This window comes from Protopterus annectens, chromosome 1.part1, assembly GCF_019279795.1.
Source record: "Protopterus annectens isolate FY-2018-M chromosome 1.part1, PAN1.0, whole genome shotgun sequence".
NCBI classification, from domain to species: Eukaryota; Metazoa; Chordata; order Ceratodontiformes; family Protopteridae; genus Protopterus; species Protopterus annectens.
In genome coordinates, this window is record NC_056726.1 from 1,486,052,979 (window position 1) to 1,486,125,067 (window position 72,089).

Below are 72,089 nucleotides of genomic sequence, written 5' to 3' on the forward strand. Positions count from 1 at the left end.
GAATTGTAAGGGAATTAGAGAAGTTTTGGTTTGCTCATCTTCTGTATTTACACAAGATTAACAGCTACCTTTTCATTATCTGACTTTCTGCAGTCATCATCATAGCAAAAATACTCTTCCTCACATGACAGCCTGATGAAACAACCCAGCGCAGTGGGAGAATGTCATGCAACAGAGTCATGGTGTCACTGACGTTTGCTTGTGCACATTAAGCGGGGCACAAAGAAGCTACATCTACACTGCATGAATGGCATCGTGCCAGCGACTGTGCCATGAAGACTTCTTTTCAAGGGTGACCTGGGAGCGCTCTGTCGTTAAGCAACTTGCTTGAATTCACACACTAGGCAAATGAAGACTGAGGTACTCAAACCCAGTACCCAAAAGAAGTACATGCTGTGTAGTTTACAGACACTCACACTACATGATTATCATACTAGTGGCAACAGTAACCGAAAGAGGAGAAGGCACATCTCATACCTCTCAACTGTACAGATTTTTCCCAGAATGTCCAGATTTTTGCCTCATATTTTTGGTCTGTTTTCCATAAAATTGTGGTTGTCTGGAAACTCATGGCAAATCATTAAAGACTGAAGTTAGAAAATAATGACAGACATTTGAGTTTCAGACTTCATACCTTTCAGAAAATCCATGCTAATACAAAACCTGTCATTCTATCAACTTTCTAAGTTTGTAAGTGCAATATTTAAAAATTAGCCCTATTTTTGGGCCATTGTCCCACTTTTATTTATGGCTTTGTCTGGATTTCTTGCTGTAAGAGGTTGAGAGGTATCTCTCATTTATTTGAAGCAAAAATAAATTACTTTGGTAACATTTTACAATACAGTTCATTAAAGTCTACAGATTTTACAGTGTCTCTTTGATAACATGCTTATATTTTTCCACCATTTTTGTTACTCTCTGTTTTTTAAATGTGTTTCTGAGTTGTACTTCCCATTCTTACTGGAAATGGGAGAGGTTATGTGGTATTTCTTATTCAGATTTGTTCTTGTTTTCACTGTCTGCAGGTTGATAGGTATGGCTTGCACAACAACAGCGTAAAACATCCAGAGATTAATCCATGATATGTTTCACAAATGGAAACTACTTCACTGCAGCTGACACCTAGTCAAAATGTGTTAGCTTGGAGTCCTGAATAGCACCAAGGTTACGGTTTAGTAAAAACTTCGTCTGTTTCCACAGTACATGAGAAACTGAGAAAAGGAGGAACAGAGACATTTCCTAAGGTTGAATGAACCATCAGAGCATCTGTTTTGATGGTACTTGGACAGCCATGAATGTATGGCTTTTAGAGACTCTATCAGGAAGTAAATAATTACCATGTTATCTTGGGAAAAGGTGAAATAGATCTGTATGTCATCACAACATAGCTGTGGTATATTAATGGGGGTCATGGTATAATAAACTCCATTACCTTAAAAGACCTCTTATGGGAGCTATAAACTCCATGAATTATTAAGGGCCCCAGATAGAGCTAAGTGGTGCTTCACATGCAATGTGGGGGGATGCAAAGAATATGAATTAAGCTTTGAGCAGTCCTTGTGTGTACAGCTAGAGATGTAAGAAGTGAGACATTATAGGACCATTGTGGAAATGCCACAGTAGGTTTATAAACATATTATCAAAATGCCATGGTGCAGTGTAGCAAATGCTACAGAGACATCCAAGGGGACCAACAGTGTCTAAGGCCACTGGTCTCTTGCCAATAGAAGATCATTAACAACTCTTATGAGCGCAGTCTATGTACTATGGCAAGTGCAAAAGCCTCATTTAAAAGGCCTATCAGTCCGCTAACTGAACAATTGGGTCAAGTTGTTTGAAGATAACCTTCTCAATGACTTTACTCAATAAGTGGAAGCTAGAGATTGGGCTGTAGTTATCAAAGTTGCTTGCCTCCAAAGATGCTACATCAAATATCCATCTACCAAATCAAGCAAAGTTGGCATAATGGTTAATATCTGTGCCTCCCATGCACAAGGTATAAGGTTTGATCCTGACCTTCAGCTAATTCTTGTATAGAGTTTGCATGTTCTCCTAGTGTCTGTATGTGGTAAATTTGTAGTAAATTCCACCTTCAAAAAAAAAAAAAAAAACATGCTGAGTATTACCATCTCAAGCTCATCCAAGACTGGAGTTGTGGATAACAGCACAAACACTAGATGGTGCCTATTGGGGGAAAAATTGTATAGACCAGCTGCTATGGCCATCGGCTATGGTGCACAGCATCTCCTAGGTAGGAGAGCATGGTTCACAGACTGCATGCTGTGTCAGGGTTAGTCCATTCAACAATGTATAAACTGGCTCTAGGTGATTCGGTCATATTGACTGTTGCCACAAATGGGCATGGGTAGTTACTGGTGAGAAGTGGCGGTTAAGGATGGGTAGTTACTGGTGAGAAGTAGGCTGAGGATCCAACCTACACCATGGACCTTTGCTAAAGGAGAGAAGAGTCTATGAGTCCCTGTTGGTCAGTGAGTGCCTGCATAAAGACCAGCAGACCTGGGTCAATAAGCTACTGGCTGCCTGTTGTCCAGTAGCCCAGCTTGGGTTACCTGGGATAACTCTGTTGAGTGAAATCTGGGCATAAAAAATAATCAGCTTTCCAAACATGAACTAAGAATCGCAACACTCAGTATAGTTCACTGACATTACAGAGCTTGATGGTAAGAAGGTGGCTTGACAAGATAAAGAGACAGTGCAGCAAAGCCATTTGGCTTAGGATCCAGAGTCTACTTCTCAGGAGGAGGACAGACTACAAATGGTGTGGAACTTGTAGTAAGGAGGAGGCTTCAGAAGACAGTAAGGGATATCATCAGAAATAATAAAGATTTGCATCAGTCAGATTCCAGTGTCATGGTAGGGCAGTATTCCTAATCTCAGCCTACGCCTCACAGCTGGGCAGTGAAAGTGAAAAAAAAGAGTGAATTTGGACAACAGTTGCAGGACCTACTAGATAAAGCAAGACAACATGAGTTGGTGTTGATAATGGGGGACCTGAATTAATTCACATATCAGGACAGACAGAACAGGATATGAGGCCTGCTTGGGTCCATATGGGTGGGGCAACAGAAATAAAGAAGGAGAACCCTTTCTAGACTTCTGTCTGACCAAATGGCTTGATGGTGGCAAAGACATGGTTCAGCAAGAGAGACGGTCACAAGTGACTAATATGCAGCTCAGGTAGACTTCCTCATACTAAGAAAAGGGCACTGGGGTAGAATCAGTGATTGCAAAGTCATCCCCAGTGAAACAGCTGGCCTACAGCATAAACCACTGGTTGCCACAATCAGCTGCAAGCAGTAGTCAGAGACGGCTCTAAGGTCAACAAAGATTATGCTGAAGACCTGGATGTTGACTGAGACAAAGCACAAGATTTCAAGGCAATACTTAGGGCTCTAGCACCTCAGGAGGATGAGGAAATAGGTGGAGATGAAGAAGAATGGCAGTGCCTCAAAACAGCATGTGTAAGGACTACAGAACAAATATGTAGTTGAGTCAGGTATGGAAATAAGGTACATAAGAAAAGCTGGGGAAGTTCAGAAAGTCATCAAAAGAAAGGAGTGCAGGAAAAAAGTCTGATGTTGTCACATCCATTAGGAAGTTCGAGTCTAGTACCTTCTTCTGGCTTTTCCCAGTTAGGGGTCACCACAGTGGATCACCTGTCCACTCCTGATTGGCAGTGGACTTTTATGGTGTTGAGTTGCCAGCCTGGCACCCAACCCTCCATGGAAGGCACACACACAAATTCATGCCAATTCAGAGTGTCCAGTTCACCTACAGCATGTCTTTGGGAAGAAACCAGAGCACCCAGAGGAAACCCACATGACCACAAGGAGGATATGCAGATTCCACACAGAAGGCATCCCAGCCAAGGATCAAACCAGAGAACCTCTTGCTGTGAGGTGACACCACTAACCACTGCACCACCATGGTCACCCTAAGTTCAAGTCTAATATATGTCATAATTATGTGTTGCAGGGGTAATGACCCGTGAAAACCAAAGCCTTTCATAATACAGCTAAACTCATTGGCAAAAGTCACTGACTCATCAGTGACCCAGATATTAAAGTCCTTACATGACCTGGCGTATGAAGGACTAGAAGAAACCTGCAGTTTGTTCCTGAATTAGGACGTGTTCAAAGGAGTTTGTGTTTTCAGATAACAATGTTACCATATAGTGTCTTCCAAACATTAATATCAAATTTTTAAGTGTCAAAAAAGTTGTTTTTTTCATTCATGGTTGCTAATTATTTTTAGGGAGCATAACATAGGATAAGTGCAATTGTTTTTACAGGGCCCCTCTTGCAAAGTAATGTAATCTCTTGTAAATCTGAGTGACAGTTGGGATTTCTTGTCTTCATAAAATAGTTTTGTAAAACAAAATAATAACTCTTTATCTCTCACTTTTGTTCAGTTACTGAATGGACTTCAAAACATCTTCTGGTACTACCAGCCAGGTGCCTCTACAACGTACATGCTTATGACTGATTTTATGCTTTATTTAGCATAAACTAATTCAGCCTATGTCACCATACTAGGCATGTAAAGTTGGAAATGATATAGCTTAAATTTTTGAACTTGAACCTTAAAAAGTATGAAAAGGTATACATTTTATTTTACTTACACAGACAATTCACTTAACACAAATATAAAAATACCAGTCATTAGTAATAGTGAGAATATGAACTGTGCTTCAATGCTTTTTAATACTGCTACTTCCTGGTTTCTCTGATGTCACCCTGTATAGCAATCTGTCTGCTTCAGCAATTTTCACATTCAAAATAATTACATAACTGTTCCTTTTAATGTGGTTTAGACCACATTTTTCACTAGAACTTGAAACTTTTTTGTACCACCAGGTTCACAGCTGTTTCAGCATTACTTCAGTTGTGACTAAAATTATATATCATATAGCAGGCAATGTTTCAGAAACCACAGGTGCTCAAAACAGCTTTAACTATTAATGAAAACCTGGCCTGACTTTTGACAAAAGAAACACTTCCGTTAGTAATCCAAATGAGACAAAAAGCCACAATATGAGATCTAAACAGCAGAAATGAGCTGCCCAGAGCAAGGAGGAAAAGGCTTTATAAAACAGAATAAAGAGCAAATGTTGATACCTGTTTTTAATTCTTTATTAACTGAAGTCACTGTTATGCTAGACACTCAATTGTTGTGTGAATCAAACCTTGATCAGCAACATGCAGTAAGATGTTTATAACATGCTTTAAACTTTTGCACTGCACAACAAAACATAAGTTTAAACCTTGCTGCATCTGAAGATATAATAAAGTATGTGGTTTAGAATCCCTTTCCTGTATGAGAAACCCAATTAACGCCTCCTAAGGCATATGTTCTGATTATTACAGACAGTTATTAGGTACATGTTGCATTCAAACAGAGTGAATTAAAATAGAATCATTAATATGGCTACCTAAGGTAAACTGTCTGGCAAACAAGCAATGTAACTTTAAATAAAATTATATTTAACAGGCCTGCACTCATCTGAACCCCCTGCTAGACCTAGTATAATCTGTTTTGTTAATGAATCAAGTGGGAAGTTAAAATCCCAGCAGAATGGATTAAAGAAAGTATTTGTTAAATGCTGTGACATGCAATTTTAAGAAATAACTTTCAGAGACTCACTGTATGTGAAACAATGCCCACATTCAGCATCTGATTAAATAACAAGTCTTAATTACTAACCGAAACTGCTGTGATTATAGAGCAAGTCATTAAATCTTATCCTTTTATACATGAGAAAATATCTTTCAGGAAATGGTCCAAAGTTACACTGAATGTTTTATAAAAACTGCTTATGGACACAGTTGATGATGAATACACTGTCATTTAAACAGTGATATTCTGAACAGAATTGTCTCACTAAGGTAATAATTGTAGAAACAAAATGATGACAGATTCCGAGACTCTGCTTTTTACTCCTGCCCCTTGAATGTGCCATTATATCTAGCTTTTTTATCATACTCCAGGGTACATTGTCAGTGACCTGAGGTGGGTAAAATGTTCTTGTATAAATGCTTTGTATATGTGTGTTTGTATGTGGATTTCTGTGGCTTTGATTATGATGCAGGTCTAAGCAGTTACTGTTCAGACTAGCTTAGAACATACAGATATAAGAAAAAGCTACTTCACCCCTTTATCTATGCTTTCTCCCTGACATACAAACCAAATGGCAGCATTTGCTTGCAAAAAATTCCCTGCCATCTAAAAGGGGTATCTAAAAATGTCATGTGTTCTGTGTATGATGGACTCACAACATCATACATAAAAATTGCTCTCAGCAACTCTGTACAACCATGTCAAGGGCTGCATAGAAGCTGCTGTACCCACCAGAAGTAAGCCCACAACTAGCCTCAGAAACAAACCACCCTGGTGGCATCCAAAGTTAAACAGGATATACAACAAAAGGGAAACGAATTATGGCAAAAATCAGGAAGAGTAACACCCATAAATATAAAAGCCATTTTGTCAAAATAAATAGGTAACTAAGAGGTCAATTAGGTCAAACAAAGCCAATTGTGAGATAAAGATAGCCCCTCCAGGTGATAGATAACAATAAGGCCTTTTTCATCGCTATCAAAAAATCTCATGGTCAGCACACAGCAATGTGCTAAACTGGTGGTTAATAGTGCCGCATTCACCGAGCCTGGCAATATAACAAATCTCTTAGCAGATAAATTCACTTCAAACTTTACCCCCTCTCACCTTCAACCATCACCCAAAAAATACCCACACAAGTAAATATTGTGGGAAGAAATATCCAGGGAATTGTTACGGCTAGGCTTGTATAGACCCTAGGGCCGATAGCCTAGTACCAACCTATAAACCTATAAAACCCCTCCAACTGTAACTAGAGCTTTGTTCAATAAAGCCAAGAACACAGCCTCAGTAGGCCCTAATAGCATCCCTGGATGCCTCCTGAGCAGTCTAAAATATGACTTATCAAGACCTCTGGAGTCACTAGTTAAGTATAGTCTTAAAACAGGCTTTGTGCCATGTGAATAGAGAACTACAATGGTCAACCCCTCTCAAAAGGGAGGACCTTCAAAAGATCCTGAAAACTACAAACCCATTACTCTGACTCATACTTCTCAACCTGGAAACATCAAAAATCTAGACAAAGGCCCATGAAAACTAGGTACAAATCTGGGTGCTGATTAACCTAAAATTTGTATGCATAATTATGTAACCCCATCTACTCCAATGGAATTGTGGGATATCAACTTTCAAATGCAAACTGAAGAGCAGACAATTAAAATATGGCCCCAGACCCAGACCCTGTAGTAAATGGTAACCATTTTTTTAAATATGTAGCAATGATGTTCACTGAGAAGGGAGAAGATGATGAACCTTAGGATTTTGTTTTTGGTGACTTGCAGTATGTGGGTTTTATGGTAAAACTAGGGCATTTAATGGTAGGCAATATTCTAATCTTAGCAAAAGAATATTATAGTTTGCTAGGACCTCCAAAAGACATTCTTCATGACCTACTGATCAGTGGCATAGCCCTTTGAATTTGCTGCCCTTCCTCCCTCACAAAATCATGGTCAAATAGGCCCTCCCCATACACAATCCTCCCCCCTGCAGCCATTCCAATGTCCCATTAACTTGGCTATTGCCCCATTTACCATAAACACTGTAATGTGCATACTGCTTTACTTTTACAATGATTTGGATTTCATTTAAAAGTTTTATTTTACATTTTATAGCACAAACACTAATAGACACCTGCTAAACAAAGCAATGTACTCTCGCTCACAATGAAAATAAACTTAGCATTAAAACTTCTCTGCCCTTGTAACTCACATTCATTGAAACAGAACTGAAACCCACACTCAAAGAAAATGCATCTGGCCAGTGTCAGATAAAGATTACCTTTGGGCTGTTTTCAAATCATAGTTCTCCTTGCACATGAAACATACATGTGTTCTTTGATACACCTTCCTGATTGTATTAAATTATATTCCTTGTATAATACAGTACAGTTGTTAGAGGGCATTTTAAATTTATTGATTTGAATATTTTTCCAGTAAACAATGAAACAAAATGCATGAACCAATAATGACAAAACTGCCCACTTCAGAACATTTCTGTCATAAAAGTCTACTCAAACTTCTGCACTCCACCAGTATCAGTAAATATGCATAATCTCTGCAGAAGTAAAAGTCATCTAAATAATTCCACGTTAAAGAGATCTGTAACTAATGAAGAGGTTGCTGCTAGCAAACAACTTTATATTTCATTGTTTCATCTACAAATAAAGTGCCTGTTGCCCTTAAGGAATAAATTGCTTATGTTATATTAAAAAATGATAAGCTAGTAATATTGCAATAGGGATGGACAACAGGTTCATAGTTACTAGGTATCTACGCCAAAAAGGACATTCTCAGGACTGCAGCATCCATCCCCTTTAAAAGTACAACACAGTAAAGTATCAGCAATGCATCTACATACTGTGGGAGGCATCAAAAGCAAGCATTCTACCTGTTATGCTACTAATAATGCACACAGACTTTCCATAAGCAGCACTAAACCTCTCTTCCCCTGAAGCCCTCAGCTCCTTCTAAAACCCACTCGACATTCAACTGTATCTTTCAGCTTTGCAGCACAAGAAATCTGGAAAAAGAAAAAATTTATTAGGGGAGACAAAAGCCCAAAAACCAGGGGCACATTTTCAACATTGCTTGTATAATCTTGGAAAGTTGCTAGAATAAAACGTTGTGGACCACCATGCGTTTCCTGAAAGATAGAAAGACTGAAACTTAAATGGCTATCATTTAGTGAATTCAGTTCTCACCATAGCTCTCAACATCTTAGCACAAAAAGCCTTGACAAAGCCAATAATGGGGGAACACAGCCTTAAAATAGAGACAAATTTCAAATATTGATCTTATATACTTAGAAAATTGCTAGAATAACATGTTTTGTGTTGTGTATTTTTCTGAAGACTGAATTCTGAAATTCAAATGCCTGTCATTATTTAGTGAATAAGCTTTTATGAGGAACAGAACAAAAATATGAGGCAACAATATGGACAGTTTTCACAAGTGGTGATGGGTAGGGAATTCAGGCCCTTGCTACTAGTACCCAAGGTACAGGGTTTGAGCCTGTGTAACACACACACACACACACACACACACACACACACACACACACACACACACACACACACACACACACACACACACACTCCTTACCTGGCTTGGATTCCTACTTGAAAATGGGGAACAGAAGAAGTGCTTGAAAACAAATGCTCTCGGCTCAAGTAAAGTGCACCCATGCTTACAACAGTGAAAAGAACTGCTAATTCTTGTATTTGAGATTGCACACACGCTATGTATAGTATAGCCCTCAGCCAGTTCCGACAGGCTGTTCATGGAACTGATGTTATTGTGCATGCCTCTACACATGATGATGTCAGCTGGAAGAAACTAAAAAAAACAAGCTGAGAAATTTAGAAATTAAGGGGTGCTACTCAGGAATCGTGACACCCCATTTTTTGAACTTCAAAACTGGTAAAAAGATTTTCAGTACAATAAAATTATCAACAAAGACATAGGGGCCTACAGACACTGCAGTTTGGCTTTGTCAGTTTCTTTGAAAAGGTCACTAGGTCAATAGATAAGGGGAAAGCAATGCATAGTGCCCACCTAGGTCTGGCTAAGGCATTTGATACAATACCCCAGTCGAGCATTTTCAACAAACTTATAGAAGGAGGTATAAACCCCTTTATAACACACTGGATAGCTTGCTGGTTCACAGATATGACCTAAGAGGTTAGGAGGATTGGTGAGACAACCTCCACAAATAGGCCAATTATCAGTGGTGTCCCTCAGGGATCTGAGCTGGACCCACTTCTCCAATGCATCTAATTCTTGGAGTCAAAGCCAATGTCAAAGGCCTCTGGCTGACCAGATCAGAGATGATTGCAAACTGGGTGCAGTCATTGAATCCCCACAAGACAAGAACACTTTCCAGGAAGGACTAACACAAATAAATGCTTGATGTCAAAGCTATGGCTTAAAACTGAATGCCAAGAAATGCATTATAGTACCTTTAGGGAAGTCGGCCACCCTCGGTAACTATGTCTTCAATAAAACACCCCTATAAGTTGATCCACTAGTCAGGGCTCTGGGAACTTATGTAAATAGTAACCTAGCCTTATACAAACATGTGTCCAAGGTAGTAAGAAAATCCTTGTATGTTGCTCAATTTATAAGTAAGGGTATGCCGTCTAAGTCCAGAGAGGTTATTGTTCCACTGTACTTGGCCCTTAAAAGGCCCATCGTAGAGTATAATGTCCCCTTCAGTATGGGCCTGACCAGACACATGAAGCAACTGGAATGTCCACAAAGGTTCCTTACAAAAAGAATACAGGATGTGAACACAGTGTCCTATTTTGATTGCCTCAAAGCCCTGTCTCTTTATTCGGTATCATGCAGACTCCTGAAAGATGATCTTTGCCTGGTGTACAAGGCACCCTGGACCCTGTTTTGACAAACCTTCTGCAAATCTACAAAACAAACAACATCAGGACTTCTAGAACAAAAGAACTAAATTTTGCTTCCAACACAGAGTTCCTCCCTAATGCTATTTAAGTGCAAATTGGACCAATGGATGAGTAATTGGAAATGCACTTTGGTCTGGCATCTCTATCTTTGATGCACAGAGGTAGTCAGTGAATCACCCCTATATAAATCAAATCTGTGGGTCACATTTGGATTGCATGTCTAGGCTTATAAGGGCCCTAGTGGTCAATAGCTTAGTATACACCTATCAATCTATGAACCCATGAATGACCTCCACCACAATTGTGGTGGGATAAAATTGTGCTCCCCCTGTATATAGTCAGTCTGACTAACTGTTACAGTGCTGCAATACCTAACAATGTACCCGAATGCCATTTTATATCACCCACAATGCCCATGATATACACTGTTAATGAAAACACAGGTATGTATGCCTTGTGGCCTTAACTCATGGAGTAAACCCCCCAGACTTTGTATTCTGCACAACAACAGTAAGCTGCAGTCTAGTGCAGGTTATCTGTTAGTATGTTACATATTGCCTCCTACAGTGTCCCACATATTGATAGTTACATGACCTCTAACCCCAGCACACAGCAACATGTTGCAGATGCTTTAAACTTTCCATATAAGCACCCCTAGGTTTACTGAGCTGGCCCCCAAAAAACAATTCTATAAATACAGAAGGAAAATATGATAACCAACCAACTCACTCTGAATTGTATAAAAATTACACACCACCTAACATAATGACTTACTTCCTTTACTTCCTGAGAAATTCTCCTAAAGTATTGTCTATACTCTGTTTAGTATTGTTAGATAGCCTATCCTACTGAAACTAAAATAATTAACTTCCTATGTGTTACACTTTTTATCTTTTTTGATTTGTGTTGTTTAATCTTGTCAACTACTTTACCAGAATGGTAATCTTTTTGCATATTGCTATGAGTGTAATAACTGTTAATAATTGCTTGCTTTTCTCCCCGCACTTCTGCTGAAAAACGGCTTTAGCTCAGTTGGACAATCCCGGTCAACAAATGTAAAATAAATAAAAATGAATAAATAAATAGGTTCATAGGTTAGTACTAGGCTAACTGCCCTTGCGAGCCATTTCAAGCCTAGCCAATTATCCCCTGTGAGATTCAAACCCTGTACCCAGTGTTTGTAAGGCAAACACCTTAAACATTAGGCCACCCTCCCCATAAATACCACATACCTCACCGAGGGTTGAAAAGGTATCCAGAGCATTTTGCCCCCCCCCCCCAACACACACACACATCAATAAGAAGCATAGGTGATCTTTGGAAGAGTAAAGTCCACCTACAAATGAAGGCCATCACATCATTAAAAAAAAGAAAAATATTGTGCTGCCTCAGCATCTGTCCTGTTAGGAACGTCTGAAATCTCTGTCACTTTATTCTGTTTCATACAGACTACTCAGAGGCAATCTCTGCCTTGCATATAAAGCAGTTTTTGACTCTGCTTTATTGGAAATACTGCATATCCTTAAGTCAAATTGTACATGGGTTACTTGCTCTAATGGCCTTAACCTGGTATGTGACATTAATAGAACCTGCTGAAGGGACAGATTTGTCTCCGAGAGGTTACCACACCTTTGGAACAGACTCCCGCTTCATATCAAGCAAAGCATCTCATTGGCCTTCTTCAAATGCAATCTGGACAATTGGATGGGTAACTGTAAATTCACCCCAGGGGTTCCACCTATGTCCCTCTTAGACAGGGGTGATAGGTGCTGATCATAGAAATAAGGGTAAAACTTGGCTAGGCTTGTAAGGGCCCTAGGGTCATTAGCCTAGTAACTTCTTATGATCCTATGCACAGTTATGTCCAGTTATACTCCTTAATGACAAGGGCTAAAATGGGTCTTCCAAGCCATCAACAATAACCCAGGAAGCTGCTTCAAAAATTCATACTACAAACATCTACCAAGGTAGAGTGACACATCAACTGTCCTCTTCAGAACTCTGTCCCACCTTTCCTTACTACAGATAACACACAGGATTATGTTTACAGTCTAATGCACCAATTTGTTATATAGAATAACAAAGAGAAATCAACATTGTGGCAGTCTCTAGGCTAAAGACAGACCTTATGCGACTTACCTCCTGCAAAACATGCATGATGTTGAGATACTTCGAGTACATCAGCAGCTGTATCTCACTTCATAGCTTGTTAACACCCCCTGCCTGGGTACATCTCCTAAATTAATGAGTCAGTTGTTCTCAATCCAACCTCCAACACCTAAGAAACTCCATGTAGCTCCACAAACAACCAGAGATCAGCAGATCATGTACAAAACCAGTTCCCTATTATGTGCAGGCAACACCCCATATTCACTTACCTCAGCTGTAATGTTTTTGAAAGTGAAAAAAGAAATACCAAGTAGAAAAGTTTATTCTACTCCATAGCAAGCTACAGAAAGTCCCATAGTATGGTAAAACCAATTATGGATACAGATGCATTTATTGCACAGTTTTGAGGCTCATAGCATGGCAATTATGCTAATGAGCCAGTTTCACATGAATGTCTCTGAAGCTCACTTTTCACATAGTGTGTGCACCTACCCAAAGCTGTACTGCACTGCTTGTCTTAGATCATGCAGTTGCATGGGGTAGTTGAGAAGTGCATTGCTCATGCATGGGTTACTGACCTAGTGGGCATATGAATATATGTATAAGATGCTAAACAGCAACAATAGAAGTACATGTAGGTTTGCTAGTCGTATTCATGTTCCCATATCTGCAGCAGTGGTGCATTATTATAACCAAGGGCAATCCCATTTGTACAAGCAGATTACTTAATTTGGTTATCATTACGCTAATCGCCCACTAATAAACTGAGATTTAGCTTCAAGCTGCATCACACTACTTGGCTTGATCTTGTGAGCTTCTACATGGGCACATAAGGCATTTTTCTGAATCTAAGGGATAGTCTACAAAAAGGATGAGAATAACTCACATTTTGATCATTTGAAAGTATAGGTAGGTTTACAGGTTGTGAAGAAATTAGATTAAGTATGAGAAGAAAACTTTTATTTTAACCATCTACAAGATAATTTGTTCTTCCCAAGGAAAATGTGTCAGTATGAAAATGTATTACTATAGTATAAGAGAAACATCTCTATATTTGAGTATTATGGTTAATGATAATTTCTGATGAGTTTGTTAATCTGTTTATGAAAGAGCTAGTCTAGACTCAAGACAGTAAGGGAATATATCGTATTTAAATTCTCCAGTCAAGTCAGGTTTTGAGCTTAAATTATTAAATACAGATTAGAGGGAGGTTGGCTTACAGACACAAGGTGCCTGGTTTGATTCTCACATGGGTAAAGTGGCAGGGCTTAAAGTGACCCACAATGGCAGTTAGCCTAGTACTAATCTATGAACCTATAGTATTTTAGCTGTTTTGCTCAACTATTGTACTGTACTTACTTATTTTATCTCTTTGAAAATTCTCAGTCTCTTTTGCCTAATGATTCCATTGTACATCTTTTAAGTCTTCTAGTTTGCATGAATATATCCTTATCTTTGGAAGACTAAGTTATACCAGTTCCCAAAAAGGACAGAACTGAGACTATTAAAGATTTTTATCCAATGTCATTACTTCTTATACTTTCTAAAATATTTGAAGGATGAGTCTGTTTTAGGTTAATAATTATTTGGATTGTCTACTTGTACGGGTGCCACTCAAGTCATGGCAAAACATATTACCTTGACAGAATTTGTTCTGTTTACATATGTGGTACTACGTAATAATATAGTTTTGGCCTTAGCTGTTTACATGCCCAAGGCCTTCAATTTAGTTGACTATGGTTAGGCACAGGTAAAATACTGGTAGTTAGATTTTCATCCAGACTAGTCAAATTGTTCAGAAGTTATCTGAATAGAATGGCATGACTTGATTTTAACAAGCTATAGGTCCACGGCATATACAAACTATCTTCCCGATTTCTGCAGACTCACTTCAGCAGCTTCTTATTCTTACTTTTTTCATGTGCTGCTTATCAAATATCTTTCACCATTTTTTGTGTTTACTCTGTGCAGACAAGGTATTACTATTTATCACTAGTCTCAGCAACAAACCTGTGCAATTTAAGTTATAGTATGACTTTGACTGAGATCAGAACCAGCTGCTTTTACATGCCATGATTTTTCATTCTCCAAATGTATCGCTACTTGATTTTAGTTCTCCTGTAACATATCCATATACAGCAAGACAGGTGTTTAAACTGGGGAGCCGATAATAACGTGATTGCTCTGATTTTTCAACTGAACTTCAAATCACATGTATCTAATGTTTTTAGACTAATGTATGCTCAACTCTGTACACATGCATTAGTTAGTCAGGTTAGAATATTGTCATGTCAGTCCTTCCAGTTATCTAATTTTTTCTTAAATGTCTTTTTATTGAAACTTTTATAAGTAGGAAACAGCATATACACAAATAAAGATGAAATTGAGAAGATGAGATTGTACAACCATATGAAATGCATATCTAAACTAAATACAATATTTATGAAGTGATAAAATTAAGAATTACAGAAAATATAGGAAATGTTAAAGTTTTACTATAATATTTAAAACAGACCAAACTATACCATTTGCAGTGTAGTGAAATTAAATTTAATATGATTTCTTTTCATGATGTTTAACAGAGCTAAACTTTATTTATTGGAACCTTAAAAGAGGGAATAGATGTAAATAATACATTTATCTAAGAAGTTATACATTTAAATGAGTCTCCATATGTTATATCAGTTAATAAGCTGTCTCTTAAATTTTGGTAACAATTTGCAGGGTTATAGATATTCTAAGATGATTTTACAAAAAAAAAAGTTGAATCTTAAATTGTTTAATGAAAGACATTGAGTACAAACATTATACTGGATCTGAACAAGGAAAAATGAAATTTAACATCTTTCAGATGTATTTCTCTATAAAAACATTGCTATGGTCAAAAATGTAAATTGCCATGGCATGTTATTTTATACTAAATTAAACTATCTGAACTGGACATTTAAGTCTATAATCATATGTTATGTACATATGAGCAAAAATAAAATACATGCCAAATATCCACAATACGTACTTTACAATAAATGCTAAAAAGTGACGGTGTTAAATAGACATTATCAACAATTATATTTTGTGGATACTATATTTTTCAGGAAGTATAATTTATAAATGCCAAATGCCATCTCTTTCAAATATATTACTGTACTTAATCAATGAAGATGAATGCAGAATTTGAGAGCTTGATTTTAAATTAACAACCAGAGTATAAGCGTTAGGGAGTGATTTGGAATATGGCTAAGCATATAAAACAGTTAGAGATGTATACTGATACCTATAATTTAATCAGGAATACAGAACTAGCTATTATTTACTATGGAAGTATAGCCACAAGGGACCAAAGTATTTAGACAAAACAATAAATAAAATAAAATAAAATAAAATAAAGACTAACCACTTCTGTTCAAGCTTATAATGTTACCACTAAGGAGCAAATTAAGATTGTCAGCAATAGGCTGAAACAAGGATAAAACTTGACCTAAGTTTAGTAAGTAGAACAATTTATGGAAAAAAATAAGCTTAATAACCATGTTATGACTATAAAGGTTAGTTAACATCTTAGTATCCAGGAAATGTAAAATAAGCAGGCTGAGACTGCCTGAATTAAAAGTTTAGACTACAATTTGAAGGAAAAAGGTGGCTCAGGTTTCATTATTTTGTAGCATATCAATTGTTTTCCATAACAGGATGGCTCTAGATACAAGATAGCAATACTGTAGACCCAATCATTTAAAACTTACAAGCTTTTCAGACACACACATATTATTATAAGAAAGTCTAATGAATTTAGATAACTATCTAAATCTGATTAGTTCAATATGTATCATTTCAAAGGTTTTAGTTGAAGTAAATTTACCGGAAGCCATAATGTAAATCAAGAGCATGAAATAATGTTCATTTTAATTATATATATTTTTAGAAATCTAGATCTTCATGGAAGAGCATCTATAGCATTGATGAAAATGCCTTAGCATTTCAGTAAATTATCAGAACATTATTTTAGGAATAAAAAATATCAAAATAATTTCAATTTAAATGTTATAATTATATCTTGAAATGCTAGTAGGTCCAAAGTAAGAAAGATATCAAATAATATGAATGTGACATATTTTTAATAATGTCTAGCTTATATTTGGAAACACTGGAAAATAAATGTATTGCATGTGACATTAGGGGAGCGTATGAGATAGGATGTTGAAAATACATATTCAGACCATGTACAAATGCAGTAAGGGCAATGGTAATACCCATAATTTTAGTAAAACAAATATAAGATGTGGAAGTTAACTAAATAAAGAAAGGTTCAATTCAGATATTAAACATTGAGAAAGAGGTCACTCTTAGTGTGCATGCCTTTCAATTGTCCAGATTTTCACAGAATGTCCAAATTTTTCCCTCATATTTTTGGGCTGTTCTTTAAAAAAAGTGTGGCTTTCTGGTAAGTCACTGAAGACTGAAGTCACTAAATAATGGCATAGATAATTACATACATTTAAGTTTCAGTCTTCATATCCTTGAGAAAATGCATGCTTACAGAAACCTGCCTTTCTACAAACTTTTTAAGTTTGTAAGATCAATATTTAAAATCTGTCCCTATTTTTGGGCCTTTGTCCCCCTATTATTTTAGGGTTTGTGCATATTTCTTGTGCTAAGAGGTTGAAAGATACATGTATTATTTATATAGTTAGGTTTAGCTAGATAGTCATTGATGGAAATTTGAGTAAAAGGATTTGTGTATAGCATCTTTACAGAATTAATAACAATTATAGAAACTCATAGCGTACATTGTACTGAACAGGAAAGTATAATCAATAACCACAACCACAAAAAAAATAAATAAAATAAAACAAAAGGCTACTGGCTCATAATAATTTATTAATCCCCCCCCCTCTCTCTCTCAAATGCCTTACTTTATCCGCCTTCAAGGAGTAAACTATAATCAAATACTTTAGAAGTATCAATAGTTAGTCAAGAAATGTATGATTGAATTTGTTTTACATAAAAGAGGCAGATGAAGAACAACAGAATTGCCAGATTGACAGAATTTTGTAAATCCTGATTGGGAAGGTGATAGTATACATGATGAACTATTTTATGTTGTTAGTTAAAACAGCAAGACACAGCTTGATATCATTGTTAATATTAGGTCTGCAGTTTAGGGATTCAAATAGTCAGTACTGGGAATTAAATATTGCTCTGGACCAATTTAGATGTAAACTGGAACTCTTTTTAGGTTTGATAAAACTAAAAACATACAACAGAAGCTTACCCACTTTTCCTAAAAATGTCTTATAAATGCATTAATAAAGCCATAAGGCTGTGGAGATTTATTATCTTTTAGGGATTTAATTGCCATTTAAGTCTAACAAGAACACTGGAAATGTGTTGAGGAATTTATGGAAAGGTAAGAAAATTAGAACACCTTCAGTACCATGTGACTGAATGCAAAAAGCACAGTTCCATAAATGCATTCTGTGTACTACATTTGATACGTCGGCTATCAGTGCTGTCATTCAGAGACAATGACAATGATACTGACAGGTGGTATACAATGGGACACCTTTTTATTAATGCTGCACATGTGCACAGTGGTGTGGCATGCATTGTGGTGGTAACAACGATCACTATTGTTATGGTGCACTGAAGTGTTTTGCACTGAAGTACAATAGTGAACAGTTATATGGTAAGGTGTACTATAGCTGATATACAAGGCATCCTGAATAGCTATTCCCTGCTGCTGTGTGCTCTACCACCATGCTTAAACGTCATTCATCATGAGTATGGTAAGGTGTACTATAGCTGATATACAAGCCATGCTAAATAGCTATTCCCTGCTGCTGTGTGCTCTACCACCATGCTTAAATGTCATTCATCATGAGTTATCATTCACTGAGGTTGACATTTGAACTATGGTCATAACTATATTATGGTAATTAAAGGATGTGCTGCTTGTAGGAGGTCTCAATGGTGAGAACTCAACAGCACCACTGTATGGGATTAGGGAAAGCTGTGTTCACCTGATCCACCTGGATATCCATTGCTGCTTTCATACCATACAGAGTTTTGAAACATGAGGAGAATAAATCTAAGATGACTTCTCTGCTTAATCCAGCAGAAGCATATCGGCATCAAGCAGGAATGGAAATCAAACCAGAAGTAGATAAAAATCAGGCAGTAACTGAACGTGCCAAAAAACAAAAGAAAGAATATAAGGTGAAGGACCAGATGAGAAGGCAAGAAATGTTGAAAATGCATAAATATAGTTACAAGTATAGAAAACATCTGGAAGAACCTGAAGTTGATGAGGATGGAATGCAGGAATGGTTAATGAGAGGCAAATTCAAACCAAGAGATGAAAGGTTAATATTGGCAGCCAAAGACAGTGGGCTACATACACATTGGTTTACAAAGTCCATTGAACATGTGGGAGAAACAGACAAATGTAGATTTTGTAAAACTGAACTGGAAACAGTCACACACCTCGTTGCTGGTTGTGACACACTAATGGCAGAAGGACTGTATATCAAAAGGCATAAAAATGTGGCAAGATTGTTACACTGGGGACTGTGCAAACATTATGGCATTGAAGTGGCTGAAAAACACTGGAAACACGAGCCACAAAGCATCATAGAAAATGATGAAGTCTACATCAAATGGGATCATCCATTACCAACAGTTCAAAAGATAGATGCTAGAAAACTGGATATTGTGGTCCAAAAAAAGAAGACAAAAATACAGGTCTTATAAACAAGAGTCTACAATCATATTTAGATGTGTTACCAATACATGTAACTCCGTACAAACTGCAAGAATCATTGCTGGGCACATTGCAGGTGCTGGAAAGAGCACTACTGGCTATCAAAGAGTGAAGCAATATTAATTTCATGAACTTTAATCATACTCTAGCTTAGGAATGGGGTCCAGTCCGATCTGACCATAAGCTAATCACCCTTGATATCCACCTCCCGCCCCCACCCCCCATTAAGGAAACCACAGTAAACAATTTCTCCAAAGCCAACTTCATGCTTCTTAAGACAGAAATGGTGAACTTCATGACACCCATGCAGATGGACAATAACAGTTACAACTGCTGAATCCTACACAAATGCACTCTATAAGCACTTACACAAGTGCATGGATCGTGCTATCCCAAATAGAACCAAGATGCTATCCTCCAAAAAAAGGAAGCCAATCTGGTAGTCCCCTGCCATAAACAAACTGTACAACAGAAGGAAGAAACTGTTGCAAAAGAGAGTAAAATCCTATGAGTGGAGGAACTCCCTGGTCAGCCTCAGTAAGAAGCTGAGATCCCTTATAAGATCCTCCAAAGCTAGCTACGAAAACAAAATCACCACTAATTCCAAGGACAACCACAAAGCATTCTATAGCTATGTCAAGAATCTCGATGGCAACACCCAGATCTGCTCTGAGTTACAGCACAAAGGCACGAAAATTACAGAACCAACTGATATTGCCAACATCCTGGCAGATAGGTTCAGTGCTAACTTTACCCCCCTCTCACCCCCTAAAGGACTCATATCTATACAGGAAGAATGCAGTGTCCCTGTAATCACAACTACGCAGGTAAAAGCTGCACTCTCTAAAGCCAAAAACACAGCATCCATGGGACCGGACAACATACTAGGCTGCATTTTACACAAACTTTAGAATGAACTGGCTCCCCATTTAAGCACCATGTTCAATAATAGCCTCACATCAGGCTTTGTGCCCACTGAATGGTGCACAGCAACAGTTATCCCACTCCACAAAGTGGGAGCCACCACTGATCCCGGGAACTATTGACCTACTAGCCTCATGAGCCTGGTCTGCAAGGCCATGGAATGTATCATCATGGAACTCATAAACAAAGACATTGGTAACTTCCAAACTCTGGATCCCACCCAGTTCGGGTTTGTGAAAGGCAGATCATGCCTGCTGAACCTGATCGACTTCTTTCAGGCAGTCACCAAAGCCGCAGATGAGGGTAAGGTGGTTCACACAGCTTATCTTGACCTCGCCAAGGCTTTCGACACCATCCCCCATTCTGGAATTATAGCTAAACTCACTAAACTAGGTATAAATCCCTACGTCACAAGATGGGTTGCCAACTGGCTCACTGACAGAACCCACACTGTAAAAGTTGCAGATTCCAAATCTGACCTCAAAGCAGTGACAAGTGGAGTACCACAAGGTTCCATCCTGGGACCTCTCCTGTTTGGCATCTACTTCTCTGAAGTACAGGCTAACACAGAAGGCCTCTGGCTAATGAAGTTTGCAGATGACTGCAAACTAGGAGCCATAGTCAAGTCCCCAAATGATGTGGACATCCTACAGAAGGGCCTCGCTAAGGCAGATGCCTGGTGTCAGAGCCATGGCCTCAAGCTCAATGCCAAAAAGTGCAGTATCATTCCCTTTGGTAAAAACTCTGTACCCAAGAACTACCACATAGGCAGCAATCTACTTAACACCGAATGCGTGATAAGAGACCTTGGGACACAGGAGGACAGTAGTCTCTCCTTTGATAGTCACATCACCACAGTAGTCAGGAAGTCCTTCTATGTGGCACACCTCATCATAAAAGGGTTCTCATGCAGGAAAAAAGAGGTCATTGTTCCCCTCTACTCGACACTCATTAGACCCATTCTAGAGTACAACGCCCCTTTTGGAATGTACCTCACAAGACATCTGCAGCTGCTGGAAAGGCCACAGAAGTACCTCACAAAGAGTATTACTGGCCTCAAACAAATGCCCTACACTGACCACCTCAAACAACTCCAGCTTTACTCCGTAGCATATCACCTACTCTGAGGGGATCTGCCAAACATATAAAGCTATGTCAAACCCAGAGCTGTTGGACATGCTACACCTAAAGAAATCCCAATCCCTCAGAGCTACACACTGTAGGGACCTAAACCTTGTCACCACAATAAACAGGACATGCTGGAGGGATAGATTCCTGTCCCAGAGACTTCCCATACTCTGGAACAGGCTACCCATCTATGTCATGCAAAGTTCTTCATTAGCACTCTTCAAGAAAAATTTTGATGAGTGGATGGGAAATAGGAAATAGATGCCGGGGATCACTTCTGTGTCTCTGCTTGACAGTGGCACAGGAAAATAACTTTCGTGGGTGGTGTAAGCCAGGGAACCTTGTTGGCTAGACTTATGTAGGTCCTTGGGCTGATAGCCTAGTACCTACCTATGGACCTAGGAACCTATTCCAATCATGGTATTAGAAATCCAAAAGACTTGGAGAAATTAAAAAAATGCAGAGGAGCTTTTTAATTCTGTGCTGATGAGCTGCTCAGCTTTTGTCGCCAAGCAGCACATCAGTAGGAGAGGGGATATGTGCAGTCACAAGCATTGCACCATTCATTTAGGGATCTGTGCAGTCACAAGTATTACACCATTCATTCAGGGATCTGTGCAGTCACAAGCATTACACCATTCATTTAGGGATCTGTGCAGTCACAAGCATTACACCATTCATTTAGGGATCTGTGCAGTCACAAGCATTACACCATTCATTCAGGGATCTGTGAAGTCACAAGCATTACACCATTCATGTAGGGATCTGTGCAGTCACAAGCATTACACCATTCATGTAGGGATCTGTGCAGTCACAAGCATTACACCATTCATGTAGGGATCTGTGCAGTCACAAGTATTACACCATTCATTCAGGGATCTGTGCAGTCACAAGCATTACACCATTCATGTAGGGATCTGTGCAGTCACAAGCATTACACCATTCATTCAGGGATCTGTGCAGTCACAAGCATTACACCATTCATGTAGGGATCTGTGCAGTCACAAGTATTACACCATTCATTTAGGGATCTGTGCAGTCACAAGCATTACACCATTCATTCAGGGATCTGTGCAGTCACAAGCATTACACCATTCATGTAGGGATCTGTGCAGTCACAAGTATTACACCATTCATTTAGGGATCTGTGCAGTCACAAGCATTACACCATTCATTAAGTGATCTGTGCAGTCACAAGCATTACACCATTCATTTAGGGATCTGTGCAGTCACAAGTATTACACCATTCATTTAGGGATCTGTGCAGTCATAAGCATTACACCATTCATTTAGGGATCTGTGCAGTCACAAGCATTACACCATTTATTTAGGGATCTGTGCAGTCACAAGTATTACACCATTTATTTAGGAATCTGTGCAGTCACAAACATTACACCATTTATTTAGGAATCTGTGCAGTCACATGCATTACACCATTTATTTATCAATCTGTGCAGTCACAAGCATTGCACCATTCATTTAGGGATATGTGCAGTTACAAACATTACACCATTCATTTAAGGATCTGTGCAGTCACAAGCATTACGCCATTCATTTAGGAATCTGTGCAGTCACAAGCATTACACCATTCGTTTAGGGATCTGTGCAGTCACAAGTATTACACCATTCATTTAAGGATCTTTGCAGTCACAAGCATTACGCCATTCATTTAGGGATCTGTGCAGTTACAAGCATTGCACCATTCATTTAGGGATATGTGCAGTCACAACCATTATGCCATTTATTTAGGGATCTGTGCAGTCACAATCATTACGCCATTCATTTAGGCACGTGTGCAGTCACAAGCATTACACCACCCATTTATGGCTCTATGCAGTCACAAACATTACACCATTCATTTAGGGATCTGTGCCATCACAAACATTACCCCATTCATTTAAGGATCTGTGCAGTCACAAGCATTACGCCACCCATTTATGGCTCTATGCAGTCACAAACAAATTCTGTGCTGATGAGCTGCTCAGCTTTTGTAGCCAAGCAGCACATCAGTAGGAGAGGGGATGTGTGCAGTCACAATCATTGCACCATTCATTTAGGGATCTGTGCAGTCACAAGCATTACACCATTCATTCAGGGATCTGTGCAGTCACAAGCATTGCACCATTCATTCAGGGATCTGTGCAGTCACAAACATTACACCATTCATTTTGGGATCTGTGCAGTCACAATCATTGCACCATTCATTTAGGGATCTGTGCAGTCACAAGCATTACACCATTCATTCAGGGATCTGTGCAGTCACAAGCATTACACCATTCATGTAGGGATCTGTGCAGTCACAAGTATTACACCATTCATTTAGGGATCTGTGCAGTCACAAGCATTACACCATTCATTTAGGGATCTGTGCAGTCACAAGCATTGCACCATTCATTTAGGGATCTGTGCAGTCACAAGCATTACACCATTCATTAAGGGATCTGTGCAGTCACAAGCATTGCACCATTCATTTAGGGATCTGTGCAGTCACAAGCAATACAGCATTCATTTCGGGATCTGTGCAGTCACAAGCATTACACCATTCATTTAGGGATCTGTGCAGTCACAAGCATTACACCATTCATTTAGGGATCTGTGCAGTCATAAGCATTACACCATTCATTTAGGGATCTGTGCAGTCACAAGCATTACACCATTTATTTAGGGATCTGTGCAGTCACAAGCATTACACCATTTATTTAGGAATCTGTGCAATCACAAACATTACACCATTTATTTATCAATCTGTGCAGTCACAAGCATTACACCATTCATTTAGGGATATGTGCAGTTACAAACATTACACCATTCATTTAAGGATCTGTGCAGTCACAAGCATTACGCCATTCATTTAGGAATCTGTGCAGTCACAAGCATTACACCATTCATTTAGGGGTCTGTGCAGTCACAGGTATTACACCATTCATTTAAGGATCTGTGCAGTCACAAGCATTACACCATTCATTTAGGGATCTGTGCAGTAACAAGCATTGCACCATTCATTTAGGGATATGTGCAGTCACAACCATTATGCCATTCATTTAGGGATCTGTGCAGTCACAGTCATTACACTGTTCATTTAGGCACGTGTGCAGTCACAAGCATTACACCACCCATTTATGGCTCTATGCAGTCACAAACATTACACCATTCATTTAGGGATCTGTGCCATCACAAACATTACCCCATTCATTTAAGGATCTGTGCAGTCACAAGCATTACACCATTCATTTATGGATCTGTGCAGTCACAAGCATTATGCCATTCATTTAAGTATCTGTGCAGTCACAACCATTACACCATTCATTTAGGGACCTGTGCAGTCACAAACATTACGCCATTCATTTAGGGATCTGTACAGTCACAAACATTACACTATTCATTTAAGGATCTGTGCAGTCACAAACATTACACCATTCATTTAGGGATCTGTGCAGTCACAAACATTTGCCATTCATTTAGGGAGCTGTGCAGTCACAAACATTACGCCATTCATTTAGGGAGCTGTGCAGTCACAAACATTACACCATTCATTTAAGGATCTGTGCAGTCACAAGCATTACACCATTCATTTATGGGTCTGTGCAGTCACAAGCATTACGCCATTCATTTATGGATCTGTGCAGTCACAAACATTACGCCATTCATTTAGGGATCTCTGCAGTCACAAACATTACACCGTTCATTTAAGGATCTGTGCAGTCATAAGCATTACACCATTAATTTAGGGATCTGTGCAGCCACAAGCATTACACCATTCATTTATGAAACTGTGCAGTCACAAGCATTACGCCATTCATTTTTTGATTCTGTGCAGTCACAAACATTACGCCATTAATTTAGGGATCTGTGCAGTCATAAACGTTACACCATTCATTTAGGGATCTGTGTAGTCACAAACATTACACCATTCATTTAAGGATCTGTCCAGTCACAAGCATTGCACCATTCATTTAGGGATCTGTGCAGTCACAAGCATTCCACCATTCATTTAGGGATCTCTGCAGTCACAAGCATTACACCATTCATTTATAGATCTGTGCAGTCACAAACATTACATCATTCATTTAGGGATATGTGTAGTCACAAACATTACAACATTCATTTAAAGATCTGTGCAGTCGCTAACATTACGACATTCATTTAGGGATCTGTGCAGTCACAAACATTACACCATTCATTTAAGGATCTGTGCAGTCACTAACCTTACACCATTCATTTAGGGAGCTGTAAAATCAATAACATTACGTCATTCATTTAGTGATCTGTGCAGTCACAAATATTATGCCATTCATTTAAGGATCTGTGCAGTCGCTAACATTACGCCATTCATTTAGGGAGCTGTGTAGTCACAAACATTACTGCATTCATTTAGGATTCTGTGCAGTCACAAACATTACACCATTCATTTAAGGATCTGTGCAGTCACTAACATTACGCAATTCATTTAGGGATCTGTGCAGTCACAAACATTACTCCATTCATTTAAGGATCTGTGCAGTCATAAACATTACGCCATTCATTTAGAGATCTGTGTAGTCACAAACATCACGCCATTCATTTGGGGATCTGTGCAGTCGCAAACATTACTCCATTCATTTAAGGATCTGTGTAGTCATAAACATTACACCATTCATTTAAGGATCTGTGTAGTCACAAACATTATGCCATTCATGTGGAGATCTGTGCAGTCACAAACATTACACCATTCATTTAGAGATCTGTGCAGTCACAAACATTACGCCATTCATTTAAGGATCTGTGCAGTCACAAACATTAGACCATTCATTTTGGGATCTGTGCAGTCACAAACATTACGCCATTCATTTTGGGATCTGTGCAGTCATAAACATTACGCCATTCATTTACTTTTAGTGTTATTTTTTGAATGACGTACAGTCCTGAGGGGGGTCACCTGTATGTGAACTCCATAGACAGAATACTATAGCTGCATAATGTGGTAGTTTGTATAAAGGGTCTCATGTCATTGTGTATCAATTTCTATGAATTTTGTATGACTTTGTTACACCATTTAGTGCACACCGTCCCGACTTCATGGTACACGATGTTTATGAATCTTCTCATTATTAAAGACTAAGAGAAGATATTTATAGTGCTTCATATATAAAAAGAGATAAAGAGAGAGAGAGACAGTATGGAACCATCTAGAATGGATTCAATAGAATTTATAATGTTACATTCCATCATAAGAGCTGCAAAGCTTTTAGAGGGTTTTTGAATTTAGGTAATATTAGCACTGGCCCTCATGGAGTTGGGGCCCCTTCTGAATATGCAGCAGTTATTCTAGCTGCAAACCATGATGGTTGAGTAGATAAAATATAGATTAATTATTCATCTTACATTTTATTAAACTGTGACTTTATACTTTTTTGATAGCTTTCTAGTAAGGCTTGTTTGAAGATTTTAATGTTTTTAATCAATTGCTTCCCTTTGGTGTTTTTTTAAGATAAGTTGAGTATCTAACTTGAACTGGAAACTCTTTAAGTTATTTATGAAGTCAGCAAATGTATGATTAATAGAGTATTGCATATTCCATAATTCAGGATTTAAGGACAATTTACTGGAAAAGTTGCACTTTTGTTTCATTACATCTATGTAAACATCTGAGTTATCAGAAAATAGTAAGGCTGATAATAACATCCTGTGGAAAAAAATTTATAACTCTTTTGAAATCAAATAAAATATTATCTCAGGACCAAGATTTAATCAAAGATAAAAAGAAAATAATTGTTTGGAACTGAAATAGATCTAATGGGATCAATATGATCATAAGAGAAATATAACATTAATTATTACAGAAGAATGTTTATTATAAAATTTAGATTTTCAGATTATATCCTTTGTAGGATTAATAACAGCACTACAATAGCAAACTATAATCAAATATTAAATTCAGTTTGATCTGAATAAATATAAAAATGATTAGAATCAATACAAGGTTTGCCTAGTCTGTTTTCTGTGCATATTGTGTAATAACAGCTTCCCAAATGTCCAACATTATAATTAACAGTATTTAAATTACCTGAAATATTGTTCACATGGATAGCTACATGAAACCTCTTCTTGTATATACCAAAATACACCAGCTTTAATCCTTTTTTATATAAATACACTAGTGTTACTTTACCATCATCTGAATTTTCTGAATAAGGACAATTTGTGCCCTGAATTTAAATGTAAATGAAAAAATATGTTTATTCAGAATCTCTATTCAATTTAGGCTTCTGATCATAAAATTTATCCTAGAGAAGTACTTAAGTAAAGGAACGACCAAGGTGACATAAACTGTAAAAACTAAAAGACGTTTATTATGTCCAAAATAAGAGGTAAGCCCTTTCGCAAGAAATTGCTTCTTCAGACCTTTTAAGAACAATTAATGAAACAACAATATGTACACAAATGGTAAATTCAAAATCTCCAATCATAAAACAACAGCAATTAACTAGAGATACATCATTAAAAATGCATCCTTAAAGGCACAATGCAACCATTCTAAAAACATTCTGATAAAACCTCATACAGATGATAAAGAAATATATAAATACTAAAAAACATATATCTATCAAAAACAAGGACCACGAATGTGGTTTACTTAGCAGAGTGTGTGTCATGCATGTCTTTTTACGTGGGCAAGACGAATAGATCGTTAAGAGAACATATGAGGGAACATGCTTATAGTATATGTAGGAATGCTGATTACAATGCCTTGTCGAAGCATGTAATAAGTTGTGGCGAAGGACATCATCTTACATTTAGAGTTATAGATATTATTAAGCCCACTGTTAGAGCGTGTGACATTCGCAACCACACTGAATATAAGGAGGATAATTGGATGATTATTTTAAGAGCTGATAGGGGCAGGGGTCTCAATGAACATGCCACAATTAAGCCCTTGCTTAGGAAAAGAAGGGTTCCTAAGTAAACAAATCATTGGAATTAGTATTATTACTAATTTGTAACATATATACATATTTTTAGATATATTTTTATAGTTCTGTTTTTGATAGATATATGTTTTTTAGTATTTATATATTTCTTTATCATCTGTATAAGGTTTTATCAGAATGTTTTAGAATGGTTGCATTGTGCCTTTAAGGATGCATTTTTAATGATGTATCTCTAGTTAATTGCTGTTGTTTTATGATTGGAGATTTTGAATTTACCATTTGTGTATATATTGTTGTTTCATTAATTGTTCTTAAAAGGTCTGAAGAAGCAATTCCTTGCGAAAGCGCTTATCTCTTATTTTGGACATAATAAACGTCTTTTAGTTTTTACAATTTATGTCACCTTGGTTGTTCCTTTACTTAAGTACTTCTCTAATATTTTTATTGTTATTAGCGAGTGATGGAACATTTATCCAGTGGGTTATTGTTTATTTTTCGATTTTTCTTATAAAATTTATCCTCATGTAAAATCTAGTAACAGCTCTATGTCACAACAGGTCAGTAGTGTTTGTCTAGAAAAGACTCGTATATGACTAGCATGAAGTAGAGTTGTGTGGAGATGCTATACAGCATAAAATAAACATACCCTGTATGGCCTGTACACCTCGCCCTAACCTTCCTCTACTGAGTAGGGCATGATAAACAAGCAGTTAAGTAATAAATACCAGCAACTCAATAGCTACATTATATACCGAAGGTAGTGATAGCCATTTCTGTGCATTTAAAGTGTTTTTTTGATTGTATCTGCTTTATTTTCTGAAAAAAAAAAAAAATATATATATATATATATATATATATACTTGTTTTCCCACCTTTCTAAGCTAGTTTAGACCAGTTTTCAGGTTAGTGCTAAATTCAGGGCTGTGTTACAAGTTTCTGTGTTTGCCCATACCTTACTTGGATAGAAGGAAGTTTCTCTGTTCACTGTGAGAGAGGGAGCTTTGAGCAGCCTATCTGGCCCTGGAGGAGTGGTTTCAGCCCAGTAATTAGTAGTTTATTGGCCATTTTGGGCTAATTTCTCTCTCTTTCATTTCCCTGTTATAAAACCCACATTTGACCGTTTTTTGCACGCCAGGCAGCACTGGTTAGCTAGGGTATAACTATTCCCGGCTCCACAAAGTCTACTCTTCAATTTTTCCCTTGGAACTAGACACACTTTAAACTTAAGCACTCAAATCATTCACTTTTCATCCCTGTACTTTCCCAAAACTCATAGCAAGCACTAATAAACCTTAGCACTAGACCCCCCCTATACTGTAGAGAAGGACAAGGCTCTCTATTTGACCTTACCAGCCAATCAGTAAAACAGTTCACTGTACCTATCCAGGCATGTCCAAAGGGCAGTTTCAGGTGTACTCTCCAGTCCAACTGGTGAGTCTGGGCATTTTTATGCAATGTTACAATTGCCTCATGTACACAGACAACCCTCTCCTCCTTCCACCAAACACTAATACATGCGAGAGATGCAATTATACAGCCAAACTGGAGGCTAAGCTCTCTCAACCCAAGATGGACCAGGCAGTCAAGAGGAGAAGGGAATTACTTGCATCACACCACCAGTCTCACATAGACCTATGAAACCAGCACTGGCAAAAAACACACATAAATACACAAAAACATACACGGAGGCTCTAAATAAAAATCTGCAAAAGCAACAGAGACCTCCAAAGAAGACATCCAAGCAATCACCACCCCCCCCAACACAAACCATGAAACACATACTTCACAAAACCAGTGTGCCACACAATCACAGCACTTAAGGCAAAATAACATACCCAACACACTAGTAATAGCTGACTCTATAGTCAGGCACACTGACGTCCCACTCACTAGGCTGAACAAGGAGAAGGTTACTGTTAGTTGCCTGTCAGGTGCCAGGATCCACCACATAACACAAGCACTCAGGTCACTCCAGAACAAGTACAAATATGACTCTGTCATTGTCCATGTTGGTGTGAATGACCTGAGCCGTACCCCCCTGGACTACATGAAAAGAGACATGGAGGAGCTCTCTGATCACGTAGCCTAGGCTGGTATGACCCTGATGCTGAGTAGCATCCTGCCCTCACCAAGAATGATACGACAGTATAGAGGAAAAATTATCAATTTCAACAATTGGCTAAGCTTCTGGTGTCATTCAAAGGGGATCCAGTGTCTGTCAGCCTGGGATGACATGCTTGACAAGCCACACTGCTTTGCTAGAGATGGCTTGCACCTGTCACCCTTAGGCTTTCGAATACTGGCCAAGGCTCTTGCCACCCCAATAGTGCCTTTTTTAGGCAAGGCTCAAAAGACAAACCCACCACCATAAATAGCATAAGTAACAAAAAAACTGAGGGTAATGCTGCTCAATGCCAGAAGTCTAAACCTCAAAATGCACGCACTCAAGGCACTCCTCAGTATGGAGAAAATTGATATATGTGCAGTAACAGAAGCCTGGTTTAAGGCTCCAGAGAGCACCCCAGGCTACAACTCATACCATACAGTCCAGCCACAAAACCCGGATCGAAATACAAAAGGCGGGGGAGTATCCATATTCATCAAGGATACCCACACCTCCAGGTTAGTGGCACAGCACAATGCTTCAGAGATCATCCACGTGCAACTAACAATGGGCAAAACTGCTATTCAAATTATAGCTTGCTACTGATCACCCACCATGTCCCAGGACCCCCACTCTGCATTCCTGGAAATACTGGGAAACATAAAGGTCTTACCAAACACCCTGATATTGGGTGATTTCAATTATCCAAACATTAACTGGGAGAACTACTCATGTACGAACTCCCTGGCTCAACATTTCCTAGAATTTATAAACTCAAATGCCCTGGATCAACTGGTTAACACTCCCACCAGAGGTGACAACATATTGGACCTGGTCATCACCAACATGGGCGACCAGTGTTCCACACCTGAGGTCAACCCCTCGCTGGTTAGATCTGACTATAAACTAATCACTCTGGATATCTACACTCCGCCACCACCCCAGGTCAAAGAAACCACTGTGAAAAACTTTTTAAAAGCAAACTTCACTTTACTTAAGACCGAGGTGGGAAGTTTCAAAGCCCCCATGCTAAAGGATAATGCTGTCCAAGCTGCAAAATCCTTTACTAATGCACTCTATGGGCACCTACAAGAATGCATGGATCATGCTATCCCAAACAAAACCAAGACTCACTCCACCAAGAAAAGGAAACCAGTCTGGTGGACCTCTGCCATAAACAAGCTATACAATAGAAGGAGGAAACTAGTACAGAAAAGAGTAAAATCCCAAGAAGGGAAGACATCCCTGATCAGTATCAGCAAGAAACTACATTCCCTCATAAAATCATCCAAGACTAGCTTCGAAAGAAAAATTGCCATGTACTCCAAAGATAACCACAATGCGTTCTTTAGCTATGTCAAGAATCTAAGTGGCAATTCTCAGATCTGCTCAGAGTTAGTGCAGAATGGCACAAAATACACTGAACCGACCGATATAGCCAACATCCTGGCAGACAGGTTTAGTGAAAACTTCACCCCCCCCACCCACAAAAGGGCCCATAACTATACCAGAAGAATGTAGTTCCCCTTGAAATCACAGACACTCAGGTTAAAACAGCCCTCTCCAAAGCCAAAAACACAACATCAATGGGACCGGACGGTGTCCCAGGCTGCATCCTACACAAGCTCAAAGATGAACTAACCCCTCACCTAAACACACTATTTAAACTCAGCCTCTCCACAGGTTACATACCCATAGAGTGGCTCACAGCAACAGTTATTCCACTCCACAAAGGTGGAGCCACAACAGACCCCAAGGAACTATTGCCCTATAAGCCTGACTAACTTGGTCTGCAAAGCAATGGAGCGCATCATCATGGATCTCATTAACAGAGACATTGGAAACCTCCAAACACTGGACCCAACCCAGTTCGGCTTTGTTAAGGGCAGATCATGCCTCCTAAACCTGGTGGACTTCTTTGAGACAGTTACCAAGGCTATAGATGAGGGAAAGGTGGTACATACAGCCTACCTAGACCTCGCAAAGGCCTTCGACACCATTCCCCACTCAGGTATTATAGACAAGCTCACCAGCTTGAACATAAACCCCTACGTCAAGAGATGGGTTGCCAACTGGCTCACAGACAGAACCCACATGGTAAGAGTTGCAGGAGCTAGGTCTGACTCTAAACCAGTTACAAGTGGCATTCCCCAGGGCTCAGTCCTAGGACCCCCTCCTGTTTGGCATATACTTCTCAGAGGTACAGACAAGCACCGGAGGACTATGGCTCACCAAGTTCACAAACAACTGCAAACTAGGGGCTATAATTGACTCTCCGGCTGACACAGACATCCTCCAAAAGGTTCTCACTGAGACAGATACCTGGTGTCAAAACCATGGTCACAAGCTAAATGCCAAAAAGTACATAGTCATCCCCTTTGGAAAAAACAAAGTACCCACAAACTACCACATAGGTGGTAGCCCCCTAAATATGGAAGACGTAATAAGGGATCTGGGGACCCAAGTAGATAGTAACCTCTCCTTTGATAATCACATTGCCAAAGTGGTTAGAAAATCCTTCTATGTGGCCCACCTAATCACAAAAGGGTTTGCATCCAGATCGAAAGAGGTCATTGGGCCCCTCTATGCATCACTCATCAGACCCATCATAGAGTACAATGCCCCATTTGGGATGCACCTTACAAGACACCTGCAACAACTGGAACAACCACAGAAGTTCCTCACCAAGAGGATCACTGGCCTCAAGCAGATGCCCTATACAGCTCGACTGAAGAAATTCCAGCTGTACTCGGTTGCATACCGCCTACTCAGAGGTGATTTCTGTCTGACATACAAGGCCATGTCCAACCCAGAATTGATGGACATGCTCCACCTAAAGAAAACCATATCCCCCTCAAGCCACACACGCCAGGGATCTATACCTCACCACAACAATAAATAGGACGTGCTGGAGGGATATATTCCTGTCCCAGAGACTTCCCATGCTCTGGAACAAGATTCCAATCTACATTAGGCAGAGCTCCTCACTAACCCTCTTCAAGAGAAACCTTGATGAGTGGATGGGAAACAGAAAGTTTACCCCAGGGATCACTTCAATGGCTATGCTGGACAGAGGCACAGGGAACTAATCTAAGGGGGCAGCGAAAGCCAACACATTCCAGCTAGGCTTATAAATGCCTTCGGGCAGATAGCCTAGCACCTACCTATGAACCTATAATCATTACCAGAAAACTTGTCTTACCTATACGTAGAATTTGAAAACTAACTTCAGAACACCAGCTTTCAATAGATGGCTGAAATCCAGATGCAGTGTTTACACTAGTCTCAAATAATCCACTGAAATAAAGCATGTCGGAAAATATAAAAACTGATATTAATTAAAAAGTAGATACTGTAAATAAACTGGAGTAAGGGAGGACTGAAAATGATAGCAAATATGCAATGAAGAACAGCTTACACATATTATATGTTAAAACATTCTGCTATTTCCATTTAATGTAAGTGAATGGTGCAAAGGGGAAACATGAGTTATAACCATATAGTAACATAGAAATTTAAAGTAAGAAAAGGCTCAAGTACTAAATGGGTAACAAATTCACATTAAAATCTGCACAAATTGTTGTAGGTAGGATATAATTTATAAAATTAAGCATCATAAAATGTATGACAGAGAAATAATGAAATAAGGTTATAACTACAGGCCTGTCTAAAGGAAGAGGGATTCATCTAGATTCAAAGCAGCAAACCCCACATGTTTATTGTGTGTTTACTATTAATTAAAGGTTTACTATAGTTCAGGGCTGTAAAATATCACAAGTGCAAAGGAAAAAAGATCACAAGAGACAAGAGAACATCATTTCAGTGCAAACATTTACCAAACACAGGTGCCAAGAGACATAAAAAATATATTTATTACTTGATAACAGGAAAAGAACCATTGTCATGGACCCTGGAACATTTGAGCAATTCGGGAATAACTCTGCATTAGTTGTGTAAAGATATCTCTTAGAATATTTCATTATAACAATCTCTTGCATTTGTACAGAAGCAGTCTGTGAATAATCTGCCTTTTGGACTGGAAGCCTAAAATATAATGTTCCTTCCAGAACTGGAGCAGCATAATAAAAAACAGCATCAAAGTGAATGCATGTGCCTGACCAAATAACTAGATCCAGGTAAGATCATTTCAAGCAATGTTTTTTATTGGATTGGGAAAACATATTGTAAAGCTGTTCACCTAACTTGAAGCATTATATTTTATATCATAGATTTCTGCCTCTAAAAATCATTAACCTGTATCCAGAAATGTACAGTGATGAATGCATTACATCTTTCAAAGCAAAACAGAGGAATGCTGTTCACAGTGAGTCTTGGATGCCCCAGGAGCAGGTCTACTTCAAAATAATGAAAGACCGCATTACCAAAAATGAAATCACCAAGACGACATCACCGAAACCTGACTTTCACGAATGAACAGAATGCCAAAAGATTTCACAGGTAAATATCTGGTTGGCCACCATCTAACAATGAAACCCACTGCACTACTTTAAAACCACCCAGGTAGGGGGTTATGCCCCCAACCCCCAATGTGGGGGCTGTGCTCCCACACCCCACTAACTAAATATACCAACTCCAAGATCGAACTATAGTGGGGAAAAGGGCAAATTTCCCCTTGTTGGCCACATGGTTACTTACCCTGTGAAAATCTTTCAGTATTCTGGTCATTCGTGAAAGTCAGGTTTCAGTAATGTCATCTCTGTGATGTCATCTTCAGTAATGTGGTCTTCCGTTATTTTGAAACAGACCCCCATACCTCTCAACTCTCCAGATTCATTCAGCATGTCTAGATTTTTGCCTGGTATTTTCAGTCTGTTCATCATAACATTTTTGGTTTGCTGGATTTTTGTGGCAAATCAGTGAGGATTGACTTCACTAAATAATGACAGGAAATTGAGTTTCAAACTTCATATCCTTCAGAAAAATGCATGGTGACACAACACCTTTTATTCTAGCAACTTTCAAAATTTAAAGAGCAATATTTAAAATTTGTCCCTATTTTAGAACATTGTCCCTGCATTGTTTGTGGCTTTGTCCAGATATTTTGTACTAAGAAGGTGAGAGCTATGCCCAAGTGTATCTGCTGCCTCATACACATGCACAAACATTGACTATTGCAGAGACAGAATGTAAATACTTAAATTTAGTTACAGAGTAACTTTCTGAGTGGGAAATCATGAGAAAAAGAAACAAATTTTGCTTATGCTGGAGATGAAAGCTGTTTAAAGAAGATTGCTCACAATATAAAGCTAAGACAAGATTAAGACTGAAACAACATTTTTGTTAAAGAATCCACAGGTGAATAAATTAAAAATAAGAAATGATTGAAACAATGTGCTAGTTGTTTGGATGTAAAACATATGCAGGGTACACATTACCTTATTACTGATAAATTAAAGTAGGAGTAAACATGTAGTGTAAGACAAGTTAAAACTAAAAAATTGTTGACCTAGATCTAAAGATAAATAATGGATCAGTAGAGCAAAGATGCATCCAGCCAGTGAAAAATGAAGAATTGTAGGTTCGCAGGTAATTACTAGGCGATCAGTCTGCAGGCTATTACAACCCTGGCCAAAAAAAACTATTCAAAATATTCTTCTAGCTTCAAGAAGAGCAAGACGACATAGACTGAGGGAAAATCTGAGAGTGCCCGTCCAATTATCATTGTTGACCTTGAAGGTGCCAAGGGCACTAGTCTACTTGACTTACAGTGGATGTCTGTTCCAGAACTGAGGTATATATTGGGATACAAATCTATCATACCAACATGTCTTATTTATCTTCTGATGAAGGTTTAGTTCCTTTAACCATTAGTTGTAAGGAATAGGAGATGGAATATTGTTGGATATTTCACGGCTCAAAAGACTAGATATAGATCTCAGCAGAGGAGTCTGTAAGAGACTGAATACAGAGAAAAGGCTGCCAGTTTCTCCTGACAACTAAAGTTGTTGTGGCCACTAATCTTTTTAAATAAGAATCTTTGAGGTTTCTCAGTTTCTGTGATCCATTTAGGCAATTTTTTGCCAAAATGTGCATTATATTCAATAATGGATCTGATGAGGTATAAGTAAAGAGGAATCAAAACTTCTTTAGATTAGAGGTTTTCTAAACTAGTGTGGGGCATGCTGGTCAAATGATAAGAAATTATCAACAAGAATGCCTAAATCCCTTTCAAAAGTGTCTGATTTGAGGAGGGCATCATCTATATGGTAAGTAAAATTGTGTTGTTTACCAATATGAACTATGCTGTATTTTTCTACATTTAATTTGAGACTATTGTCCTTGCAGTAGTTGTTAACATGGTCTAACCCATGTTGGAGCAATTGTTTGCCAGGTGAAAATCAAATAACAACACTCCATTTATAATGATCTGCAAACTTAGTTAACCATAAGCCTGGGAGTGCTGGCCTGAAGGTCTGAGAAATAAAGGCTAAACTCTGAAATGCAAGCACGTCAGGTTGTCAAATCCACGCACACAACACCTACCACATATAGCACACACACACACACACACACACACACACACACACACACAGACACACACACACCTCTGTATGTTGAGTCACTTAAGTGCAATCTTCCTAAACAACGAATACCTCTAGACCACCCATCAGCAAAGCTTATTCTCAGCAAACTCAAAAGTACTCAACAAATTTAACACCTAATAACATACGTACTGCCACAATCAGTAGACCCCAAATACAAAGCAGATAAAGCCAAACAGCACACACCCAGGACTCTAGTCATAGGTGGTCTCATTGTACAACATACTGAAGCCCCACTCAGCAGGCTGAAGAATGAGAAGACAATGGATAGATGCATGTCTGGAGCCAGGCTCTGCCAAATCGAACACACTCAGGTCCACAGCACAAGTACCAGCAGGATTCCATGATAATCCATGTAGGTGTAAATGACCTGAGATGGACCTCTCTATCTGTCTCATGCTGGTATAAGCTTATCATATTACCTTTACCAAAGATGATGCCACAATATGAACAAAAGATAATTCACTTTAAAAATTGGTTGACTTTCTGATGTCATTCTGAGTGGATTCAATATTTTTCAGCATGGAAAGACATGGTTAACAGACCAAATTGCTTTACCAAAGATGGACATCACCTATCCCCACCAGGCTTTTGAACACTGGCTAAATTTTTATCCTGCCACATAAAGCCTATTTTACGTAATGCCAAATTAAAAAACCTACCAACATTGCAAAATCAACTCAGATAAATCTCAAGGTGTTATTGTTCATTGCAGAACGGGCAACCTGTACATTGGTACTCTGATTGGAGAATGAAGTTCTCCAGCAGGGTGTTAATATACAGCTAAACCCACTGAAAAATGAGTCTGTTGCTTCACAGCAGCATAATAAGTTGCCATGGAGCTCGGACTGAAAGAAAGCTAATGGCTACCATTATTGTATGCTCAATAAGCACTGCTTCTACTGTTTAGTGAGACTAAAAAAAGCGTGTGTGTGTGTGTGTGCGCGTGTGTGTGCATGTGTGCGCATGTGTGTGTGTGTGTGTGTATATCTCTATGTGTGTGTGTGTGTGTGTGTGTGTGTGTGTGTGTGTGTGTGTGTGCACGTATATATCTGTGTCTGTGTGTGTGTGTGTGTGTGTGTGTGTGTGTGTGTGTGTGTGTGTGTTTGCGTGTATATATCTGTGTGTGTGTGTGTGTGTGTGTGTCTATATATTTGTGTGTGTGTGTGTGTGTGTGTGTGTGTGTGTGTGTGTGTTTGCGTATATTTGTGTGTGTGTGTGTGTGTGTGTGTGTGTGTGTGTGTGTATATATCTGTGTGTGTGTGTGTGTGTGTGTGTGTGTGTGTGTGTGTGTGTGTGTGTGTGTGTGTGTGTATATATCTGTGTCTGTGTGTGTGTGTGTGTGTGTGTGTGCGTGTCAGTATATATCTGTGTGTGTGTGTGTGTGTGTGTGTGTGTGTGTGTGTGTGTGTGTGTGTGCGTGCGTGTATATATCTGTGTGTGTGTGTGTGTGTGTGTGTGTGTGTGTGTGTGTGTGTGTGTGTGTGTGTGTGTGTGTGTGTATATATGTGTGTGTGTGTGTGTGTGTGTGTGTGTGTGTGTGTGTGTGTGTGTGTGTGCATCAAAGTAAGAGTGAGAACAATCAAGCCATTATTTTACACTCACTAAGCAGTGCTTTTGCTATTTAGCAAGAGTAAAATTAAAATAAATATGAAAAAGAAAGAAAAGTGAATGTGTGTGCGTGTATCATACCTCTCAACTGTAAAGATTTTCGCAGAATGTCCAGATTTTTGGCTCACATTTTTGGTCTGTGCCTCATAAAATCTGTGGTTTTCTGGCAAATCACTGGGGTGATCTGATGATTGAAGTTACTAAATAATGACATATATTTGAGTTTTAGACTTCAAAGCGTTTGGAAAATGTATGTTAAAACAAATCCTGTTACTCTAGCAACTTTCTAAGCTTATAAGAATAATATTTAAAATATGTCCCTATTTTGGGACCTTTGTCCCCCATTTTGTCAGTTTTTGTCCAGATTTCTTGCACTAAGAGGTTGAGAGGTATGGTATGTATGTCTGTTTATGTTTCTGTCTGTGTGGGTGAGTGTATGCGTGCTTGTGTGCATAAAAGCTGAAGTGTAGTTTTGTGTGTGAGAGAAAGAGAGATTGAATGACCAGTAGCAGCAGCAGTTAAGCAATGTACATACCTCTTGACCTCTTAGCTCATGAAATCTGGATAAATCCTCAAATAAAGTGTGAACAAAGACTGAAAAATAGGAACAGGTTTTAGATATTGCTCTTATAAAATTAGAAAGTTGCTTGAATATCAGGATTTGTGTTAGCATGCATTTTTTTCCCCTTTGGTTTTAAAACAATAGATAAACAAATCAATTATAAAACAAACAACTATTTACATAGATCCAGAGCTGAGCAATACATCAAACTTATATATATCAACAACAATTAATATTTTTCAAACAAGACTTTAAGTTTAAGCCAAGATTTATATGAATGTGTAATATTAGAAGTTCTTATCTTCATAGTATGCAATTCATACTGCAAACAATTTTTGCCATACTAATAAATTCAAAACTAGAGGGGATAACTTTACTATTACAATTTTTAGTAGTTACTTTTCTGGCTATAGAAATAATAGACCAAGGAAAAGGCATTTGAGTTTCTGGAATTATCTCAGTAATTGGAGCATTAAATAAAACTAAAGATGTAGCAATATTACATATATCTGACCACTCCTATACCATATGAGTCCAATCGGCTATTATTTCAGAATTACATTTCCAGCACTTAATTCTATTTGATTTATATGTAATTGTAATTTTGTTAGGAGTGACAAAAGCTCTGTGTAAGAATTTCCAAGCCAGATTCAATAAAGCCTACATGGTTCATTTCCACTGGGTCATCATTGTGGCGAGATGCATACATGGTAGCACAATGTTTTGGATTCAGTAAGCCGCTCTACATGGTGTGTAGAGCTGTGCACAGCCACGCAAACAAGGTAAACACCTTGGCATGGAAATTACAACATAAGTAGCTGAATTGTATGCTAATCAACCAATCCAAGATGGAGGAGCTATTCAACAAGCTATAAAGCAATTGTATAGACTCAGTTCTGGTTTCCCCCACAAATTCTTAAACCTATTGAAATACAGCCATAGAAAACAGTCTACAAAGAAAGAATGTTAGGGGTTGCTGTTGCTTTAATTCATGTGAATGTGTAACAGGCTGAAGTCCATGTTGCTGCTGCTAATAGACCAAGACCAAGATAGAGAAGAATTTTCAGACCCCAGGTAACTTATCACAATTCACATGATATGGAAATTGTAGAGTGCTACTGGGTGGAACTCTGCAACCTCTGTCGTCCTCAACTCAGAGCCAGGGCAAACTTAGGGAGACCCATCCCAATGGAGACAAAAGTATATGTAGCTACAGGTATCTTTCAGAGACCAACAGGGGATATGTTGGGGGTGTCACAGGCATCAGCATCCAGGATCCTCTATCAGTTCTTGAATTCTATGCTCCAACATGCCTGCGACCACATATATTTTCCCTGTACTCCTGAGGACAGGGCAGAAATATGCAGGAGTTCTAACCTGTACCACACTACCCTGAAGTACTGGGTGCCATAGACTGTGCACATGTAGAAATTAAGGCAGCACCTGAGGAACAGGAAAGGCTCTACATAAATAGAAAGGGCTTCCACTCTACTAACAGTCAAGTTTTGTAATGCCAAGGGAATCATCTTGAATGTGTGTGCTGGCAACCCAGGCAGTTATCACAACTCACATATCTGGCACAACTCCCAACTGTATCAGATGTTCACTAGGGGAGATATCCCACAGGGTCATTTACTGGAGGATGCAGGCTATGCACTGGAACTGTGGCTGATGACACCCATCAGAATTGCACACACACCCATGGAAGAAAGCCATAATGAGACACACGATTAAACAAGAAATATCATACAGTGTGTGTTTGGGCTGCTGAAGTCACGATTCCATTGCCTAGATACATCTAGGGGAGCCTTGCAGTACAATCCATGGACATGTACAGAAATATTCACAGTATGTGCCATGCTACATAACATCATCCTGAGAAAACAGCTTCAGCAGGATGAACAAGGGGAAGAAGCACACATCCCACTGCCAATGCCGAGGTCACCACAGCCACCACAGTGAGGAATCAGAGGGGGAAGCAGCAGCTTCTGTGAGTTTAGGCAGAAGTAGGCATGTTCACTATGCCCTCGCATGGGCTAAAAGACAATGCATAGCACACTCACTCACCACCTAAGGCACTAAACCCTTCCTCTCATGCACATACATATAGCAACATTGATGCCAGGCAATTATCATAGTCTTTACCTCCCAGTGTATTAGATGTGTACTGCTTGCATAAGACAGAATCAGCCCTGAACTAAAACTCTTGCAACTACTGGATTTACACGGTAAGTGTTGAACCTGGAATGTATAGTGTAATAATACAAATAAATAGCATATCCTTGCTTGTTGTTACTTGGTAGTGTAAGCAAGCAAAAGGTGGGAGATTTGTCTTACCTTACCAAATTACCTTAACATGTGACAGCAGAGACTTATTTGACTTATATGTGGAGGGTGGGTGCAAAAATAGAGAGTAACAATAGCAACATATCCTTGTTTCTGCAATAATAGAAATGCAGCTTTGCTCCTCGACCCCCAAAATAACAGGCAAATGATACATTTTGCTAACAACCCACCTTTGAAATGCTAAAAGTGCTATGAAGTGAACTGTCCCTGAAACATGTCTACAGATTTAACACAGGTATTGCCAGTCATGTATACCTGTGAAATCCCCTGACAAACATGCCCATGCCATCAGTACACGTCTAACGTGCCTACCAATAAAAGTGTAAAAGCCTGTGCTGATGAATATATATATATATATATATATATATATATATATATATATATATATATATATATATATATATATATATATATATATCACTATTAACATATTTTCCCTAATTAAATTTCAGCATATGCAGTATGTAGCTGACAAAATGCAAGCATACCTTCTCAAGTTCAGTAATACTCCAAAGTAATAGCCTCTTTTCTGTGTCTGCCACATAAACAAATCTCTTCACCTTCAGTTTCCCTAGCTGCACAGTTGCCTTTTATGGTGTAGATTCAGGGCTGTCAGCATGGTGAAGATGCAAATGAAGTGTAAACTCATTTAAATTGCTGAATCCCAAATACTTGGCTCTGATGTAAACATAGCACAGGCACTCCCTCAGTGTTTGTTTTTAAATGTTTGTAACTGTGAATGATTACTGGTAGGGAGAAGGTAAACACAACAGCAATGCAGTCTGCCCTACATCCAGTGGGTGTGTCAGGTTAGACTTACAAAGTGTTAGATATAATTTTGTCAAGCTTACAAATGTTAAGTAAGCAGCATACAATTCACAGTTTCTGTCCATTAACATCCAACTTCCCCTTCATTTGTTGGCATCTGCATATTATATCACTGCCACTTAATATCCGCAAATATTTTAACAATGATGTTTTAGAATGGCTTACAGGTGGCATGTCTCAGATGACTGGTCAGATAAGAGTAGAATGACCAACAAACACAGAGAGGTAAGACAGATCTGCATATTTGCAAGCAATACTCATAACTGGTTGTGTGATCACTTACTGCACTTCATCCAAAAATAGTAAATGTACAAATAACACTTGCATGGTTTCATATTACTGTAGATGATGTTACACTTGGTTGTATGCATAATGATTTCAGTTCCTTGCTGCAAAGCTGTTTGTGTGGCAAAGAGGGATAAGTCACCCTTACTGTGTTCTGAAGGGTCATTAGAGTGAGAGTTCAAATCCAGTCCTGTGTAGAATTATGTCAGGTGTACTAATAAACATTTTGTAGTGTTTATTTTATTGATTGCTTTGCTTTATTTGAAGTACTTTTCCACTTTATTTATGATTCAGTTCCCTGCCGCAAAACTGTTTATATGGCAAATAGGGATAAGTCACCCTTACTGTGTTCTGAAGGTTCATTAGAGTGAGAATTCAAATCTGGACCTATGTAGAAATATCTCATTTTGTAGTAAGTATATCATAGATTGCTTTTCCTCGTTTTTTCTTTTGTGGGGCCAGTGTTTGTGCTATGCATTACTTAGCGCAAACATGAGAAAAGGAGAAAAATGAATGTCAGGCTTGGCTGTGCTTATCTCGTTTGTGCAATGTGAAACAGTGTGCAAACTGGACTAGTGGCCTAACCAGGAAGCAGACAGAACACCTGCAGAACACCTGCAAACACAGCATCTGTAAAAGGGCAAAGGTCAAAAACAATACATTGTTACAATTTTTGTTTTCCATCACATAATGGCGCTTAGCAGCATTGCACTGTGGTTAGCCATCAAACACCTGCAGACTGGACTCAGAGAGCCAATAATTGAAACCAGAAACATTCAATTAATTTTGTTGGGCATCGCACAAACATGCCAAGTGGCATTGAGCAGTGGGTACCACAAAGACCTTCAGAATGATTAGGAAATTAGAAAATTTCATGTAACTAGTCCTGTGGCAGCAGGTGTAAGTTTAGGACTGGAACATAGATGGTCCTAGGTTCTAGTACAGGGTGTGCAGCCTATTTTTACTGTTGTGACAGTACAGGTTATGGCAGTGAACTGAAAATAGATAAGTGCTATTTCAACATTCTTGTGGCAACAAGTGTAAGTGTAGGATAGTGGAGCTGATATGAATTATATGCGTGAGGGATGAGACACCATTATTATGTTTTCAGAAGTATGACTATGGGTATACTTGTCTACTATATTTCTGTAAGTATAATTCTGCTATCTGGACTTGTATGGGCTTCATAATTACATAAGACACATACACAACTGGATTTATATTCAATAACCTTGTTAGGTCACACACACACATACATGTGTAACAGCTCAAACTGTCAGATGCATTTATGTATCATTCCAGAGTATGTCTGAGTAGCACTTCTTCTGTGGTAAGGATGGAAAATCAACTCTGTGGAAGAAAATGTTTTCTCCCTTATGTCTAGGTTTGAATCCCACAATGTAAAAATCAGTTTTACTCAGTGTATAAAGGCAAAAACAAATGTGTCAGGTTATTACATTTATACCTCCAGTGCATGTCTGCAAACTTAACTCACCTAAGAGTTACCTTCCAATTTCCAGTATATATTTCCAGGCTACATCAGTAGACACCCCTCAAACTAAGGACAAATATCAGATTAACCTTCTGATTTCAATTATTTAATTCTTCCCTGCTTGGCACTGCTACATTCTTCTTAACATTATGAAAATGTGGTTAGCATTGTTGCTCAAGTTTGTACACTATCAGTAAAAGTGATAACTGCAATTGGTAGGAAAGCATCAGTTTCATTTGCTCTATTTCAGCTGGCAGACATGGTTGGCATTGGAGAGGAAGGTGCCAAGTTTAGGTCACAGAGGTGGGGTGTCCAGGAGTCTAGGATATTTATTGGATTCCTGGTACGGCATCACAGCCAAAGGCTTCTGCAGGGGGACTATTCTGGCTCCCAATGCAAGTCTGAGGCTTGGCTTGGAGTATTTTGGCCCAGGCTATATCCAGTGTCAGTGGTATCCCATGCACTGGAGAGCAATGAAGTCATCATTTTAATGACCTACACAGGAGAAAAGGGATACTGTCAACAATTGGTTGGAAGAATTTGAGATTACGGACATCCCACAGCTGTGTAAGAATGACAATAAGAGAGTAGTTCTAAGGCTTAGAAAGCTAAATATTCTCAAGACTGGTATGCATAATGCTCTTCTGTTCTTTTCTGTTGTTTCACCAGCTCCTACCAAACATGAGTTCAATCATCAGGCTCATGTTGCTCAATTGGAGAGACTGAGGGAAGCAAGTAGTATGTATGCAGCAGAAGAGAAGTCTTATTTTAGCTTTAAAAGTTAAAGATAGCTTTTTTTGGTCTTTTATAGAGTTATATCAAATTGAATATGCATATCCTAACTACAGAAGCATGTATGCATGCATTAGTCTGTAGCACAAACCAATTGCAAGATTCCAGTATTAGACTGTAGTCAGAGGTTGTGGGTTCAAATACCATGATTCCCAACTATACAAAACCATTTTCAATACTACTTACATTAAATTAAAAACTTGATACCACTGGCACAAATGCCCTGTTGTAAACTGTAATCTGTATAATTGGAACACACATATGTGCAATATATGCACATTTCAAGGATTACTTTCAGCAATCTGTAGTATAGTTTTTATCTGTTAGGACGTATACTTCAAAGTAATACTTCAGATAAAATAGTTGCATAATTGTGCAAATGCATTGTATGTCACATATAATGGTACTAATTTTATCTCTTTTTTTCTCTCACCCGAAGCTTATCTTTCTTTTTTTATTTTCTATGTGTTGTTAAAATGTCTCCATATTATCCATGTGTACCACATCACTAAATGCTACACAGCACAGCAGGGTAGGCCAGCCCCACTGGATCAGCCTGCCCCTGCTCCACCAGCTCCAGCACCAATGCCAACATGTCTGTGAGCCAACCTGATAGCACTGCCTCTTCTGCCTCTGTACTACCTGTGCCCTCAGGTAGTACTGCCCCAGAAGTTGGTGCAGTGGTACCCTCCAGGAGCAGTGGTGGAGGTGGTGATTTCATTACTTGCCGGGAGATGCTAGAGATGGTGCATAAGAGCATGCACTGCACCACTGGTGTACCCCAAACCCAGATGAAGAGGCTGGTCTGCCTCATGGTCCATAGGAGGAGAAGACATCAAGCACTCCAGCTGTCAGCAGAGTAAGGGAACAGTGATGACAGTCCAGTTGTTAAGGACTCAATTTTACTGTCTCCAAGCTTGATGGCCATGAGCCTGTGTTGTCCCTTCCCTCACCCCAATTATGGCATCCTCAACCTTTTGTGCCCATCACTGTCTCTGTCTCTTGTCTTGTTCACCTTGTTTGTTTGCATTTCCTTCCTCACCTACCCAACTTACCTGACCCAGATGTACCTATGTGCCATACCCAGCAGTCCTCTCTTACTGAATTAAAAAAAAAATGGGCACCTGTCACACAAAAAAAAGTTGTTCCATAAATAGCTCTCCATTTCATACACATGTCTTCTTGCACACTTGATTTGTTCCAATTGGCTATACAACACGATAACATTGTTGTCACCCCTCTCTCTGGAGGTGACAGTCCAAATTTAGCTAATATCCTGCATATATGATCAGTGTTTACTGTTTAAGAAATGGATAGTTATGTTTTTTTCTTATCTCCCTCCTGCACACTCCTGTATTGCTTTCCCTTTGTTTTCCCCCTGCTTGCTACCCATTTCACCACTTTCCTATCTACCCCATTTTATCACCTATAATCTGGTCAAAAAATAGAATCACACACAACATACATAAGTAGTAGAAAAAGCAATGGATCCCTTCTCTTTTTTGCCTCTATGTTTGTGGAGTTTTGCATAACACAGCAATGCCAAGTGATGGTGAGCAGTGGTACAATGCTGTTGTTATCTCCATGCAATCTCCCTTAACCTTGCTGTGCTGCACCAACATACAGCCACACATGTTGTTGTTGTGTCTTCCGGCTTTTCCCAGTTAGGGGTCGCCACAGCGGAACTCCGGTCCGCTAATGATTGGCAGTAGATTTTTACTTGCCGAGTTGCCGGCCCTTACACACAGCCTTCAACGAAGGTACGCCCATTCATGCATGTCTCCACACAGAAGACGCTCTAGCTGATGTACTAAAAAGAATTAATGTCATTCTATTATCACTGTTTATTTAAAAGTATTTAAAAGTACTAGATACACCTAGATTTAAACCCAGTATCATCTGGGCTCAAAAAGAAAAGTGTCAATGCATTTACACCTGCTGCCATAGAATCAGTTAAGCAGCAGGTGTATTTCATAAACTCAGTACTAACTCTCAGACATTTAGCAATGCAGATCGCATTTGTGCACTGCTTAACTACGTTCAAACATGGAAAGTATTGGAAATGTGTGTCTTGCATGCGCAAACACTTTGTCACCTGTTGACCAAACCTACTGCTTGTTGCACTATGGAAAAGTAAATATTTTTATGTATTATTGCTGTTTACTGTCCATTTCCTGCCTATGACATGAAATTAATGTGGAAACATAACAAACTGGAAGACCTATATAACAATATGTCACATACTTACAATACAGCAATGTGTTGCCTCCCCCCACCCAAGCACTATCTCAGTACTTTTTTCAAACATATATCACCTACACTACAAAAATTAATATCAGTTGTTGTATGATATGCAATGCACAGCAATCTGTTAACATGCAGAACTAGAACTATTGACTCATAAGCCAAAAAAGCCTTATCTGCAAGGCTAGGGAAGGAGTCTGCAAGGACCTTATCAACAGGGACATAGTTGACCTTCAACACACTTGACCCAACCCACTTTGGTTCAGTCACGGGTAGATCTTGCTTATTAAACCTAGTAATTTCTTTGATACTGACTCCAAAAACCTGGCTGAGGGATAACAGGACATATCGCCTATGTTGAGTTATCCAAGGCCTTTGACGCTATCCCCCATTCAGATATCATAGAGAAAACCTCCCATCTGGGGATTAACCCATACATTACCAGATGGATAGCCAACTGGCTCATCGACAGAACACAAAGTTGGGGACTGCACATTCAACAGTAGACCACTTACTAGTGGAATACCACAATGATCTGTGCTGGGCCTTTAGCTGTTTGGAAGCTATTTTTCTGAAGTCCATGCAAAGGTAGATGGCCTGCGGCATGCGAAGTTGGTAGATGACTGTCAACTGGATGTAGTCATATAGAGTCCTCCAGCTATGTTAACAGATTACAGAAGGGGCTGATACAGACAATTGATTGGTGGCAAACTCATGTACTGAACCTTAAAGCAAAATATGCCTCATCATCCCCTTTGGCAATGATGTGCCCCTGCTAATTGTGATATACATAGCACCCGTCTAAGGTCAAATACAGTGTTGTGAGACTTGGGAACACATGTTGATAGCAATCTACACTCCAACCACTATGTGTCCATAGTGGTGAGACACATCATACATTGCATACTTCATAAATAAGGGCATAACATCTAAGGACCATGGAGGTCAAAGGTCTGCTGTAGTCGACCCTTATCAGACCAAGAAATTAGTACAATCATCCCTTCTGTCATTACCTCAAAAGACACCTGCAACAACTGGAGAAAACACAGAGGTTTGTGACTGGGAGAAATCAGGGCCTTCAAAACATGGCATACATGAAAAGACTGAAAGACCTGTCACTGTACTCAGTATCATGCAGGCTGCTACCAGGTGAGCTATGCCTGGCCTACAGAGCAGTCTCAGAACCTGACCTACTGGAAATGCTGGACATCTGCAAATCAAATGGTACAAGAATGGCTTGCTCCAGGGATCCCAGCCTAGCCTGTGACATAAACAGAACATGCTGAGGAGACACATATATCTCCCACTGATTGCCACTCCTCTGTAATAGGTTCCCACTGCATGTGAAGCAGTGCCCTCAATGATCCTATTCAAGCGCAACCTTGAGAACTGGATGGGTGATTGTAAATTCACCCCTATGGTGGCACCTATGTTCCTCATGGACAGGGGCAGTTGGTGCTGATCACAAAATCATTCTGCTAACAATGACCACCTAACCATGCTTAGTAAGGATACTTGTGTTTTTACACAGCTAGGCTTGTAAATGCCTTATGGCCATTACCCTAGTAACCTCCTATGAATCTATGAAGCTATAAAGCTATGCAGGCCTTCCAACATCTCCTCTCCAACATGCCCTGCTGATGTTATCCACTATAAGGTGACCTGCAGTCTTGTAAAAGTCAGACTTGTGGAATTTGCATGAAGTTCTGAGTTCTGTAGGCTGTGTACTTAGATATGTAGGATTTCTGTACTTACTGCAGTTGAATGTGTGTGTGTGTGTGTGTGTGTGTGTGTGTGTGTGTGTGTGTGTGTGTGTGTGTGTGTGTGTGTGTGTGTGTGTGTGTGTGTGTGTGTGTGTGTGTGTGTGTGTGTGTGTGTGTGTGTGAGAGTGTGTGTGTGTGTGTGTGTGTGTGTGTGTGTGTGTGTGTGTGTGTGTGTGTGTGTGTGTGTGTGTGTGTGTGTCTAGCCAGAAGAGCAGAAGTGTGTATCCTACAATTATCTCTCCAATCCCATAGATTGACAGTATGCACATGCCTGCACATTTCATGCAGGCCTCCCAACATCTTCTCTCCAACATCCCCGTTGATGTCATCCACTATAAATTGACCTGCAGTTTTATAAAAGTCAGATTTGTGCCATGGTACTTGCATAAAATAATGAGTTCTGTAGTCTGTGTACAGATAGGGGTTTGATTCTCACTGCAGTCAACTGGTGTGTGTGTGTCTGTGTGTGTGTGCGTGTATGTGTGTGTGTGTGTGTGTGTGTGTGTGTGTGTGTGTGTGAGTGTGTGTGTGTGTGTGTGTGTGTGTTTATGCTCTTGCTTGCATTACAGAGAGCCTTTTACACCAGCATGTGGGACAGAGTTATTACCATATTCTCCTCAACAGACAATGCTGATGCCATCAACTATATCTGATTTGTGGATGTGCACTATTCCCACCAGGGCAGGGTGCCTAGAGGTCAGGCAGAAGTCACCTCATCTTATACAATACAGATTACTGTGACATGGCTTTCAGTCTATCCACATATATCATGGTATGGTTTGTAGGCACTGTCTTCTCTTGGTGAGAAGCCGCTGTGGTCTCTCCTTCTGCTGCAGCTGCCTTGTAAGGTACATGCAAAAGAACGCATTATACTCCATTATTGTTCTGTTGAGGTTCAAGTCCAGGAAAGTAAATAATGTGGGAAGAAATAGCCAGGGAATTGTTATGGCTAGGCTTGTATAGGCCCTAGGGCTGATAGCCTAGTACCAACCTATGAACCTATGAAGTACAGTGCTGTAATATAATCATAAGATCTGAATATGATGGCATGACTTATGATGTGCACAACACAGGCTTTCAATACTAGTGTGGACACTTGGTGATCAAAGTTCAGATTATCTACATGTGTTCCCAGTGCTTGCATAGCGGGTCTATTGTCAATGCTGTAATTAGCTGGGAGTTTCACTTTTCAGAAAGACACATTTTTGCATTCATTTATAGACCATGTGGCTTTGTCACCAATCGTTTGTCTGTGTTAGTTCCTCCTGTAGTATGTTATTATCATAGGCGGACTCAATGATTGCACCCAGTATGCAAGAATCAGCAAATGCAGTAAGCCAAAGGCTATATACTCCAGCCTGATCTGTTGAGAAATAGATTACAAACAGTAAAGGGCCAAGCAAAGATCCCTGAGGTATGGCAATGGTGACAGCTCTACTGGTTTAGATTGATTCCCCAACTTTCACAGTATGTGTTCTGTTAGTGAGCCAATTAGTTACCCATCTAGTGACATAAGGGTTAATCCCTAGCTGGGAGAGTTTCTCAATGATACCTACATGGGGGATTGTGTCCAAGCCCTAGGCCAGATCAGGATAGGCAGTATGCACTGTCTTACCTTCATCCAAGCCTCTCATACAGAACCAATGGGCTGTGACAACATCACAGATAGCATATCACGTTACTCAGCATGTAGACCTTCCTGACACAGTTGAATACACACTTCAACACACCCTCCACACAGACTATGTTCCTGTAGAAGAGTGTACATCAACATGTATCCATCTGAGCTGTGGGGGACAACACCTGATGAATGCATGTATAGACACATGCTGACTCTCCTCATCTTTGAGATAGATTAACATGTCATCATGGACCTTTTCTAAATGGACACCAGTAATATGTTGGCTGTGTGCAGCTGAGCTGTGTGAGTTATTAATGCTACATCATGTCTGTTACATCTGTTAGAGGTCATCAAGGGCATGCATGATGACAACACTATCATCCTGTGGAACTTGACCAGGCCAAGGCATGTGACACAAATCCACACTGAGGTATTCACTCAGCACTGTCAGATGTGGCCATAAACACCTATATCACCAAGTGGGGAGACCACTGAATCACATATGTTTCATGTAAATATGTTAAAATGTGTGAAGTGAACTATAGCTCAGTTCCAGTGATCAGGTCTGTACAACAGTGGCATATGCTAGGCCCTTTTCTGTCCATTATTTAAGTCACAGACATCATGAATGACATATATATCCTGTGTCCAAACAGCTATCTGAAGGACTACAGATAGTGTACAATTATTGACTCCAACTGTGATATTAGTATAATTCAGACAGTATCAACAAACACCAAAGATTGCTGCCACAGCCATGACAACCCCTGCAATTACACAAAAAGATGGGGTGATTTGTTATTTCAGATAAAGAAACACACAACCCAAGTATAATGTAAACATTGTACCCTATAATCAGAACAATAGGTACATGACCTGTGTCCTGGGGTAGATGGTATGTGGGACATCCACCACCATGTGGCCACAGTACTGACTATTCCCTTGTATGTAACACAAGTACTGAGTATGTGAAGGACATCCACATCAGAGACCATAATATCTTCACAGTTCCCAGCCTTCATCACAGCAGTAACTGAGTACAATGCACCCTTCTTCATGTACCTCACTACACATCTTCCAGTGATGTGTAACTGAAGTGCACCACCTTTGCCACAAGAAGGTGCCACACATTGTATTGGCCATACCTAGGTACTCTTTCTGTGTCATAAACATTACTGCCTGATGGTGTGGAACCCCCATCAAGTTGTTACACCAGATGGATGTGTGTTACTTGTTCTAGTGATGCACACAGTACATACATAGGTTGGCATATGTGTGGATTCTGACATATATATATATATATATATATATATATATATATATATATATATATATATATATGCCATGCACACCAGTCATTTAGCTTGTACTGCTCATAATGTTGCATACAAGTAGAGCAGTGTCTCTCCTAACACCTCCAGCAGATATTACGGTGCCAGGACAGTCTGCATGGTTACACTCATAGAGTGTGGACATATCATAATAGTTGTACAAGTGTGTTTGTGCAGAATCATCTCTGATCATACCAAAATCACATATTTTATGTTAGATACATGGGGTTACTGGTGGTATTATTCTGATATTGTCCATGATTGTGCTTGCTTATTTTAATGTTGTCACTGAGCCTTTACCTGTGTCACACGTGCTGGAGAGCTCCGCTGCGATTACACTCATATTCAGGAAAATCAGTATTCACAGCTTCACAATATACACCCTACCCAATTGTATTCACAATATGCACCCTACCCAACTGTATGTCAGATCCCTGAGAGATGTCCTCTGCATTATTCATGTAAGGATGCTTATCTCACGCAGACAGCCTCCCATTTTTATGTCACCTTGTGTGACAGTCACATACTAGACATTTTCACTGTGCAGTCCCTTCTGTACCAGACTGATACATGACTGGTGTTGCTGCTACAACCATCTTTCATTGACATGCCCTCTTCTACTGTACATTCAGTTGTTTCACCTGTCCTATTTCCCTGTGTTCATTCCTACTCTTCATCTGTGTATCCCTATTCAATACACGCACTTTTCCTGAGTGGTTATTTTACATCACAAATCCATGTACCCCTACAGATCATTTATACAACTTCAGCACAGAATGCCAGGAATGGGATTTTACAATGCACTGTAGATCCACTGTCCTGCACTATGTTTTGACCATATACTTAGCAATAATACCTCTCAACTGTCTGGATATTCACACAATGTCCATATTTTTCCTTTATATCTTTTGGTTTGTTCCGTATCAGTTTTGTGGTTTTCTGCCATATCACTGGGATGATCTCAAGACTGATGTGACTCAATATTACATACATTTCAGTTTCAGACTTCAGAACATGTACCATAACAGAACACCCTGCTTATTCAACCACATTTCTAAACAGCAAATATGTCAAATATGGCCATATTTTTGTGTTTTTGTCCCCCCATTATGTTGGCCTTTGTCCAGCTGTCTTGCATGACAAAGATTGGGAGCTATCTGTTAAGTCCTGGTGATCATTGTGGCATCCTGTGCAAAACCATTAGCCTTCAATGCTCTGATTTAAACAGGATTACTATTCGTGTTTGCTTACATGGTTTGCTGGCTGGCAACCCTATTGCTGGTCACAAAACCTTGCTTATTTACGTTTAGATGCAGCTTGCGGCATGAATATGCGATGAGCACTGCTGCTCACAGTGCATCAACGTGCACAAATGTAAACTCCGTGTAGGCTTTGCACAGAGCCTAGTTGGGGTTGATTGAATCATAGGGGAGGTTATATCTGTAGATTTTAATATTATTTTATTTTCTTGTATTCTTAAAAGAACTCTTCATTATTAATGTTGAGGAATAATTCTAATAGAAATTGTCTAAATATGTGAAATTTAACTAAAGAATTGTATAAAATTGTGACAAATATAATTTATTTTTCATTGCATTATTATTGATATTTATTAAGAATTCCAATAATTTGGGGAGCAATTTCTCATCTAGGTTAATATCTTATTTATCTCTGTTTTCACAAAGTCTCTAAATATTTGTAAAATTAACCATTTCTCAGAATCTTGATTGTATTCGGACCTTAAAATTTCAACAGTATAGATATATATATATATATATATATATATATATATATATATATGTATGGGTCTACTTTGACCCATCAAAACTATGTTTCAATGAAATGTAAAAATGTGAAATGTAAAAAAGCGAGTTGTTTTTCACGAAGGTGCACTTTTGCCGAAATGCACTTTCACGAAAAACAAATTAAACAAAAATAAATAAATAAAAACACAACACTAACCATGTGGGAGGCTGTGCCCCCCACACCCCCACTACTTTTATATTCTCACTTCGAGATCGCACTACAATGGGGAAAAGGGAATATTCCCTTATCCCCACTGTGCCGCGATCTAAGCACCATTGCTGTTCGCTAAGGTGACCTTTTGCAAAAGTGCATTTTGGCAAAATTGCACTTTTGCGAAATACAGTTTGCCTAATTACGTTTTGCTGAAATGTAATTTTGTTGGGTCGAGGTAGGCTCATATATATATATATATATATATATATATATATATATATATATATATATGTGTGTGTGTGTGTGTGTGTGTGTGTGTGTATATATATATATATATATATATATATATATATATATATATATATATATATATATATATATATATACATATATGGCTCTACTTGGTTTCATTGAAAGCTCATTTCACGGAATTTGAATACACCCTGACCAAATTGCCGAAAGCTCAAATTACTGAAAACTCATTTCACCAAATCTCATTTCACTGAAGTAAAGTACGGGCACTGTGTAGAGTACTGTAAGGCAAGTAAAAGGCATATGCCATTTTCCACACTGTAGTGCATCCCTGGAGTTAGTATATATAGTTAGGGTGGGTGTGGGGGGCGTAGCCCCCTGCTTAGTTTGGTTTTATATTATATTTCACCGAAATCTTCAAAGCAATACATTTTAAACCATAGACATGCATGCTTACAACACCAATGACTAACTCTTTCCAGAAGACAATACATACCCAAACTAAGTGGTGGGCTATGCCCCCACTCCCCCACAGCCCCCCTAACTATAATTATGTCTGAAAATGCACTTCTGTGAAACTACATTTCACCGAGCAATGAAAAAAGAAAAAGAAATATACTAAACTGACTTATGCATGGGGGCAAGCTCCCCTGTATCCCCCATGTGGGAATATTCCCTTACCCTCACTGTATCATGATCAACAACACCAATCTCCTCTCCCATACACCAGTTAAAGAACACCATACCTGCACCACTGCACCAGGAATTCTGTTTAGTCAACTGTAGTTTATCCAAAAATGCACTTTCTAGTCAGGAGATGGAAAAGGAAGATTTATGGTCAGACAGTGGTTTTGGTAGGAAGAGTATGAGTTTAGTTTCCTTGGGATTTAGGATGAGCTGTTTTTCATTAAGCCATTTTTCGATGGAGTTAAATGTGTTTTGAGTAAGGGAAAGGAGATGGGACATGTTATTAGAGGAGGTGATGAGGGTAGAGTCTTCTGAGAATTGGTTAAGAGTGGAGTGGTTGCAGGTGGAGTGGGGATTGTTGGTAAAAATATTGAATAGAAGGGGGCCTGGGATTGAACCCTGGGGGACCCCTCTTTTTGCAGGCAAGAAGGGGGAGCAAGAAGTAAGCCATCGGACAGATTATAGTCTGTTAGAAAGGTAGCTGGAGAACCAATGCATGGTGGCAGAAGAGAGGTTGAGGTTAGTTAGCCTTGTTAGTAGTTTAGAGTGAGACACTGTATCAAAAGCTTTGGATAGGTCAAGGAAGAGACAAGACACAAGTTGGTTATTATCTCTGGCCTCAGCAACTGTATGAGTAAAAGATAACAGGGCTGTAACACTGTTGTGGTTAGGCTGGCAGCCATGTTGAGGAGGGGTTAGGAGGTTTTCCTGTATCAGGTATTTAAGGAGTTCAGAGTGGATATATTTTTCTAGAATTTTAGAAAGAGGTGGTAGGATGGCTATAGGTCAAAAGTTAGAGGAGTATGTGGAGTTAACTCCTTTGTGCACTGGAATAGTATAGAAGGCGTTCCAGATGTTAGGAACTGTGCTTTCTTGAATAGATCTGTTTAGTAGTATAGAGATGGGAAATTCTATGGAATCATCAACAAGCTTGAGAAAGAGGGGAGGTAGTTTATCAGCAGATGGGGAACAAGGTTTAAGTTTACAAAAAAGAGATTTGATATAGAAGGTGGGAATAGGTTTAAGAGAGAAAGGGTTTTTGTTAATATAGGTAGAAGAGGGGGAAGAGCTGGGGGGACTGGAGTTAAGGTCATAGTGAGTTAGTTTGTGGATGGTGTCTATGAAGCATTTATTTAGCAGGGTGGCGGTCTCTAGTGGTGTGTTATTAGGGAAGGGGTTTTGATTTTAGAGGTTGCTGGGGTTTCAGATATTGTTAATGGTGGACCAGAATTTTTGGGGGTTGGATTATGCTGCATTGTAAAAGTTTTTTTTAATCTTGGTAAATGTCTTTTTTTTGTGAGGTTTTTGATTTCCTTATAGCTTTGTAATAGGGTTGGGAATTTGGTTTTCTGCTAGGTTTTCCAGATACTATCCCTTTTGTACATTAGGGAGCATGTTTCTTTTGATAGCCAAGGTGTATAGGAGGCTTTTATCCTAATTTGTATTTGGGGAGCAAGTGAGTCTAGGATGTCAAGAAAATTCTTTTTGTAGTTTAAAATAACCTATTTTAACATAAGCATAAGAGTTATTGTATAACTTAGAAATTAATGCAATTAGCTCAGGTGAGAAATTATATACTTTAAGTATTTTAAATAGGTACAACCAATTAAATGAGTCAAAAGCCTTATCTAAATCGAAACTAATCATAGAAAGTTCTTTTTTTTATTTTTATTGGCATAGTCAACTAATGTATGTATTGTTAATATATCATCCTGTATTTTTATATTTAAAATAAACCCAGTTTGATAATTGTTAATTAGTTTAGGTATAAGTAGATTAAATCTGTTAGCTAAAATGAACATGAACATCTTATAGTCCCCATTTAAAAGTGAAATGGGTCTGTATGATGAGCACTTTGTAGAATCCTCATCTTGTTTTACAATAAGTCATATAAGGGAATATTTCCATGATGGGGGACTTCAGCAGTTGTTCTTATTTCAATGTAGACCATATCTAATGTTATAACTGCATCATCCGATAGTATTTTATATAGTTCTAGTAAAAGACCATCTAAGCCTAGTACCTTATTATTGTTTAACTTTTCTATTTTAACTTTTATTTCTGTTAAAGTGAATGGTATATCATTTTTTTTATTTGTTCATTTCTTATTTTATTTATATTTCCCTTAGAAAATTTTCAACTATATCATCATTATCCAGGTTATTTGTATTAATATTTATATTTTCATAAAATATTTTAAAGCCATCAAGAATACCTTTAATATCTGTTCCCCTTTTTTATTATTTATATGTGTTATAATTTCTTTGATATGATTTACTTTATTCATTTTCTTTGCTCTAAGAGCAAGTTTATGCAAGCTTAAAGTGTTTACTGACTGGTTTACTGAATATGCCTGAAGTTTAAGTTTTTCCAGGTTTATTGAAACTTTATGATTTAGAATTTCAACATATTTTGTATTTAAGTTTTTAAGTTCAGACTGACTGATATATCATTTCATTCTAGATTTAACCTTAGTGTGTCAATTTTGGCCTGTAGTGTGTTCAATTTTTTGTCCCTTTCTCTTATTTTGCAAATATTCCAGCTTGTAACTTTTCCATTAAGTAAGCCTTTAGTGAATCCCACAGGACAATGTCAGATGCTTTATAAAATACCAGTCCTTGAATTCCTTAATTTTAATAATGTACGCTGGTAATCTCCTGTGATGTATTAAATTGTCAGTTTTTAAAATAATATTAAAGATTATAGCATTATGGTCTGATAATGAACACAAACCTATTGAAACTTCTCTGATATGTGGTAACAGATTGTCTGAGACAAAAAATTATCAATATTTGTTTGTGTTCCATATCTGTATGAATAATGGGTAAATTAAAGTAAGTTTGTTTTCCTTAACTCATATATATCCTTTAAATTCACTAGATTTACAAAATGTATTAAGTGTTAGGTCGAAGATATGATTCGCAACTTTCTATCTACAGTGAAATCTTTGCCTGGTAAAATACAATTAATATCATCAGCCATTATGACTCCACTTCATGTAAAAGGCTATAGTGTTGAAGTAATTTTTTGCATCTTTAGCTCCAACCCCTGGAATCCAGTAAGAGTTCACCAATGTATACAGTTTTCTGTTCCACTCAATTATAACAATACTTAAGATACCATTTTTATCAACATAGATATCTTTTATCATGTAAAAACAACCAAAGGAAGCAACAGGCCACGGCTGTAGAAAAATAAAAGCAATTTGTTCCACACAAGACAAAGGGGAGCACTTTCGTGGACCAAGCCACTTCATCAGACAATAAGAACAGAACAAAACCCCCATTTTAGACTATTTCAGAACAACTCAATTTATAAAATCCACACTTTCATTTAAAGGCACACAACATAAAAATGACCACTCTCAAGAGATTCACTGTCACCTGAAAAAAGTTTAAAGTCAAATTGCACTTAAAATAAAATTCATAACATACAGATGTACAAAAAGGGACATATAAATATATAGGACTAAACATATGTAAGTACAACTACTTAAGCAAATCCCTGCCTAACAAAATAGGCTTAATATTTATTTTATCATTCAGTCCCTAGCCCTAAATCTCACAATCCATTCAAGTTCTTTGGTGTCAACTCTCAGTTTCATATCTCCACCTCTGCCATTGTCTATGGCCCTATCTATATCCATAAAAACAAATTTATGTGTGTCTCCATGCCTCTCAACATGGCTCACCAAAGCATTTGTTTCCACTAACCTCCCCATGTCATAACAATGCTCTCTCATTCTATCCCTAAGTCTCCTGATGGTCATACCAACATAGAATGGCATACAGGCCAGACAATGGGCCAAGTAGACAAGGTTGACACTATTATAATTTGCTGAGATTTTAAATTTAAACACTCTATTCATATCTGGATGCTTGAATTCTCCACTGGTGTCTATATATGCACAGAAATTACATCCATTGCAAGGGAGAGTACCACAGTTACTCACGGCACAAACCTGTACCAACCCCGGTTGTAACCGAGGTCCACATAATATTCTCTTCAAGTTCTTTTGATTTTTAAAACTGTACTTTGGGGTTTCCCCCACTAACCATTGCTTCCTTTGGTTGTTTTTACATGATATTTGATTGTTTTTTGGGAGCACAGCTTACCATTAGCAGTTATTTTTTGATTTTCTACATAGATATCTTTTACTTTATGCATTACTGCTGAGTTCTTCCATAAAATGAGGGGGTCTCTTCTTTTAGCTTGAAAGCCAGAACCTGCTAAAACCAAATAACTCTTTAATGAAAGTTTTTTTTAAATAAATGTATTTCCTATAGAAATACTATTTGAGCATAACTGCAAGTATTTGAACAGACTCCTCCTCTTTACTAGATTATTCAATCCATTAATATTAATATATATACATTTAAATCAGTTATTTATATAAGATAGAAAAAAAACAGGTGTAATGAAATCACATTTATGTACAAAACTTATTATATACTTTATATATAACAACATGAAATCTTCAGCTATGGACAAAACTTTTGAAACAAATAAAATATTACCTAATGATATAACCCTAAAATAGTCTACCATGGAATAACATGTTCCTAGTTTGTTAAAAAAGATTAACAAATTACCTCTTAAACTCTCCATTAGACTAGCAATGCTTAGCTCATGATTCATATTGTGTTTCATATTTTTAGTGTGGATCATCTTATAAAAAGCCTGCCAGTGAGTTATTATGAATTAGAAAAGTTAAATAGATGTTGAGAATCTTTATTGTAAGTTGATCAAACTGAATATCTCTACATTTATCTTTCCCCTCACATTATCTCTCTGGTCTACTATAGGGAGGAAGTCAGTTGTTATTTTCATATTTATTAATTTATAGGCTAGATGATTTTATATTTTTTATATTTTATTTACTATTTGTAAAGCCATTCATAGGATCATACGTTCATAAATTAGTACCAGGCTGTCCTTGGAGCCATTCCAAACCCAGTCAATTACTTTATGTTAAAATCAAGCCCTGCACCTTATGCCTATAAGGTGAACATCTTAACCACTATGCCACTTACAGAGTGTGTTTGGCTTTCGCCACCCATTTTAAATTAATTTTGCTATGTCCTTTTTTGAGGTTAGTATACTGTGCCTCTGGCTAGGCTTATAAGTGCCCTAGGGCAGATAGCCTAGTATGAACCTATGAACCTATGAATCTATAATACAAGTTAGATAATAATCAAAAGACAGTGAATTTCATTCTAAACCAACTGTCATTTATTAAGTAGTTCTGAATACCTGCAGTATACAAAAAAAGGATAGTTTATATACTAGTCTATAGAATGACACATGGTAAAAAAATGTAAGATTGTATTTGTCTGTTATTGTCTCTTTTTAATTATAAGTTTACAGATTTACTACCCATGCACCCTCTGCCCAGTCTATAAGGTAGGTATTGCCACCAGAACACTCCAAAGCCAGCTACTCTAAGGTTCTTACAAGGGTATCCATTTATACTGAGTAAAATTAATACTAATACAAATGATATTGTTTGACCAATACAGAAAGGCTTTCAGGAGCAGCTACAGTGTCACCAAATAAATATAAGTACTCTAAAAGATTAAAATATTCTCTAAAAGACCAGCCACAATGAAAAGTTTAAATATATTTAATAATAAATAATAAAAGAACATGAAAATACTAAACATCTTTTTAAAACAAACACCAGAGTTTCAATCAGGAAATATTAAAAATAACACAGATGGAAAGATTCACACAGATACAAAAAAACAATACTTAACTAATCTGACTATATTTGTAAGCGACTTGGAGCAGGGACACAGAGTGATGGTTTCCCAGACGGTGGTGAAGGACATGGCTTGTAACACTCAGCTGTGGACTCTACACTATGGCTGTGGTCAGTGAAGAGTTATTTGGGGGCTGGTGAGAGAGAGAGAAACCCAGCCCCAGGACGGGAGTGTGTTTCCTGTGTGCTCTTAAGTGGAATTGTGCTTGGTGCTGAGATCTGCATCTGAAAATACTGTGTGTATCAATTTTTGTTCCAAGTGAACATCCCTCACCAGTGTCCATAGTGAGAATTGGGACTCCTTGATTACTGGCCTAGAGGAGGGACATCACAGAAGACATACCATATAAACTTGCATTAAAAGAATGACAGTTATTTATGATCCAGGTTTAACTTATAAAAGTGTAAATGTTACTCTAATTATTTGATATCAGTCCAATATTACATATTATATATTTAAAAAGCTGTATATTTTATGGTTCAATATCTCATCATTGAATCTCACATCAGGAAACAGTTCTTTGTCGAACAACTCATCATTGAAGCCACTAATCAATGAAGAACTTGTCAGTGAAATGTTTCCTAGGGAAAACTGATGGTTGTCCACCATCTGGAATTTGCCCTTTTCCCCAGTGTAGTGTGACCTTGGAGTTTGTATATTTAGTTAGGGGGTGATGTGGGGGGCACAACCCCCCCACCAGCGTTGGTGTTACGTGCTATGGTTTTAATTATGATCACTAGGGTGGACTACCTTTGGTTTGCCCTAGCAAACATTTCACTGAAAAGCCCATTCGCTGATTCATGGCTTCAATGATTATTTGTTCAATGAAGAGCTGTTCAATTATGTGAGATTCAATGATGTGTGTGCAAGGCTGCCAGCCCAGCTAGCTGGAATTTTGTAAATAATTCTATGTCATTTGTGAATATTAATATGATTCATATACTTGTCTTACAAATGTAAGAGAACTATATGTTATGTGGATATTAAACTACTGGTACAGAAGTGTATGCTGAACTGTATGTTATGTACTGAGCTTCAAGAATGGAACCACAGTGTACCCTACTGGAAAAGAACAGAAATGTATATAAACTACATTAATAGCAGAAGTTGGAACATACAGAGTAACTTGCAAACTCTGATAAAATAAATGAACAGTTTTACGATTGTGTTTATTGCAGCAAGAAGACAGGATGTCTAGAGCAAGAAGTTCTTTCTATTGTCTTGAAAGAGAAATAAATACAGATTTCAAGTGTAAAAGTGTTTAACTGTTCTACAAGTTCCATTTCTAGACAAACATCTGAGAGGTAAGTATTTCTGACACAGAGTTGCTACATTTTAAGTTTCTGTTAGTCTGGGAACTGAAGGCAGATGACAAAGAATGATGTCATACAGCTGACCCAGTAGTAATGTGTTGTTATTAATTTAAGAACTATCTCTCAGAGAAAGTCTATGCATTTTGTATTTCTCTTTGGACCTGAAAACATCATGTCATCAGCACTACATTTGCCTTGTTCTGCAAGTAAGACTTAGATCATAGTATCTGTCTTAGAGATAGATAGGAATATAGTAAGATTAGTTTAGATGTTTTCTGTATTTATATGAGACTGTCCTGCAATGTTGTTTTAAAATATTTCCTGTGATTCTGAACTCCATAGTCACTGTATAGAGTTATTGAGTGTTGTCGTGTTCTTTTATTATTTATTATTAGGTATATTTAAATCTTTTAATTGTGGCTGGTTTGATTAGGGATAGTTAAGCTATTAGAGTACTTGCATATGTATTTGGTGACACTGTATAGGCCACTCCAGTAGCCTTAAAGTCTTGGTCACACTTACCATTTGGATAATAGTAGCATTACACAGTAAGATAGTGGATGGTGGCAGCTGGTACTACCTTATAGTCTGGGCAAAAGGAGACATAGCTAGTAAACCTGTGCCAGCCTTCCCCAGGAGTGTCTGTGTGTTTGTATATAAATCAAATCTTAAAGTGTGTGTGTGTGTGTGTGTGTGTGTGTGTGTGTGTGTGTGTGTGTGTGTGTGTGTGTGTGTGTGTGTGTGTGTGTGTGTGTGTGTGTGTGTGAGCTACTTGGGCAGGGACATGAAGCACTGGTTGGACAGAGTGGGTTCTGGAGATATTGGCTTGACCAATCGGCTGAAATCTTAACCCTATAGCTGTGCCAGTGAGGAGTCTTATTGGGGATCTGGAGAGAGAGGGAGAAAACAGCCACAGACTGACTGTGATCTCTATGTGCTCTTAAGGGAAATTGTACTTTACTGTGTATGTACTTGTCATCCTCCGAATGGGCACATCCCTCACTGGTGTTAGTGGTGAGGATTGAGGCACCTTGATTACTGGGCCAGTGCAGTGGCATCACAATATGATATAGACGCTTTTTTATATTTTGTTTATAACATAGCATATCTTTCCTGGGTGCTATTGCATGTCAAGTATGGTATCAGTAGCATATTACTGGACCATTTTACAAACCCAGAATGTAAATTAACATGCCTCTTTAGTGTCATTTGTTGCATATTTTATTATATTTAATAGCATATTACTCAACTATGCCAAGATATCAGAAAGTGTGCCACCTAATATAAGTTTCATTAATGATGATTAACTTTTAATAAAATGAATAGTTTAACCTTTTAAACTCTAAATGACAATAAGTGGCTTTAATTTCATATATACATAGCTAAAATAATCAAACTCTAACATTATAAAAAGGGAACTAGTAACCATTTGAAGTAGGGAAGGAAAGAAAGACATTTGTATATATTTATTTATCATTTGTTAACTGGGGAAAGTCTGACTTGGAGCAAGTCAATTTTCAGCAGATGCCCAGGGAGAAATGCTCCAGATGAATGCAAAGAAATGAATGATTTGATGTATAAAAAGTAATATTCAGCACCTGTTCATAAGTATTCAAGCACTTCTTTAAATTAATAAGAATTTATCACTATTAAATACATTGATTTTCATTTGTTCTTCAGTTTTTTAATATTTTTGTCTTTTATTAACCAGCCATCTCTTGTTGCATTTCTCTTCAAAGCAATTGACGTATTCCAGTCCATTTCTTCTCTTTTTTTCCTAGGATTTTATTTTTCTGTATAAAGTCCATTGCATCTTCGAAGGTATTAAAAACCTTCTTTCCTTCTGAAAGGTGAATCCTTATTTTGCTGGAAAGATTTGTACCTTAATATTGTTTTTCTTTAGGCTTTTAACAAGTGACACTCTTTGACATCACTAATGTTGAATAGTCATTGTCAAATCTTACAGTATTTTCTTTAATTTTAACTGGACAATTAATCCGTGCAGCTTTTAAACTAAATCCATATCTTTACTTGAGAAAAATCCTATGATCTTATGACCTTGGTGCAGATTTTTTTTTAAAAAATAGTCAGAAAGTGATCTATGTGCCCTTTCCATGCCAAAGGAAAAAGCTTCAGGCACGTTCAAAGTTTTAGGGAGCCAGATATTAAGGAATTGAATCATATTGTCTCCATCATCTTTTTCAGGAAAATCCGACAAATCCTGATGTTATTCCTTCTAGATCTTTGCTATAAGTCTTCAGTTTTGCCCAGAATAAGCTGTTTTGTTTCAGAAGAAATTCAGTGTTAGTCTCACTTTCAAGCAATCTTCCATCAAAACCAGACATTGCCTCTTCTATACTCGAGATTTGTGATGACTGTTGTTTAAAAGATTCACTTAGCACTTCAACTTGTCTTTTAGATTCCTCATTAAAATTGTCTATTTTGCTTTCTAATTTATCTATCTTTACAGATAACTCATTGATGTTACTTATTATAGCCTGTATGTCTTTTTTCATTGTACTGTACTGTACACTGGGCTTAGAGTGGCTTATTCTGACACAATTAGTTCTTTCTAGTTTTTTTTAGATGAAAAGGCAATTAAAAGAGTTTCAAACTAGTTATTTTTGTAGTAAATCTTTCAGCAGATGTTCAACTATAAATCCATCGAGTTTTGAAATGTTTTGTTTGAGTGCTTTAGTAAAAACGCCGTCAGAGCTAAAAAGCAGTGCTGTGAACTACTCACCATATTGGCCTTGCCCCCAGCATGCATTTTCTGAAGGAAATAAAGTCTGAAATGAAAATGTATGTATATTAGTGACTTCAGTCCACAATCATTGGCAACAAAACGACAAATTTTAGGAGTTAGAGACAAAAAAAAAAAAAGAAGTAAATATCTGGATATTTATGTTTTGAAAATGTTATATTTTGGATATTAAATACTTCCTCCAACACCATTTACAAATACTTCAGCAAGTTTGAAACAGTATGTATATATAAAAAATAATATAGTAATAAAAAATAAGTAAGTAAAACAATAATTTTACAGACAGCCCATTCTCTAAGCGCAATAAAGCCCTCCAGGGTGTGTTACTGTGTAAATAATGCCCTTCCAGGGGCGTAAAGGCCATCTACCTGCAGTACCGGGCCTCATAATACCCCTGGGCAGGTGTTATTTGCACAGTAACACACACCCACACTTCCTCTAAGCCCTTCTATCGCTGGAGAATACAGACATCTGTGCAGTTACTGAGAGATGGTTTAAAGCTGCACAATGTCAGTGCAAGTGTTCAGTGTCTTCCACACTTTTAGACAAGTAGATGCACAGACAGGGAGTAAAGGTGGAAATGTCTTGATATAAATCAATAATAAGCAGACCTCTAGGTCAGTTAAACAGGATGGCATCCTGGAGTTTCTCCATGTGGAGGGCACTATAGACAAAATCTCATACTACATCTTAGCAAGCTATAAGTCACTGTCTGTGTCCCACAAAACTCATAGTGTGTATTTAGAACTACTGGAGACACTCAACATCCAACCTAACACCCTGCGCATGGGGAACTTTAATTACCCCTCTATAGACTGGAAATCCTGCCCAGCCCTCAAATCTGCAGGCATAGAGGTTCCTGGACTTCATGAATGGAAACTCCCTTTGCCAGTTAGTGCATATTCTCACTAGAGGTTCCAGAACACTAGACCTCATACTCATAAATATGGAAAAATGCTGCAACCCCCCAAATGTTATGTTCTCCCTGGTAAGGTCTGACCATAACGCTGTCTCCTCCAAAATCAAAATTAATTCTGTAACTTCAGTAAACATGGTAACATTTAGAAACAGTTCCAAGGCAAAGTATTAAGTGACAGTATGTCAAAACTCAATGTCCCTCCAACCCCAGAGCACACAGCAGTCTATACAGAACTGTTTACAGAAACTCTGTATAGCTATGTCAGTGGCTGCATAGAGACTGCTCCACCTGCCAGAAGTACGCCCAAAACTAACTCCAAAAACAAAACACCCTGGTGGCATCCCAAATTAAACAAATTATACAACAAAAGGAAAATAAATCATAGCTAAAATCAGGAAATGTAACTCCCATACAGATAAGAACTCTCTCATCAAATTAAACAGCAACTAAGAAGTCCTATAAATCTAATTTTGAGGTCAAGATAGCCTCCTATGCAAAAGACAACCATGTCCTTCTTCAGCTATGTCAAAAACCTCAAAGGCAGCACACAGTAGTGTGATGAAATGGTGGTTAATGGTGCCATATTCAATGAGGTGGATGATATAGTGAATCAGATGACAAATACAGCTCCAACTTTACTCCTCAGTCACTCCTCCCCCACACAAAATACCATCAAACCTAAATCTTCCAACTATAAACACTGAGCATGTCCTGGCTGTGCTCACTAAGGTCAGGAACACAGCCTCAATGGGTCTCAATAATATCCTGGGATGCTTCCTGAAGGTCTAAAATGACCTATCAGAGCTACTGGAGTTACTATTTAACTATAGTTTCAAAGCAGACTTTGTGCCATGAGAAAGGACGACTGCAATGCTCATCCCTCTTCATAAGGGAGGACCACCAACAGAATACAGAAACTACAAATTCATTACTCTGTCTAGTCTTATTTGCAAAGCCATGGAAACAATTATCATGGAAATGATCAACAAAGACATAGGAGACCTTCAGACACTGTTTCCATTCTAGTTTGGCTTTGTCAAATAAAGGTCATGCCTAGTGAGCCAAAGGAAGGTCAGTAGGCAATGGACGAGGGTAAAACAGTGCATACTGCCTACCTAAACCTGGCTAAGGCATTTGATACAACAACCCACACAGACATTGATAACAAACTTATAGAATTAGGCATAAACACCTGTATAACACACTGGATAGCTAACTGGCACACAAATAGGACCCAGGAAGTTAGGATTGGCGAAACCACCTGCACAGAGGCAGGTTTCCAGTGGAGTCCCTCAGGGATCTGTACTGGGCCTTTTTTTCTTTGGCATCTACTACTTGGAAGTCAAGGCTAATGCCAAAGGCTTCTGGCTGACCAAGTTTGCAGATGATTACAAACTGGGATCCATCATACAGTTCCTCCCAAGACACAAATATCTTACAAGAGGGTCTGACACAGACAAATGACTGATGCCAAAGCCACAGCTTAAAACTCAATGCCAATGAATGCATTATAGTACATTTTGGGAAGTCTGCCACCTCGGGTAACTATGTCATCAATAAAACATCCCTAAGAGTTGACCCACTAGTCAAAGATCTGGAAACTCATATTGATAGTAATCTGGCCTTCAACCAACATGTGTCCATGGTAGCAAGGAAATCCTTCTATGTTTCTCAGCTTATAAATAAGGGCACTGCATCTAGGTCCAGGGAAGTCATTGTACCAGTTTACTCGGCCCTCATCAGACCCATCATTGTGTGTTATGGCCCTTTGCTATGTACCTGACCAGATAAGTGCAGCAACTGGACCATCCACAAAGGTTCCCTACAAAAAGAATAGAGAACATAAACATAATGTTGCATACGGATTGCCTCAAAGTCCCATCTCTATACTCAGTCTCCTACAGACTAATGAGAGGTAATCTATGCCTGCCATAAAGGCACTTTTGGATTCAGCTCTGATGAACCTTTTGCACATCCACAAAACAAACAGCATCAGAACTACTAGATCTAAAGACCTAAATGTTGTTTGCAACATAAATAAGATGTGTAGTAGATACAGATATGCATTTTAGAGAATTCCCATTCTCTGGAATAGGCTCCCCATCCATGTGAAACAAAGTCCCTCCTGAACCCTATATATGGATGGGAAATTGAAAAATCACCCATGGTCTGGCACCTATTTCTCCAATAGACAGAGACAGTCAGTAAATCATATCATAACCTACAATCTTTCCCTATATAAGTGTCTAAAAGATATAACCTGTGGGACAGATTTGAGTTGCATGGGTAGGCTTATAAAGGGCCTAGTGGTCATTAGCCTAGTATACACCTCTGAACCTATGAGATGACCAAAAACTGAGCTCTGTGGTACACCAATGGTAACTTTTTTTTAGTTTCAGAAGTGACACCTGTGACTCTAACCACATAGATTCTGCCGAACTAAACATTAGCGATCCACTGCACAGTATGAGTATTTATATTCAGATTTACAAGCCTTTCAATAATGCCTGCATGAGGAATAGTAGATAACAAAGACAATTAAAGAAAGAGACAGAATCCCCAGTCAGGAAAGACATAGCTTCAACCTTAAAGAAGAAGAATTACACATAACTCAAGGAGTATATCTAACAAAGTTTAAAAAGGGTACTTCATAAGCAAACAGCTGAGATAATCGAATGAACTATGTGTCATGATATTCCAATTAGGTTAGAAAGCAGATACTTTTCAAATACATTTGTTTTGCTTGTTTAGACATAGTTATCTGTTGCCTGTAGTCATTGAAAGAAAAAAATATTTTGCTAGAAAAATAAAAATGAAAAATTAAAAGCAGACATTGCCTTGTTTTGGGAATTTGATAAAGAGGGCGGGTTTTGTCTTACGTATGTATACTCATATTGACAATATGATGAAAATTTTATACTTAGAGTTTTGCTATAGTCTTTTTTGATTTTATCACAAAACCCATGGCCCAACACAATAAACATACAGTCATAGCCAATATGACCAGTTTACTGTAAGGGGATCATTTCATAAACAGATAAGATGTAATAGCCCAAGCACATGATAAATTAAAGAAACAGCAGTTGTTGACTCATGCAAAATATTAACATGCACGGGCAATGTTGTAAAAAATGCTCATCTCAAGCCATCACAAATACAAGTGACATTAGGCTCCCACTTAAGCAAGATCCACCAGAATAGCATGAAGCACCATTCACTCAGTATACCATCAGGTAGGAAGGCAGGGAAAAAGTACGGGCTTCCCAGCAATCGAGTCAGGAAGATCCCTTCTTCTGTTCTACACCCAAAGCTAACCATGCACCAAGTTAACAAGAGGAAGAAAGGGAGGGTAAGCTCCTAACCCCAGTGCCAGAGAAGCCAGGAAAGTCCTAAACTTCATACACACACACACACACACACACACACACACACACACACACACACACACACACACACACATACATATATATATATGTGTGTGTGTGTGTGTGTGTGTGTGTGTGTGTGTGTGTGTGTGTGTGTGTGTGTGTGTGTATGTATATATATCCCCCACACCGCATGCCCATTATCTCACTTCCTGTTCATAATCCTAGCCAATAACCAGCTACTTCCTGTACTTTCATAGCTTATGCCCAACCCCCTTCCTATCACTGCAGCTAGGCCTCACTAGATAATTTAAACTACTCATCTCAATCCAAAAAATGAGTTCTGTGACAAAGTAGTCTGTCTGGCAAACTCCCTTTGTGTTTTAATAAATCACACTGTAGTATAGAAATTAACTAGTTTAATGTAAATCATTCTTTGGGAGTACCACATTTCATTAGAAGCACTGTCTGTACTTTATTATTAAGTAGTATTTTTTTCTGGCCCATAAGGAACCATTCCCAGTGATGCCACTCCTCAATCTCAGATGCCAGGAGGTACTCCTAAAACCACCAGACCTAATTAAACACCCTTCCATTACCTGACAGGAAACTGAGATGTCCCAGTACTGTGACATACCAAAGCCAGAGGAATTTTATTTATATGCTCCACACACTTCCCTGTCTTATTATGCAGTAACATTAGGCTGTTACAGCCAAGAGCATCTAATGGTGTACGCCCCAGTATTCTGTAAGCATGGGGAGCATACCCAGGGACCACCTCTTTTGGTGTATGCCCTAGTGTTCTGTAAGCATGGGGTGCATACCCAGGGACCACCTCTTTTGGTGTACACCCTAGTGTTCTGTAAGCATGGGGTGTATAACCAGGGACCACCTCTTTTGGTGTATGCCCTAGTGTTCTGTAAGCATGGGGTGCATACCCAGGGACCACCTCTTTTGGTGTATGCCCTAGTGTTCTATAAGAATAGGGTGCATACCCAGGGAGCACCTCTTTTAGTGTATGCCCTAGTGTTCTGTAAGCATGGGGTGCATACCCAGGGACCACCTCTTTTCATGTATGCCCTAGTGTTCTATAAGAATAGGGTGCATACCCAGGGACCACCTCTTTTCGTGTATGCCCTAGTGTTCTATAAGAATAGGGTGCATACCCAGGGACCACCTCTTTTCGTGTATGCCCTAGTGTTCTATAAGAATAGGGTGCATACCCAGGGACCACCATTACTTTTGTCATTAAAAAAGCAAAGAGCATTAGAGAATGGCTGGAGACATAACTTAAGGGTGATAATGGTTTAGAATGCACCACACGTGGTTGGGCCCCTCCACCTCCCCACAAATTTTGTGCTTACATGTATAAACTCTGACTTTTCTGACTGTTGTGTACTGAGAAAAAGAGTTCTGATTAAGGCTGGAGGGGACTTTAACACTGAGCCAGTTGTTTATAGAGCTCAGTGCAGGCATATCACTGCTTTCTACACAGGCAAACTTGTTAACAAGCTTAAAGTAAGAATAGCCCACCACCTCTCAGACAACGGGCTGAAAGTTTTCAAAAATCTCACTTGCTAAGTACAGTCATGAAAACCTGGACCACCAAGGATTTCTTTTCTACATTATTCAGAAACAGAGAATGGGGACCCTGGATGGCAGCAAAAATGCCACTCTTGAATAAATAAAATTTAAATGGCAAGTGCATTTGAAGGCATATAAAGCCCCAGGACTCAATTCTAGTTGTTCCATAAAGCGCGTTCGAGATTTGAGGAAGCTACACCACAAGTCGTAGTACTGAAAACCTGTCATTAGGTGTGGTCAGCATTTAACGGGTGTTTTTATTTGGTAGGGGACTTTTCTCTCTTTACTCTTTTATGTCCCACAGTACATTAACAGAAGGACCATGTCCTAGACCCCAGGCATCCAGCCTGCTCCAGGGACACTTGAAGACTGGTCATATTTATAGTTTTTTCTAGTTTCAGTTTCTAGTTATAAACAAAATGCTCTTAAAAAGCATATAAAACACGCTTTTCTTATTTCTACTACATTTTCTAGTATTACTTTACATATTGTTTCCACACAAACAAAAGGAAAAAAAGACCATAATTTGAATGGACCACTGTGTGATTGAAATCCAGCCTTCCTGGCATACATGGTGTACGTTGATTGGAAGGTAACTGCCTTTCAGGGATGGCTCTCCTACCCCTCTGATACATCAATTTTCCCAACCTCACCCCTACTCACTTTATAGATGGTTTCTATTCCACACCCCGCAATGGAATATTTTCATGCACACACAACCTCTCCCCCCTTAAATATCCCACTTAAAGTGACTCTGCACCACTTTGTGAACCCACATTACTCCTTAATCACCAGCCACCAGTGCTAGAAGGTGGGGGAAGAGGAGGGAAGAAGCAGAGCCCACTCCAGTGGACTGTGCCCATTTCATGAACTACCTGTATGCCTGGATCTCCTTATTGAGCCACCCTTGTTTTGCAGGAAGCCACAATGCACCAGGTAAGCCTTGATTGCTCTGCAGGAAGCCACAATATACCAGGTAAGCCTTGCTTGTTCTCCAGGAAGCCACAATAAACTAGGTAAGCCTCGCTTGCTCTTCAGGAAGCAACGACATACCAGTTAAGCCTCTGGATAAAGAATTTGTAATCCAGCCGATACTGCCCACCAAGGGCTCAGGACAGATTCTTTGCAGCTATTTTTAATTGGCAGGAACTCAGTGCTGGGGACAGCTAGCCACATCAGTTCTTATTGTTTTTTCTGTTCTTTGAGGCATCACAGAAAATGATCTGCTCTGAGTAGAGGGGATAATGACCTAACAGAGCTGATAAGCTAAACTTGGTGGCTTTTAGAATTATGGTTCAGTGCAAGTTGGAACACCAAATGTTTCACTTTGCTAATGGTACTGGAAAATATTAGGGTTCAACCAAACACCCTAATAATGGGGGACTTCAACTACCCCACCATTAACTGGGAAAACTACTCGTGTACCAACTCCTTAGCTCAACACTTTCTGGAATTCATAAACTCCAATGCCCTAGATCAACTTATCCACACCCCCACGAGGGGCAGCAATATCCTAGACCTAGTCATTACCAACATGAGTGACCAGTGTTCCACGCCTGAAGTCAAT